This window comes from Gossypium arboreum, chromosome 3, assembly GCF_025698485.1.
Source record: "Gossypium arboreum isolate Shixiya-1 chromosome 3, ASM2569848v2, whole genome shotgun sequence".
NCBI lineage: Eukaryota > Viridiplantae > Streptophyta > Magnoliopsida > Malvales > Malvaceae > Gossypium > Gossypium arboreum.
The window spans coordinates 2,763,467-2,835,555 of NC_069072.1; the positions used below are offsets into that span (position 1 = coordinate 2,763,467).

General features: G+C 31.9%; 3 protein-coding genes and 1 long non-coding RNA gene across 10 annotated transcripts; 3 read left to right on the forward strand and 1 right to left on the reverse strand.

The window, feature by feature from the left end:
- Positions 1-25,245: 25,245 nt before the first annotated feature.
- On the forward strand, positions 25,246-31,075 carry LOC108484237 (uncharacterized). Of its 2 annotated transcripts, XR_001871216.2 has the most exons (8): positions 25,246-25,635; positions 25,891-25,937; positions 26,539-26,908; positions 28,686-28,822; positions 29,338-29,438; positions 29,827-29,911; positions 30,617-30,714; positions 30,851-31,075. It is a non-coding gene; the product is annotated as an uncharacterized LOC108484237 (long non-coding RNA). The 2 variants fall into 2 exon arrangements; XR_008279865.1 differs by lacking the exon at positions 25,891-25,937 and having other exon boundaries at positions 25,247-25,635.
- Positions 31,076-38,142: 7,067 nt separating this feature from the next.
- On the forward strand, positions 38,143-39,959 carry LOC108485657 (uncharacterized). Its single transcript, XM_017789510.2, has one exon. The coding sequence runs from the start codon at positions 38,210-38,212 to the stop codon at positions 39,809-39,811; it is 1,602 nt and encodes a 533-aa protein (XP_017644999.1). The 5' UTR covers positions 38,143-38,209; the 3' UTR covers positions 39,812-39,959.
- Positions 39,960-42,126: 2,167 nt separating this feature from the next.
- On the forward strand, positions 42,127-45,180 carry LOC108484523 (uncharacterized). 5 transcript variants are annotated; one of them, XR_001871263.2, is made up of 4 exons: positions 42,127-42,383; positions 43,152-43,312; positions 43,587-43,657; positions 44,896-45,180. XR_001871263.2 is itself a non-coding variant. In XM_017788341.2 (4 exons), exons 1-3 carry the CDS (start codon positions 42,229-42,231, stop codon positions 43,607-43,609), a joined length of 297 nt encoding a protein of 98 aa, XP_017643830.1. In that variant the 5' UTR covers positions 42,135-42,228; the 3' UTR covers positions 43,610-43,657; positions 44,896-45,180. The 5 variants fall into 5 exon arrangements, 3 of the variants coding, with proteins under 3 accessions (XP_017643830.1, XP_017643829.1, XP_017643831.1); XR_001871264.2 differs by having other exon boundaries at positions 42,133-42,383; positions 43,152-43,270; positions 43,587-43,661; XM_017788341.2 differs by having other exon boundaries at positions 42,135-42,383; positions 43,152-43,270.
- A 786-nt stretch (positions 45,181-45,966) lies between these two features.
- LOC108483951 (homeobox protein HAT3.1-like) lies at positions 45,967-52,479 on the reverse strand. 2 transcript variants are annotated; one of them, XM_017787513.2, is made up of 9 exons: positions 52,330-52,479; positions 49,420-50,730; positions 48,426-48,591; positions 48,186-48,309; positions 47,964-48,076; positions 47,303-47,851; positions 46,765-47,091; positions 46,504-46,593; positions 45,967-46,386 (listed from the first exon to the last, which is right to left on the reverse strand). In XM_017787513.2, the coding sequence occupies exons 2-9, from the start codon at positions 50,715-50,717 to the stop codon at positions 46,267-46,269; spliced, it is 2,787 nt and encodes a 928-aa protein (XP_017643002.1). In that variant the 5' UTR covers positions 50,718-50,730; positions 52,330-52,479; the 3' UTR covers positions 45,967-46,266. The 2 variants fall into 2 exon arrangements, with proteins under 2 accessions (XP_017643002.1, XP_052881365.1); XM_053025405.1 differs by having other exon boundaries at positions 49,420-50,680; positions 52,330-52,411.
- Between the last annotated feature and the right edge of the window lie 19,610 nt (positions 52,480-72,089).

Here is a 72,089-nt window from a genome sequence, read left to right on the forward strand (position 1 = left end):
CTCGGATTTTGTGGTCACAAAACCACTATTCCGACTAGGCCCAAAATCAGGATATTACAACTCTCCCCCTTGAGGATTTTCGTCCCGAAAATCTTACCGTAAAAGTGGTCTTCACTTTTAATCTCATATTTGGTGTCAAGAACTTGCACTTAGACTGTACCTCCAATACATCTCTTCAATTTCTCATATGATCTAAAAGCTTACGATCTCAACTCTCAACTGTTCTTAAATTTTCAACCCTTCTTAATTTCCCATGATATCATGACATAAAACCGGATCTCAACTTGATTTAATGGAGACCGAATTCCAAGAAATCCAACAATCAAAGAGACCTGAAATTCTCGAATCGATGAGTAGGAATTCATTCAATACAAATGTGATTTATAGATCTCGCCAAACATTTAACAATAGGATACATCACATTTTCCTCTTTCCGCCATAAAAATAATTCGATATGGCCTCAAGAATAATCCTTCTCATTTCCATCCCAATATCAACATTGACAAGGATAATTTTGATAGATCCCAATGCTCGGCTTTAACCCTTTAACAACTCCGATTTTATGTAACATCGGATGCTCTAAACTATCACATTGCCTCACCTGTCTTGAAACACATCACAATTCATACAACAATACATTCTTGAAAGTCGAAGTCATTGCTCAATGTAGACTAGTCTAGTTCAGACGCCTTGATTACCAATATTCTCATCTATCCAAACTCATCAACATGTAATAAACTTTTAGCTTTCACAAGATGGAAACCTTATCATTCGTAGTGACTTAAACTAATATTCAACTCTTTCTATTAAATATACACTTCTCGTTCAAACTATTTACTCTTTTATCCGTACAAAATGAAATTCTATTATCGACTTGGGAAAAATAATCCGACATAATTGTCACATGAAATCTTTCAAATAAATAATTTACCATACCGACTAAAACTCGCGCTTTTATCACCTATGCCTTTCTTGATGTCAAATCCTTACATAGAAATTAGAAAAATCCCAATACTAAAATCACCACATTACCAAGATCAAATTAGAAGTATAGTCATATTTGACATGATTATCACGAAGTGAAGAACGACTTGAACATGAGTCATAATTGACAAATTATGGAACAAAGATAACAAGAAAACCGAATAAAGAAATCCAAGATAGAAACCGAATAAAGAAATCCGAATAAAGAGATCCGGGATAAAGAAACCCAAGATACGATACTATGCCGAGAATCGAAAACCAAATTCATAGAGAAAACGAGAATACCCCGATAATTCTTCAAAGAAAGAAAGTCCAAAAGAAAACATCATTTAATCCCACTGAAATCAAATATAACAAGATCAATATATCTTCCCATACATATATATCGATGAAGCATCAAGTAGAAGAAAGCAGAATCATAATATCATATGAATTCTCTCATCAATTCTTATCGACGAAATGAAATAGAATACCCGATAAAATAGAGCAATATAAATTATAAACCAATCGGACTACCAATGCTTTCATCCAACACCAAATTAGAAGACATTCCCATATAACAAGAATTTCTTCGAAGATCAATAGCCATAGAAATATTTACGAGAACGGGTGAACACATAGAACATCTCAAAGAGATCGCTAAATCTGTCCGGTCATAACTGTCACACTCGGATAATTCACATTTGAAATATCATTTCCCCAACTAGTTCTGCCGTCACAAATTTTATATTAAACCATTCACTAAAAAAGGCCAATTCTGAATAAATTTCGATTTACACTTTTCTCGACCTTGCACTTGAGTAATTCGATTTACCAAGGAGAATTCCTTTTCTAACTAGGATAGTGCATAACTCCAATAATTTTTACGTTAATCCGATACTTTCGGCTCGACTTTACTTATCAGCTCATTTTCAATCTCGGATCATACTTATAATTATTCTATCCTTGAACTCTTTGGGTTCTCAACCAAAACTTATTCAATACAAATCTCATGAAATTCCATTATAAGTACCACTTTGGTAAGGGGAGGGTTGTAGGACCTCGACTCGACTTTCTTATACATACACATATGACACAACTTCCATCATCATAGTAACATCATCAAAATCATGTCATTCATTCATGTTGGCTTACACCAATTTTCCTATTGTCCCATTTAGACAATATACTTATGCATACGTTCTATGTTTTCTAGACAGCTTTACTTATCCATTCAATTAATTAAATTAATTCATGCTCATGGCATTATATAAGGCCAAACAAACATAGATATTTGCATCACAATCACAACTTTCATTTCGTGCATCATCATGTACATATCATTACAATCATATAATTCAGTCCAACAATTTAACATAGATAAGTTCATTTCATTATAATCCTTTATCTCATAAAATTTGTATATCATTAACATTCATCAACATTCAACGTCCAATCAAGACAAGGACATTTTCATTCGTATTATGATATTATGACCTTTATTCATACCTCTACTACTTTTTATTTATTCCGTTCATCTTATCAAGTAAGCCACATACACTACATCATATGAGCATTAAGCAAATATGAATATTTATCACAACATGAACTTTCATCTCACATATTATCACATATGTATCATAAACCTTTATTCATACTTTTCTGAACCGAGACTTATCATAATCATAATTTTACTTAAATACCTTTACTTAACATTGAACATGGTTGGCGCAGCTCGGTTGGAGAGTACCCTGTCTAAATAAGACGGTACTTATACGCGTCGGAAGACATCACACTATCACAGATCAGTGGCATGTATAGCTAAACTTTTACACATGCTAGGATAGTCCGAGAACCGACTAAACCTGCTCTGATACCACTAAATGTAACACCCCATACCCGATACCGTTGCCAGAGTTGAACACGAGGTGTTAACGGACTTAATTCATTAATTAAACAGCTCATACAATTCATTTTAAAATTTCCAGACAAGCTGGCTAACTGCATCACAGTCGCTTTAAAAATCATATCTCGAGTTACGAAACTCGAAATCCAATTTCGTAAATTTTTCCTGAAACGAGACTCATATATATATCTACTAATTTTTTTCTAGAATTTTTGGTTGGGCCAATTAGTACAGTTTATTAGTTAAAGTCTCCCCTGTTTCAGGGTTCAACTACTCTGACCTCTGTGTATTACGAATCAGATATCTATCTGTACAGAGCTTCAATGACTATTCCGTTTGTCTCTAATAAAACTAGACTCAATAAGGAATCTGTACATATAAAGCGTGATTTCTAATTATCTTTGTAAAATTTATGGTGAATTTCCAAAGTCAGAACAGGGGATCCAGAAATCGCTCTGGCCCTGTTTCACAAAAATTTAAACATCTCATAAAATATAGCTCATATACCTGTTTCGCTTATTCCATATGAAAATAGACTCATCAAGCTTCGATTCCATAACTTATTCATTATTTAATTCCATTTCTACTATTTTTAGTGATTTTTCAAACTCACGTCACTGCTGTTGTCTGAATCTATTTTATGGTAAATTTTACCTATTTCATGGTTTCCATGGATTAGCTAGCAATTTGACATACATAATACCAAATATGATCATGATTAGCCATTCCAATGGCTAATCATTACCAAGCATTTCTATTTCCATACCACTCAATAACCATATCATAAGACCATATATACAAAATGATTATAATGCTATACATGCCATACTCAAAATATACAAGCCATTATGCCAAGATGGTATACGGATAGTGTGAGCGTGCCTCCGACCGCTTCCGATTTCGAGCTGGCTTGTCAACACTACAAGGAATGAAAAGAGAGAGTAAGCATAAATGCTTAGTAAGCTCACATACAAATAGCAAGTAACATAACCATATAAGCAAACATAAAACATCATTTGCATAATCATCACCAAGACATTCATATCACCTTTTCATTTATCATCTTACCATATTGTTGTTATATCGAGTTTTCAACCCGAGGGTTAAGTACATACCTGTTCAAAGTATCCATTTCACAACACTTACCAATACGTCCCTTTCATCTTGAGTATTCCTCCATTTGAGTAGAACTTTACCCGTTGAACACATCGGAATATAATTCGGATACATGGATAACTTGCACATAAGTGCCACATATGTAGCCAAGCTACCATGTAACCCGCCCATAAGTGAACTCGGACTCAACTCAACGAGCTCAGGCGTTCGCATCCATAAGTGAACTCGGACTCAACTCAACGAGTTCGGATGCCTAGTTACATCTCACGAACTCGGACTCAACTCAACGAGTTCGGACATTCGCATCCATAAATGAACTCGGACTCAACTCAACGAGTTCGGACATTCGCATCCATAAATGAACTCGGACTCAACTCAACGAGTTCGGATGCTCAACCATCCTAGTGACATGTCACTTGTATCCTAATCTATTCCTAAGGCTCAAACGGGCTTTTTCCTCGAACACTTATTCTTGCCGTCTTCCGTAGAATGCCGAAATCAATACTCGGTAACAATTATATTTAACAAGTAGCTCACATAATTTACACATTATTTGAAATTAACCACAAAGCATACATTTCATAATGAAATTCAGCATAACACATAATTAATATCAATAACTTAAAATAACAATTATGCTACATTATTTACACATGAACTTACCTCGTATGCGAAAATGGCTATTTTACCATTTCGTCCACAACTTGGTATTTTCCCCATTTTAGCCCGAATTTCGGTTTTCCTTGCTAATCGAGCTTGGAAGCTTGAAAACCCTAGCCATGGTTTCTCCTTGCTATATTCGCCATGGGGTTGAAGATGAGCAAAATTGGCTTTTAATCTTGTATTTTAATTCATTTTACCCTAAATGACCAAAATGCCCTTACTACTAAACTTTCCAAAATTCCATCCATGTCCAATTTTGTCCATAGACTTAGAAATTGGTAAAATTACTCTTTAAGGACCTCTAATTAATAATCTAATTCAATTTTATGCAAAATACTTCTAGAACACAAGTTTTGCAATTTATTCAATTTAGTCCCAAATTTCAAATTAAGCACTTTATGCATAAAATTTCTTCACGAAATTTTCACACAATCATGCAATCATATCATAGACCTTAAAATAATCATAAAATAATTATTTCTATCTCGGATTTTGTGGTCACGAAACCACTATTCCGACTAGGCCCAAAATCAGGATATTACAAACTCATTATATGATGCATCGAAATCTCCGTACAATTGCTCCATTGCCATCTGTTTAGCTATCCATGCCTTCCGGTATGACACTCGATACTGAAATCGTGCCTGTATTTCGGCAATCAGTATCGAAACCTTAATGGTCAGCATGTCTTCAACCATTGGCATGATGCACGTAATGATAGTTTTGGAATCAAGTTTTCGATGATCTTCTATCATACGTGATGAAGTGCATGTGTGAGGCCCAACAAATTTTCGTATCTCCCACATCTGCGACTTTTGGATAAATACAGCTCGTATCCGGCAATTGTAGCCTTCCGCTGACTTCCAACACTCTCCAATATATAATGTTGGTTTAGATACAATGACTTTATAGTCTACTGATATATTCATACTATACCGTTTAATGGCAAATACACACTCTTCCTTATTTTCGAATCTCTGGCCCACGAACAACTCCTCAGGATCAGAATATACGGCCATCCGATGAGCAGATTATATTTCAGGGTACTCTGGGAACTCGGTTACATGCGCCGCATCGGGGTCTATCTGAGACATGTGTACCCCAGGATTATTATGTATCACAATACGACGAATCCGGTTCCCTACTGAAGACGCATTAACATTTACTTCCTCATTCACGCCTTCATCGTCAATATCATCCGGGACCTCATCCACGTCGGGATTACTTTCACTATCGGCTTCATGATCAGAAGGATCACTACTATGGTATACATCATCACCAACCACAGCAGTCTCGAGTGCAGCATTAAGATCAATGTCGATCCCATGTATAGTTGATTGACTACCAACGTATGATACCGAAACCACCATACACGGTTCTTGAACTCCATCTTCTTCACCTAATGAAGTGGCATCTTCAGTTTCCTCCACACCAGCTAACTCAGCAAATAACTGAATCGGTGCATTTTGATTGCTCCAAGTCCCACAATAAAGAGACCATTGTCTCCACGTTTTCATCGTCTACAAGTTCCATTTCAGTGAATTTTATGGGATCCGTCGAAACTGGGAACTTGTAGAAAAGTTTCGAGATCCTTCTCCCACAACGTTTATAAATTTTTTCACTAATTTTTTCCTTCATATCATCAAAAGAGATATTTCTATTGAATCTCATTGCTACTTGTTTGCGACATTCAAATATACATCCTACACTTGTTGTCAATATTTCTCCATCAAAATAAACGCATACGAAAAACTGATTCTCCATATTCAATACTAGATCATTAAAAAATTTCAAAATTCTCAAAATAGTTTTGAATAGCAAAAAGTTACATAAAATTTTAATGCAAAATTTTTCATTCGAAGCTAACAAAATTATTAATCTAACAAACTTTTAAATAATAAAATTTCTAACAAAATTCTAGATTCTATTTAAAATAAATAAATTAAAATACCTTATCCTTCTTCTTGCTTTCTTTTCTTTCCTTCTTCTCACTCTCTTCTTACTTCTATTTTGCTGCTAAATTTTCTGTATGTTCTTCATCTGATTTTCGGGGGAATATATAGGGAAAAATTAAGCATGTGGGCCCCACTAGTTGTGCCTACCAAGAAGGTACAACTAGTCGTGCCTGTCAGATAGGCTCAACTAGTTGAGCCTGTCAGGTAGAGGTGTGCATAGGTAGGGCGGGCAGGTCGGGTTCGCCAGAACCCACAAAAATTTCAGGCCCATTTTCTAGGCCCGGGCCAGGCCCGACCCGAAATATGGGCCTAAAAATTTGCCCAAGCCCGGTTCGAAATAAAATTGTTAAGCCCGAGCCCGACCCGGCCCGGCCCATATTAAATTTTTTAACTTATTTTATTAAATAAAAAATTTTAAAATATATTAAATAATCAAATACATTTAAAACAAATATTAAAACAAGAAACAAATAAAAATATATTAAAACAATTCTTAAAACAATACACAAATTGAAAATATATAATAAAATTGATTATATTAAAATTAAAATTAAAATATAAATATAATTAAAAATAAAAATATATTTATTATATAATTCGGGCCGGGCCCGGGCCAAAAAAATTTACCCGAGCCCGGGCCAAAAAAATTTACCCCAACCCGGCCCATTTTCTAAACGGGCCTCATTTTTGTGCCCAAACCCATATTTCGGGCCTATATTTTCACCCAAACCCTCCTATTTTTCGGGCGGGCCTTCGGGCTGGCCGGGTAGCCCGGCCCATGCACACCTCTACTGTCAGGTAGGCACAACATGTATGTATGCTTCCATATACACGGGTTGTATACTAACCCGAAAAATAAAAAATATATATATAATAATAATTTTTTAAACAAAAAAAATTTAATATTAAAAAAATCAGTTGTGCCTGTCAGATAGGCACGACCTAAAAAAACATATCATTTTCGTAATTAATCTAGCTGACAATCTATTTTGGTGTATAAATTTTTTTTTTATAATATTGAGGTAAAAAACCCTCAATTTTACCATTTAAATCAAAGCTGCATTTAGTAAAGCTAGTATGGTATGCAACTGAAAAAAAAGGTTAAAATATGACGTTAGTTCTTATATTTTGATAAAATTTGAGACTTAGTCTATGTACTTTAAAAGTTAAAAAAAATTCTAATCAAATCATTACTATCGTTGGTAGTTTCCATAAAAATTTATCAATTTAACATATTTATTTTTATTAATCATATGCCTCATCACAAGAAAACAGTCTAATAAACATATTAAATTGACAAATGTTAACAAAAAATATTTACGTTTTTAATAATTGTACTGAATTTTTAAATAAAAAATTTTTTAACTTTTTTTAAGTATAAAATTTAAAATTTATCAAACTGCAATATATTTTTAACCCCCCAAAAAAAGCTGCTATGTATGGTATGTTGGTCGGTCCACTTGTATTATAGTCGTTTGTTTATCATAGATCACTGAAGACCCAAATATATTTTATAATATATGTTGTTCCCACCCCTTTATTCTTGTTTTCCTATTCTTTTTTTTTCTCAATTTTTAAAACAAAAAAAGGGCGAAAATAAAAGAGTTGACTTTGAAATTTGAATAGTGCTCGATGATAGTCATTTTATACCAAGTCTTTCTTGATATTTCTGACTTTTTTTTTAATCAATTCAAGTTTTGGGATAATCAATATAACATGATGTGAGCTCTTGAATTCATTTTTTTTTTGCCAATATTTATTATTTTTTTATAAAAATTAAAATAAAATTTATTGATACACTATATCAATAAAGGTTAAAATTAGAGGTCAAGATGGAAGAGATAGTGTTCTGATCTAGAAAATAGAGAAGAAGCCCCCTTAAATGAAGTGCTTGATGTTACTTAAACTATGGATATTTCAAGTTAAATAATCTGGTCAGATCTCGAGTCGGGTTCTTATATATTTTTTTTATAGTTATATAACAAAATTTTAATTGAAGTGGTAAAGTTAATGTTTTATACTTGTTAATGTTAAGGATTTAAATTTTATTATAAGTGATATTTTTATTGATTTTATTTAAAACAAAAAAAAAAAGACAGAAGAAACACCTTCATAATAGTATAACTTATTTTGTATATCAAAAGATATTTCAATAATTTTAATCTAATTAATATCCGATTAACCCGTAACACCAATTCAATAAAAAATTAAAATTAAAATATATATTATATATATATTGTTACACTTAAATTTACAAACAAATTTATTAACCATTCATTCCATTTACACACGAACTAAAAATTATAACTTGAATATAAAAATTAAGTTTTTTCTTATCCTCTTAAACATTTTAGCTAATTGATCATAGAAATTAATTTTTAAAAATGCATTATTTAATTAAAATCTAAATAATAAATGTGAAATTACATTTAGTACAGTAAATTGTTTAACCATCTTATATATATTAAAAGGGAAAAGTTGTTGGGTGTTGGTGTGGAAGCAGTAATCATCCCAAATATTTTAATGCATCTTATTATTCTTTTCAAAGAAAAAGCAAACAAGAAAGAATGTTTCAAGAAATATATATTTAAATGAAGCTTTACTTGAAAGGGTAAGAATGAGTTTTAGATACCAATGTGTCTTATATTTAAATCCTCTGAGTATTATTTTAAACTTATTTCATGTTTAAATTAATATTTTATAAATTTTATATAAAATAAAAAACCCTCATTGTAGTATTTATTATTTATAAAAAATAAATCATTTTAAATTAAATTGGTCAAAAAAATTAGGAGTCGAAATTAAATTAATTTTTTGTGATAATTTATGATTTAATCACTTTTAAAAGGACTAAATAAAATCTTTTTATTTTGAAGGATTAAAGTATAATTTTATATAAAATATTTTTAATTTTATCATTTATTAGAGAGACTAAAAGGTAATTATTCCATTTGAGGGAAGCCAAGCCCCTCTAAAATTGCCCCTATCTTATTGACTTGTGATACAAATTATTAAAGCCCTTAAATATCAAAATTAGGACCATCCTTACATGACACCTGACAAATATCAAAATTAGGGACAGTTAATTTTAAGGGTCAACTGTTAAAATTAACGGTCAAATGACTTTTTTTAATACATTTTAAAAATTTAAGTACCCAATTAAATGCAGAAAAAAAAGCAGTGACTTAATTGTTTCTTTTGAAAAAATTTTAAGAACCTTTTATACCCTTAAACCGAAAAATAATTATCTTAACACGGAACGTGGGTAGAAACTATACTAATTATTATATAAAAGAAGTGTTGAAATTCAAAGAAAACCATTCCAGGCAGCAACTATTAGAAATATATAAATAGTAGAGTGTTCTTACTTCTTATTGGGTGTATATAATTAAGGTATTTTGACCAAAGCAAAAAAGAAATCACGTTCAATTCAAAGGAAGATTTAGTTTAGACTCCATTTCATAAGTTTTATTATTATTATTATTATTATTATTATTATTATTATTGTTATTATTATTATTATTATAATTTCCATTCTAATTTTGTATAAAAGATAGAAAGTAGAAGTTTTATTAAATGGGTCATTTCTTTTAAAGAAGAAAAAAAATTATTAAACTACACAAATAATTCAAAAGTCAAAATTATGACTTTGAATGTAGAGTTTAAACTTAAAAAGGTGTTTTTGGTAAAATGAAAAGATGGAAATAGATGAGCCCGAAGTGTGGAAAATGGGTGTATTAAGAAGAGAAAATAATGAACCCGTGTATTAGTTTGATGATTAGAGTGTTCATCGCTTTAGGTGTAGTTTGGGTTCGAGTCATGTTAGTTGCGATGCTGTTAGAACTTTGCCCTCATCTTGTAATTCACCAAAAAAATAAAAGAGAAAATAATAAAGATGATTGTTTTATAATGCTTAGTGATAAAATAATTATCCAAATTGGAATGAAAAAAAAAAAGAGAGAGAAAATAAATGAGTCCAATTGTAAATTTTTTCAAAGTACAAAATTGAGAAGTTAATTTATATATTTTAATTTTTAAAATTTGATACTCATATTTCATGAAAATTGTGACGTTAGTCAAGTTATTAACAAACACGTGAATTTGAATGGTTATTTTCGCTAATTTGTTGCATATAAATTGCTAGGCTACTTTATTTTTACTAATTTCTTGTATTTAAGTTATTCAGTTGATTATTTCCAAATCAATGATTTAAAAGTAAAATTTAACAGAATTACCCTATTAGACTAATTTCTTCGTGTCATCAAGTACAAAGATTAAATTTTGAAAAATTAAAATGGATGGGCTAACTTCTCAAGTTTTATAAAGCAGGGGATGAAACTCATAATTAGATCAAAATAAGAGATATGTAAGTTTGCTAAGAGTTAAATCATTATTTGGGTCTAAACTTGATAATTTTTTTCACATTGGGGTTTAAACTTTTTTTTTGTCCAAGTTAGGCCCTAAACTTAAAAATTGTTCCCACATTGGGCAACTAGACAACTATTTTCATATTAGGGTTTAAACCTATTTTGTCCAAATTAGTCCTTAGACTTGACAATTGTTCCCATATTGGGGCCTGAACTTTATAATTGTTCCCATATTAGGCCTGAACTCTAAGCTTTTCAAGCACTAACTTGGAAAAAAAAAGTGTAAGCCCCAATGTGGAAACAATTGCTAAGTTCAAGGCCTAACTTGGACAAAAAAAAGTTCAAGCCTCAATGTGAAAAAAAAATGACCAAGTTCAAGACCAAAAAAATTATTTAACCTTTTTTTATACAATTCCTACCATTGCTCACAAACCCCTCCAACCCTTAAATCAAAAAATAATACTTGCATGCTTTCATAAAAAGGGATAATACATGTTTAAATAGACTTAGAACCAACATCTTCCTTGTAGTTGCAACAACAACGACACCAATTGAGGGTAAAAGTACCACAAAACCCCCTATACTATATCATAGATTACATTTTAGTCCCTCTATAGAAAAAAGGACAAATTAGCCCATGTACGTTAGATTAGAGGTGATCATGGGCTGAACTGAGTTGGGCTGTAACAAAAATTCAAGCTTGTTTGATAGGCTCAGGCTCGACCCGAAAATTGGGCCTAAATTTTTGTCCCATCCCAGATAATAAAAAAAAGCTAAAACCCGAGCTTGTTTTGCCCGTATTAAATTTTTTATATTATTTTTGATATATAAATAAATTTTAAAAATATAATACATCAAATACACTAAAAACATTAAAATAAATGTTTCCCAACAAATTAAAAATAAATTAAAAAATTTTTATACTTAAATAACATTAAGATAGGTGCAATTTAACAAGCAAATGCCTCTAAAATAATAGCAAAATTAACAATAAAACAAGAGTTATATAATCTCTAAACAATAACAACAAAATAGTAGCAATATAATAGTGAAATGACAACAAAACAGTGTAAAAAGCTTATCTGAAGCCCAGTTCATTTTCTAAATTAATGAGCCTTATTTTTTTGCCTAGGCCCATTTTTCGGACCAATATTTTTGCCCAAATCCTCCCACTTTTCGGGGGACCTAGCTCATGATCAAGTTTATGTTAGATGAGTGAGCAAAACAACCTACCATTAAAATTTGATGTATATATAAGGTATAATAACAAATTTAACCCTCAACCTTTATACATTTATTTAATTTGACCCTACTATTTTATTGAAAATAAATTGGAAAGCTTTTTAACTTAAAAGGCTAAAGAGTCAAAAGGCCTTGGTAACAAAATTAAAAAAAATTAATTAAGCCCTTTTAAAATTTTAAAATTATTAAAAACCCATAAAATTATTAACAAAATTTATAAAAAAGTTATAATAATTTTAAATTTATAAAATTCTTATTAAAAGAAAACAATATTAACCCATTAAATCTAATGGTGATTTTGAAAAAAATTGTTAGGTCATTATTATTATGTTTTAATAAAAAATTAAATTTTTTTATAAATTTTGTTTATAATTTAAAAGGGTTTAATTGGTTTTTTAGATTTTTACTAAGGCCTTTTGACTCTTTAGCCTTATTAATTTTAAAATTTTCTAATAGAATAGGAGTCAAATTGAATAAATATATAAAGATTGAGGACTAAATTTATTATCATACCTTATATATAAACACCAAAATAAACAATTGAATTTTAATTATAAAAAAATTATGTATAAGAATGTTACATTAACTATTATTAAATATTTAAGTGACATAGTGGTACTAACTTGTATGAACTTATTATAATAAGGTACCCTTGACAACACAATATGATAAAAAAATGATTGCATACGTTTACGATTTCAAAAATAGTATTGATTATCTACACATGCGTGACATGTGCTTGATATAATTTGTATTTATATATGTGTGCAAGATTGAGAAATGAATATCTTAATATTTGTGCAAATCATCATAATATATTAAGATAAAAAATCCAACATTAGGAGGATTAGAAATTCAAACATTACATTCGATAAAAAATCCATTTACATTACGTAATATACATCTTGTAGCAAGCATGGAAAGACATTTGAAAAAAACAAAAATCAACTCTATTATCAAGTGGCTGACCTTATTGATTTGATGATTTTCTAGCTAATGATTTCAAGTAAACGATATTATCTTATTGGATTAATTTTTTCAATAAGTAGATGGACTGATTTCTCAATTTCTATAAAGTAGAGGGATGAAATTTATAATTAGATTAAAATAAGAGAAATGTAAGTTTTTTTTATATGATTTCTAGTGCTATCCATAAAACCCCATACCCTTAAATTGGAGAATCGTGCTTGAACTCACGTCTTGCTTTCGCTACGGCTTCAGTGGGTTTCATTAACCAAGCCACTACCTATGAGTCGTCGGCTCATTCTTCAACAGGCATGTAGTCAGAGCCCTGGGCTTCTCCCATTGCTTGGGAGCTTACGGTTTCATGTTCTATTTCACTCCCCAATAGGGATTCTTTCCACCCTTCCCTTACGGTACTACTTCGCTATCAGTCACCAAGGAGTATTTAGCCTTGCAAGGTGGTCTTTGCTGATTCACACGTATAATTCATTGATAAAGTATTAGACGTTTAATATTGATAAATCTTGGATCAATCTTTAGCATCAATAAGTAAACCAACAACATAATATTATTCCGTTAAAAATTGGTCTTTGTAGATCAACATGAGGTACATATGGAATGTCGTGTGTCCTTGTCTGGTTATTCCGTTAGTCATACCAGTTTTTAATAGTACAAATGAATGAAATTTTTAATAAAAAAGACCGATTTACTCTTTTATTTAATGCACATGGATTAATTTGTCTATTTTAATAGAGGGGTAAAATACAATTTAACTCTTAATATAGGGACTTTCACGAAATTTTACCTATATATACATCGTGTTGCAAGCATGGAAAAAAGTTAAACAATTTTTTTTCAACTCTATGACTTGCCCTCTTAGGATAAAAAAAAATACACCATTATGAAGGTGCTTAGTCCTTAGGGCATGCATGAACTTGGCTGCTAGGTTACCTAATATGATCCCCTTCATCAATACTAAAAACTTAGCTACTTCATTGAACCTTGTGACCCAATGACTTTGTGATGGGAAAATAGTTTTTAACACGAAAGATGTCAGCTTCCGCCAATGGTCGGCTCCGCAGCAGCTAGGAGCGGAGTAAGCTATGTTTATACTAGAGCCCTTTATATCTGAAATCGAAAAAGAAGAAGAAGAAGCCCTTTGATGATCTTTTAAGAACCTTCAGCCTCAACATTCAAAGCGTTTGAGGCGAATTGAAAAAACCCCAAAAGAGTAATATGTATTTAATCACGCTTTAATCTATATATTTTTTTAGTTGTAACGATGGGTGAAGAAATGTATGTTAAGCGTACATGTTTATAAGATTATGCATTTTAAAAGATAAATTCATTTTATATCCTTTCATTTTTCAACTTTATCAAACAATTTTTTTTCTATTTTCTCATCTTTTAACCAAATAAATTAATCGACATAACATATTATCTATCTTTTTACTTTTTATAATTTATTTATTTTTAATATGTACGTGTATATATTTTTTCATGTTTAAATTTGAATAAATGATTCATTAAATAAATAAATAATGTGTAAAATAATTTTTTATGTAATGTCTTTTTTTTACTTAGAATCTCTCCCCAACATTTAAATTGAAAGAAAAATACGTTTGAACTTAAACTTTTCTGGTTGCTACAATTGCAACAATATCAACTAGGCTAAAGAGTAAAAAAAAAATTATAGTATGGAGAATGATTAATTAAATATATATATATATATATATATAATCATCTACAGTACAAATAATTCATTGATAAAATATTGGAGCTTCAATATTGATAATCCTCAATCAATCTTAGGCAGCAAGAAGTAATAATTTGTATTTATATAAGCGATCATAATATGGGCAATCCAAAATTAAGTAAGAGAGGAATAGAAATTCAAGCACTACATTCATTTGTCTGATAAAAAAATCATTTACATTACATAAACATTAAATATATTACATATTTATATCTTGTAGCAAGCATAGAAAAAATGCTAAAAGAAATTTAAACAAAAAACCAAAAAAATTCAACTCTATGACTTGCCCTTTCTTAGGACAAAACACACACACACACACACCATCATGAAGGTGCTGAGTCCTTAGCGCATGCATGAACATGGCTGCTAGGGTTACCTCATATGATCTCCTTCATCAAATATTAAAAGCTAGCTACTTGACTGAACCTTGTGACCCAATGACCTTGGTGATGGGAAAATAATGTTTAACACGAAACACATCGGCATCAGTCAATGACCAGCTCCACGACGGCTAGGACCGGAGTAAGCTATGCTTATACTAAAGCGCTTTATATAGGAAATCGAAGAAAAAGAAGAAGATGGAACCCCTTGATGATCTTTTAAGAACCTTGAGCCCTCAACATGCAAAGAATTTGAGAGCAATAGAAAAAATATGAAGATGAAAAGGAGATTAATAACTTGGATCATATTGTTAGAACCCATTTTTCTTCTCTTTCAATTTGGTTCAAAATTTGAGATATATGGGTTACAATAGAGTTACACATGTATATATATAAAAAGGTGGTGTGGGGGGGATTTTGGGACCCAATCGCATATTTGACCTTTGTAAAATTGCAAAGTTGAAAAGAGTAATAAAATTTGAGGGAGTTGAAAATGGTGGGTTTTTGAAAACGTAAAAATCACGTTTTTGACTTAGCGATATGAAACATATGAATAAGTCAATATGTTGGAAAGAAAGGAATTAACAATAAAATGTTGGTGAGCGAATATTAACTCATAGACTTTAGTCACTAGTAAGATTGACCTCGATTTAAGTTGGAGTTAAATCAAATACAAGTTGAGTTGTATTAATTTGTTTTGTTAGGTTAGTGTAGATTCAGTTTTAATTTTATTGGTATAAGTATTATTCAGGATGACATGAATTTAAGTGCACTGAAACGCATTATCTTTTTATTTATGAGTTGAGAAGATGCTATAAGTAGTTCTAGACATTGTATTAAGAAAAACAGTGACAATTGAGTTGAAACCTAGTTAAAGATGAAATTAACTCAATCAAAATCTTAAATAATATTATAGATATAGATAATTGGAAGTTGTAATTTTATTATTTTAGTGTTGAACTGCTTACTTTTTTATCTTTTTTCTTTGAAGAATAATAATTTGGCCTTTAACTAGATCAACTCTTTCGGCTTTATGGTGATGGACTTTGCTCATTTCGCCTCCACTTACTCGAAAACATTCAAACATCTAAAATCAACAAATAAAATATTAAAAAATGGGGTTTAAACATGTAGGAGAGAATAATCACTTTTTTGACAAATTTAATTAATTAATCAAGTGTTGGAACTTTATGATGAGGGACACAAAAGGTCGTATTTGTCACCTAATCCTCGTTCGAAACAGCCCATTCAGATTTAGTCCAAAATCTCTCACAAATGTAAACGAGATCATCCAAATGTAAAGCTATAAATGTGAACCCTTTTTTGCAAGGGGAGGAATTCTTTCCCGGTCTAAAGTGGATGGGAGTGAAAATCTTTTTTCTTTTATTTTTTATTTCAATAAACTAATTATCATCATTTAAATGTGTATGACTCATCCATAAATTAGGAAAAGCATATTTGTAAATGGTGATTAAAGTTGTATTAGATAATAATATATGGCTAAACTTAAAAAAGAATTGCAACATTTAATTGAAGCTTCAAATTTTACAGGAGCTAGCGTCTAGTATATGAGTATATTTATACTTTTTTTCACATAGGAAAAATATGAAATTCAGACTCATATGATAAGTTAAGATCCTGAAAGAATCACTAATGAAATATTGCACTTAGAAGCTCATTTACTTTGAAATTTAGACAAAAATGAAATTGTGATGCTGGGATCTTGAGTTGAGATGGGCGATATTTTAATAGATAAATTAACGCCTTAGGTGGAGAAAGAAACATCGTATACTCCAGAAGATAGATTATTACAGATCATACTTGGGATTCAGGTATCTACTTCAAAGGAAACTTGTTTAAAATTACCTATAGGTGGAAGGGGTTGAGTCATCGATGTGAGATTGGTCCAAAAAAAGGGGGTTCTAATTATAATCCGAAAACGATTTGTGTATATATTTTACAGAAATGTGAAATTAAAGTAGGCGCGACATAGTGATTAGTAAGAAGTAAAAGTATTTATGGATTAAGTAGACTACATGACCCAATTGACTTTAACTAAGGCTTGAATTTATATTTTTTTAACTTCTGTCCAATTTATTTTACGGTTTAAAAATCATACTAATATTTATATATTTCATAATTAAATTTAAATAAAAATATTTTTATTGTTTTTAATAGTAAAACTTGCTATTTGAGCATATTAACAAACTAAGCTTGAATTTCAAAAATCTTTAATTTTGAAATTAAAATTTGACTCGAGGCAAGAGAGACAATGATGGTATCCAAATACTATGTTCCATGATCTTATCCAAAAAAGTGATTCAAACCCTTCCCTTTGGACCGCAGAGATATTGCCTGTGAATTATCCATCTGATCTTAGTCGATCGCCCGATCATCGTCCTTGCTTGTTGCAACCCCTCCAAGGCTCCCCAAAGTTCTACTTCCTTAGCCATACACGTGCCAATATTCATAGCAAAACCCATTACCCAGTGATCATTACTGTCTCGAAACACCCCTTCCGCTGCAGCTGCACCCGTTGCAAATTTCCTTGCGCCATCCTTGTTAACCTTGATCCACCCATTCTCGGTTTTTCCCAGCAAACAAGTGACTGAATTCTCGATTTAGTAGCAGTACCAATTACCTGGCTAGCTCGCGCCCTATTGGTCTCCATTGTTAACCGATTTGCTTGCCGCAAAATTGGTTCCCATTCCACAAAATCATTCCTTTTCTACCATAATAGCCATAGTAAAAACCCAAATCTAGTGTCCCAATCATTATCGAGCTCTACAAAATGTAATGGATCAAGCACATTTGTGAAGATCCAATCCTCAATATTCATGGTAAGGAACTCATTCAATTTACCAGCTTCCATAAGACCACTTCAAAAGGCTGTCGGATAGCATCCCCGAAGCACATGGTCGATGTCTTCATCATCTTCACCACATAATTGACACAGCCCACTATCCGTCATGAGCCTCCCCATCCGGTTTACATTTGTCAGCAAACTACCCGAAGCCGCGAGCCAAATAAATGTTTTAATTCTTTGAGGGCCCTTGAACCTCCAAAGCTTGCTCCATTTCGGGTCAGTCGGTTCCCCATTCAGATCCAGCAAAGCATCATAAGCTGATCTCGAAGTAAAACCCCTCCCTTTGTTCCAACGCCGACCAAGGAAATCATCAACATCCCAAGCGAGAGGTGGCCTTTGGCTAGCGATTCTAGCCAAAACTGACTTGAGGTAACAGTCGCGCAAACAGTCCCCAATTCCAATATCCACTTGAGTTGACCATCTGTTCAATAGCTACTCTTTGAGCGGGAATCTCGTCTGGCTTCTACCTTTGATTGATTAAGGGGCTAATCTCCATAATCCATGGGTCACGCCAAAAATCTACACTATTGCCATTGCCTATGCTCCAAGTCAGTCCATTCCGAACCACGTCTCAAACATTTGCAATCCCTCTCCAAATTGGAGGCCATGACTTCGTACATAGATTTTGTGCGCATCACTTGAACCCGATCCTGCTGGTCTATTAAATTATGAGAAGGTTTGTATAAAACTCTAATTCCACGTCATTTTTATTTTTTTCTCATAGAAAAATAATAAATTATATTTTTTATTCCACGTCATCCTTATTTCTTTCCTTTAGAAGAATGACAAATTATATTTTTTTTTACTTTCAGCTTTTTTCTCGTGAAAAAATTTAAATTTAACTAAAACTGTTTAAAATCAGGAGGAAAAATCTAATTTGTCATTCTTTTATTGAAAAGGGATAGAAATAATATGAAATCATAATTTCATACAATCCTTTCTCATTAAATTATACCTCAATTTCATAAGAAAAGCACCATTTTGAAACTTCTTTTTAAACCCCATACTCCTACTCAACGGGTAGACATATCCCTTTCCAATTGACAAGACTAATTTTTCTCTTCTATATAAAATTCCGAATCATTTTATTTTCCATTCCCAAACAAATACCTTTTGGAACCACTATCGACTGCATCACATAAATTGGTATAACTGCTAAAACAACTTTGGCCATTGTAATTCTACCCGCAAGAGAGAGGTTTCGTGCCTTCCAACCATATAACTTTTATCGCATATTCTCAATCAGGTATTGGGAAGTTGCATTTGTAACTCTTTTATAGCAAAGGCATCCCAAATACTTCCCTAAATCTTTAACCACCGTATAATCATTCTCTTCATTGATAGTAACATGGGTAGGCATTGCCACATTTTTAGAAAAATAAATTTTTTTTTTTGCACTGATCTTGTGCCCCAAAAAAGGGCAAAATAACTCGCATTTGATCTAAAAAAGCCTCCGCAAAAAGAACAAGATCATTAGCAAAAAATAAATGGGATATCGGTGATCCCTTCTTCACTAATAGCACAAGTTTCCATAGTCCCTGTGAAACTGTTGGAAGTGTAATAAAAATAAATAAAATACTATCTTTTTATTTTACACAAATAAACACAATACAAACTCTCTTTTTTTTTCTCTCTATACTAGCTGCTGCTAGTTTTTCCTCCTATAACTCACAACACTTTTTTTTTTCTCTCAAACTCACTAACATTTTCTAGCACTCACACATGAACTAAACATACATATATATATATATATACATAGTTTACCGCCTTAATGATTGCTTTATCCCTTAGGTATATCATAAATGATAATACTTATCCATTGTACATGCCAATAAGCCAAGTTGCAAACCAATTTCTTAACAACTTGCTATCCACCTTGCAAGCTAATTTCTTTGCCGTGTAAAACTTTTAAAGCTGCTGCCATCATCCTTGTCTTTTCATAAAATTTCTAGCTTGATAAACTTTATCATTTCTGCCGGCCAATTTTGATAGAAATTCTTTGGCTGTAATTTTTGACTTTGAAAAATTGATTTGTTTTCTAATACTCCCCCTCAAACCGAACTTTTCACTCCAAGCTTTTCTTTGAGTTTATGGAATATGTCTGCTTTCAATGGCTTCGTAAAAATGTTCACCAATTGATCTTCTGTTTTGCAGTAAACTAACTCCACATTTTCTTTTTTCACTTGCTCTCGAATAAAATGATACTTTGTATTAATATGCTTGCTTAAACTATGAGACACTGGATTTTTTACAAGAGATATTGTGGACTTGTTGTCAACATAAATTGTAATTAGACCTTCTTGTATAATAGATAATTCACCCATAATATTCTTCAACCAAATTGCTTGACACGTACATGTTGCAACAACCATGTATTCTGCTTCACATGTTGAGAGGGCTACTGTTTGTTACTTTTTCGATGACCATGAAAATGTTGTGGAACCAATATGGAATAAATATCCGGATGTGCTTTTGCGATCATCCAAGTCACCACCATAATTGCTATCTGAATAGCCAACCAATTTTGAACTTTGTGAGTGTGTATAGAATAAACCCTGATCCATCGTACCTTTGATGTATCTCAAAATTCTCTTTGCTGCAATTAGGTGATCTTGTTTTGGCTTCTCCACGTATCTGCTAACTATTCCCACTGCGTACATGATGTCTGGCTGCGTGATAGTCAAGTACCTTAAACTTCCAATGATACTTTTAAATAATGTTGAATTTACTGGCTCTCTGGATGAATAAACACTTAATTTCATGCCTGGTTCTGCTGGCGTGGCTACTGGCTTGCAATCTTTCATATTAAATTTTGCTTAAAATTTGTTCTGCATACTTCTTTTGAGACACAAATGTACCATCTTTCATTTGTTTTACTTCGACTCCAAGAATGTATGACATTTCACCAATATCCATCATTTCAAATTCTTTAGTATATTCGTCATTTCAAATTCTTTAATCATAGCTTTTTTAAAATCAACCTGGATTGTTTCCTGTAAAAATCATATCATCCACATATAAGCACACGATCATGATGTCACCAACTTCATTTTTCTTCGTATATAGAGCATGCTCGTATGGGCTTTTCATGAACCTGTTCTTCTGAAAGTATTCATCTATTCTTGTGTTCCATGCTCTCAGAGCCTGCTTCAGTCTATATAAATCTTTCTTTAAGCGATAAACTTTGTCTTCTTGTCCTTGTTTGCTATATCCAGGTGGTTGTTCAATATAGACTTCTTCTTCCAAGTAGTCATTAAGGAATGCTGACTTCACGTCCATCTGATAAATTTTTCATTTATTTTATGCTGCAATTGCCATTAGAAGCCTTATAGTATCTATTCTGGTGATTGGAGCAAATACTTCATCATAGTCTACGCTATATCTTTGATTGTAGCCGTTTGCAACTAGTCTTGCTTTGTATTTCTCTATTTTTCCTTCTTTATTGGTCTTCATCTTATACACTCATTTGACTCCTATTGGACTATGTCCTTCTGGTAGACTGGTTAGCTCTCATGTGTCATTTCTTCTTATTGCTGTAATTTTTTCATCCATTGCCTTCTTCCATATGACATCTTTAATTGCATCTTCATATATTATTGGATCACATTCTGTCATTAAACAGAATAATGAATAATTGAGTATTGTTTCTATGGGTTTTATAACCTCATAAATATTGTGTAAACTACGCATTCTTGCAGGTGCTTCCTCTAAGTTGTTGGTATTGCTGTTGGTTGGTGATGATGATGTTGTAGGAGTTGTTGTAACAAGACTTGGAGAAAGGCTTTGATCATCGCCTTGTTCTTGATTAATGAACTCATCGTCTTTGTCATCACTGAAAAATAATCCTTTAATTTTCTTCTCTTCTTCGCTCCATCTCTAATAATCAACTTCATCGAATTCAACATCTCTTGAAATAATAACTTTCTTGGTGAGAAGGTTGTATAACCTATATGCCTTACTTCTCTTTTCATAACTAATGAAAATACATTTTACTCATTTATCGTCAAGCTTCTTTCTCGTCTGGTCAGTACATGAGCATATGCAATGTATCCAAAAATCTTGAGATGTCCGACTCCTGGCTTTTGATTGCTCTAAGCTTCGTTTGACGTCTTGTATTTCATACTTCTTGTTGGACATCGGTTCAACAAATAAATAGCATATTGAACAGCTTCAGCCCAGAAAGTTCTTAGTAAATGCTTACCTTTAACCATGCTTCTTGCCATATCAAGAATAATGCGATTCTTTCTTTTAGTGACTCCATTTTGTTATGGCGTGTATGCAGTTGTCAATTGGTGAATAATTCCTTGTTCCTTGCAGAAGCTTTCAAATAGCTTTGAAGTATACTCACCACCTCTATTAGTTTTGAATATCTTAATGAAATGTTCACTCTGTTTTTCTACCATGGCTTTGAATTCGATAAACTTGTCAAATGCTTCTGATTTTGTTTTAAGAAGATACATCCAACTTTTTCTACTCAAATTATCAATAAAAGTAACATAGTACCTGTTTCCACCAAGTGATGGTATATCAAAAGGACCTGCTATGTCGGAGTGCACGATCTCCAATGGTCTTCTGGCTCATCGAGTTTTTCTCGTTTCAAAACTCTGTCTGGGTTGTTTTCTTTTAATGTAGGCTTCACACAGTTGATCAGGAGGATTAATTTCTGGCAACCCATTTACCATAATTTCTTTTGACAATAGCTTCAGACCGGAAAATCTAAGATGCCCAAACCTTAAATGCCACAACCATGATTCATCTTTAATTGCATTCTTCATACATTTCACCTATTCAGATTCAATGTCAATAGTAAATAGATGGTTATGTGTCATATCAACTTGGGCAATTAATTTACCACTCTTATTTTATAGGGCGAGCATGCAATTCTTCATATGTACTTCATATCCTTTTTTTTAGAAGTTGTCCAAAGCTGATGATGTTGCTTGTCAAAGCTGGTACGTAATAAACATCTAGTATAAATTTCTTTTCTCCATTCTTTTGTGTAATAGTAACTTTGCCTCACTACAGCAAAAAAGGTTTTTAGCGGTGTTTTAATGAAAAACACCGCTAAAGAATAAGCATTAGCAGCGTTTTTCAAAAAACGCCACAAAAGAATTTTGCAAAACTCCGCGTTTTGTATTAAGCTTTTAATGGCTTTAGCGGCGCTTTTTAAAAACGCTGCCAAAGATCAAGTATTAGCGGCGTTTTTTAAAAAGCACCGCTATAAGTACACCTTTAGCGACGCTTTTCAAAAAACACCCCAAAATTTTTTTGCAAAACTCCGTCGAGCTTTTAGTGGCTTTAGCGGCACTTTTAAAAAACGCCAATAAAGATCAAGTATTAGCGGCGCTTTTTTAAGAAACGCCGCTATATGTACACCTTTAGCGGCGTTTTTTGAAAAACGCCACAAAAGAATTTTGCAATACACCATCGTTTTGTATTGAACTTTTAGTGGCTTTAGCGGCGCTTTTTGAAAAATGCCACAAAAAATGAAAAAAATTAAAATACTATTATTTAAATTAATTTTAAAGATTTTTGGTATATGACTAATTGTTTTTTAATTTATATGTTAAATACTTTCTTATATAATTGTAAAAGAGGTAGTATTAATATTAAAATATTGAGTTAATTATCATTATAGTTTAGGGTTTATGGTATATGGTTAAGAGTTTAATGTTTATGAGTTACTATTTCAAAGTTTATGGATTATGGGTTTAGGGATTATGGTTTAAGGGTGGTTTGAGGGTTGGGGTTTAAGGTTTAGGTGTTAGGAGTTAGGGGTTAAGGGTTATTGTTAATGGTTTATGGTTTATGTTTTAGGATTTATGATTTAGGGTTTAAGGATTATGAGTTTAGGGCTTAGATTAATTAATGTTTTTAATTTATATGATAAATATTCTCTTATATAATTATAAAAGAGATAGTATTAATTTTAAAATATTGAATTAATTATCATTATAGTTTAGGGTTTATGGTTTAGGGTTTAAAGTGTATGAGTTACTATTTTAAGGTTTATGGATTATGTGTTTAGGAATTATGGTTTATGGTTTAAGGGTTGGGGGTTTAAGGCTTAGGGATTAGGGGTTAAGTGTTAGGTTTTTAAGGTTTAGAGATTATGTTTATGATTTAGGGTTTAAGGGGTAGGGGTTAGAGGTTTAAGCCTTAGATTAATTAATGTTTTATAATTTATATATTAAATAATTTATTATATAATTGTAAAAGAGATAATATTAATTTTAATATATTAAAATTATGATTATAGTTTAAATTATGTAAGAGATAATTTCTCCCTTTTCCATAATCCGAATCCTTAAAATAATCACCCATTTTTCCCCAATTCGAAATCCAAAATCCCCAGTAAATGTTACTTTTTCTAACAATGGTTTAGTGCGCAATTGTATACATGAACTTTAATTTGATCCAATTCTTGTAAATTATTAACACAATTATTGATATAACATCATTTTATATTTATATATTGCGATATAAATATTTATATTTATCCAATATAAAAATATATTGATGTATTTATTTTTAAAATGTGTATGATTAAATCAAAATTAAAGTTTCAACTATACATTTAAACCACAATTAGAATTTCACGCCTACAATTACACATTAAACCGAAATTCATATATAATTCTGAGATGTATCTCTTTCAAAATTTAGGTGTGTACATATAATTAAATGCCATTTATATAAAAATCTAAACAACTAATGCGGACCATATTTAAAAGAATAATGCTTGTATTGCAAGTTGTCATTTTGTATTTTTAATTCATCGATTCCATTTTATTTCATTAAAGTTTCCTTTTGTATTTTATATGTTAATTTAAAAATTATAAAATTTTCAAAAAAATTTTAAAATTTAAAATAAAAATTTTAAAAATAAAAATTTTAAAATTTAAAATTTAATATTTAATATTTTAGTTCATATTTCAATTAAAAAGTTTAATATTCAAAATTAAAAAAATTCTAAAAATTGATAATCTCACCCCCAAAAATTTTGAAAGAAAAAATAAAAAAATAGGTTAAAATGAAAAAATTTAAAATTAAGTAACAGTGACGTTTTTAGGTAAAACTCCACAAAATAATTTGAGCTATAATGGCGTTTTTAACGGATACGCCGCAAAAAAGGGCGCGCCCTAAATCCCCCAAATTTCCCATTTCCAGCAACACCAAGTCAATACATGTACTGTATTTGTTCGGCTGAGAAAAAAAAAGGAAAGAAGGAGGTCGGGAACCGGCGAAGTTCGTCGAATTTCACCCATTCGTCATCGGAGCTTCCAAAAAAATAACTCTTTATTTGAGGTTCGATCGCGGATATAGAAAAGAATCGGGAAAATGAAGGGATCTGGACCTCCTGTTGCGACCGTGCTCGTTGCGTCTACGGTGGCTCTCACTTCGTCTTCATCCGCCGAAGTCCAACATGTTTCTTTTTCTCCAACCTCCTCTAACCAGGTTTATTCCCCCCCTTTTAATTAGAGCATTTTTTTCATTCAGAAGTTAAAAATTTGGCCTAAATGTTTCTTTTTTCTTTAATTTTGTAGATATTTTATTTGGAAATTTTGGCTGTTTAAATCTATTAATTCGAGTGCCTTGCTTCTGGATCTAGATTTGCTCATTTAATTTCACTTTAGGAGCACGATTCATTTGCTTTAATTTTAAATTAAATATTTAGTTCTTGATCTTAACATGGAATAATTGATTATGTAGGAGTCACAGAACAGTGCGTCGAGGAATCGTACGGCGTTATTAAGGAGGTTAAAATTGTATTATTATTAAAATTGTTTAGATTTTAATCGTAATCCTTGCTGTGATTGAAAGATACTGTATGTTGAACATTCTTCTTCCATTTCCATCTATATTTTCTCTCAGAAAATTCCAACACCTAGACCATTAAGGGAATTTCCTCTATTTTCAACTAAATCTGACCTTATATGGCTCTTCCATTCAACTTGGATGACTCAACCTAAGTTCACTGTTGTTTTTCTTGCTCTTTTGCTAAGTTTGAGCAATGGTAAACATAATAAAGTAAAGCTACAATATTGAACTGTCCTTGCCGTAGAAGCCATTCTGATTGATAATAAATGAAACAATGAAAGAGAGGAATGCATGTTTGTTTTTTATGTTTTTCTTGTTTGTTTTCAGTGTGGGTTTGGCTGAGGGGCATGGTAGGTTCTTCCATGAATATTAGTCCTATGTAATTTGGAACAGTAATGCAACTTTTCATGGTGTTGATGTACCCCGTAAGAGAAAAAAAAAATGAGGTGGATGAAGGGAAAATAATAATAATGTCTGAAATCATTGACTATATGTTACTCTTAAGATGAATCTCTTAAATCTTGAACTCTCTGTGTCCAGGTTGACATGGTTATAGTACCAGCCACAACTGGACAGATGGGTGTTCTTCCAGGACATGTAGCAACAATTGCAGAATTTAAGCCTGGTGTGCTGTCAGTGCATGAAGGAAGTGAAACTACAAAGTACTTTGTCAGCAGCGGTTTTTGTTTTTATCCATGCCAACTCATTTGCAGATATAATTACTGTCAAGGCAGTGCCACTCGATCGGATCGACGCAAATCTTGTCCAAAAAAGGCTTGTAGATTTCACCTAGAAGCTGAGCTAGCCACAACTGAATTGGAGAAAGCTGAAGCACAGATTGGGATTGATGTTCATAGCGCACTAAACTCAACTCTCACAGGCTAACCGTTGTTTGCCATTATGTCCATTGGTTAGTCCATTTGTCCCCTTCTCTTTTAGGTTTATCTCATGGATGCTGATGTTATTCTGAATACAGTGGTTCTATTTGTTCTGAATAATTAAAGAGATACTGCTTGATTAATAAAGAGGAAACCGGAGATTTTGATTTGATATATAATCAAATACACTAGTATTAGTGGTAGTAGCATAAAAGCAGCAACGGCCAGGGATTAAAGCTAAGGGAATTAATATAACAGAGAAAATCACTTCATAAGATCTTGGTTTAGTTTTTAGGGCTTTTCTGCGATTTTTTTTTCTTGCAAGGCTGGTATGTCTTTTTCTTACTCTTCCTTTGCTCTTGTGCTTAAGGATCTGCTTTTTTCCCCTTTCTTTTTGCTTATTATGTTTAACTTAAATTGGAAAGTTCTAGCCTTTAGGGTTTAGTATTGAAAAAAAAATAATTCTGTGATCAAGCTCAAAAGAAACTAGAAAGTAAAATGGAAAACTTTATAAGAGAATGGACTAAGAAAAAAGTTTATTTTGATGAAGGGTCTGCTTGTTTATGATATAAGGAATTTGATAGCATTAAAAATAAACATTTAGTCTAAGTTGATCTCATTGTAGATTATCAACTTTGCCATGTTACCCTACTCCCACCCCCCCTTTTTTTTGTAGATATTTAAATTGTTTCATTTTGATTATATGGAAGGTCAAGGATTTAGTATAGCTATATGTTGCATGAGTATATTTCTTTCATTTATATTGATATATATATATATATGCATCCTGAATAGCACTTACATTTTAGATTAGATAAGCATCATGGATGTACAAATTTATGTGTGATTTATTTCTCATGTTCTGCCTGTTTTATCATAAATTATTGATTTACCTGTTTAATATGGATCAGTTTTATGAAGTTGAGACTAGATTGTCTGTGAAGAGGTGTAGAGCAAAAAACTTATATTGATGAGAGTTAAAAAATGATAATCATGGAGGACATGGTTACCATCATGATTTGGACAGTTGTTTAAGTTTGCTTTAGAAATGTTAGCCAGGCATTCTTTTAAATGAAAAAAGCTCTCTCTTTGATACTGTTGTTGCATAGGAGTCTTTTATTAATCTAATTCCATTGTTGAATTTTCATGTAAAGTTCTTGAATGTTTCTGTTCGAGCCTATGCTAGAAGACTGCTAGCACATTTGATTGATGAATCCTGCTACAACATGTGCTTAGCTGTCAACTTGTATTTCAGTGTTTAAGGGCGTTCCTCATTTCATGTTTCAGAAGCTTGACATTCCTCGAGCTAAAGAGCCCTTTTCCACTTAATTATTGAATTAATTTTATATCTTTTAGAAGGAAACAGGTCATGCGTGTGAGTTTCTAGAATGTTGGCATGTGGAAATTCATTTGTAGTTATGGATAACACTATAGTTTCCTGGTGACAGACTTGGACCATTAGCTCATTACGTACGTGGTGTATGTTTAATCCTTTTAGCTTGCTATCAAGTGATGTAATAGCTGAACCTGAACAACTGGTGTCTGTTGGCCACTTTTTGGCATTTTTAACTGATAGTCCTTAATGAAGGAATTCATACGGTCTTACTCTTCAAGCGTTCATTGGAAACCTTTTAATAAAAGCTATTATACATATGAAGGATTATACTATAGAATGTCAAACACATATCACATATACCAAACACAAGTACTTTATATACATGACAAAGAAAGTTTATGCATTTTTCAGTTTGAGTTTCATTTTTTTATCAATGAATTTGAATGTGGCAATTAAATTTGTGTGTTTTATAGGCTCATGTTTTGAAGGAGAATGGGAACTTGTTGGAATTGGTTGATACAAGGATTGGCTCAGATTGCAACATAGATGAAGTGATGGATATGATCAGCATTGCACTATTGTGAACTATGATTCTATCAGATAAAACAAGGTAAATTATTTAATAAATATAATTTTTCATGATGAGGTGATGTGGGCACCCTCATGAATCAAGGTGAGATAGTTAATGAAGCCAGCCCCGTATTTTATGATCATTTATTTTCTTTTCTATATTTGTTTAATTAGTTCTAATTTGATAATGTAAGGTTGTAAAAAATTTTCCAGCACTTACACTCTGATTTGTGTGTGTGCGCATATCTATGATAAATGATACATGATGTGGCTGTTTTTCTACTTGCACTCCATAAAAGATTTATGGCACAAGCTGTTAAAGGTGATGAATGTCATTTTAGTTCCATGGCCAGTGATATTTCTTTATAACTACTGGGGGATTACTTTACGACTTAATTTTAAACTACTGCTTCTAGTTGTACTTTTACATGTGCATTATGCATAAAAAAGCATGAATTTTGAAGTAGTATTCAGTGGATTTGGGATCTAATACAAAATTTTGGGTTTTTTTTTTCTTTCAAAATGTTCTTATTTTTTATTGGGGGTGATGTATAGGTACTGAAGCAGCACCAAGAAAGAACATATATGTTCTTTTACAGGGAAACTAGACCTGGGAACATGCAAAACTTAATGCAGACTTTACAAAGAAACCTGAGGTACCCCCAATGGCTTCAAATTTCAGATACATTCAAGGCAAGCATCTTTCTCTTTTAATAAATAATTAATTATATTTCTAGGCATTACGAAGGAGAAGATATCTAGAATTTGAGTCTTAGAGAGCTTCAAAATTTGGAGCAACAACTTGATTCTGTCTTTAAACGCATAAGATCCAAAAAGGTTTAAATCACTCCAACAATATATATACTAAAACATTATTTTCCTTAGTGTAAAAGATTTTCATGATTTATATTTTAAATCACTCCTTGATCACCATGTTTGCCAAAGGTAAAGTCATTGATTATATACATAAATTCCTCAAAAGATAAAAGAATACCAAAAATCTCAATATTTAGCTTGCTTTTTTCTTTTTCATGTCATGAACAGACAAGAAATGTGATGAAGATGATTATATTCTCACCTACCAGGACAAAGAAGGAGAATGGCTGACTGCAGGCGATATTCCATGGCAGTAAGAATACTTTTCCTTCCTTTTCTTGGTTAATGAATCCTAAAATTATATATTAGTAGTAAATGTTGCAAATTGAAGTGTTTAAGTACTGCAAATTGAAGTGTTTAGTTGCTGGAAATTGAGATGTTTTATCGTTGTAATTGAGGTGTATAAATGTTGTTAATTGAAATGTCAAAGTGCTGCAAATTGAAGTGTTTTAATGCTGTAAATTGAAGTGTTAAAGTGCTACAAATTGAAGTGTTTGAATGCTGTAAATTTAAGTGTTTAGATGTTGTTAATTGAAATGTTAAAGTGCTGCAAATTGAAGTGTTTTAATGCTGTAAATTGAAGTGTTAAAGTGCTGCAAATTGAAGTGTTTGAATGCTGTAAATTGAAGTGTTGAAATGCTGTAAATTGAAGTGTTAAAGTGCTACAAATTGAAGTGTTTGAATGCTGTAAATTGAAGTGTTTAAATGCTGTAAATTGAAGGGCTTAAATGTTGCAAATTGAAGTGTTTAAGTACTGCAAATTGAAGTGTTTAGTTGCTGGACATTGAGATGTTTTATCGCTGTAATTGAGGTGTATAAATGTTGGTAATTGAGATGTTAAAGTGCTGCAAATTGAAGTGTTTAAATGTTGTAAATTGAAGTGCTTAAATGTTGCAAATTGAAGTGTTTAAGTACTTATTTTGGGTTTTTTAACTTGTGTGATTATTTGTGTTTCTAGCTGTTGGTTTTAATTAGATGAGGCTAACATCTCCATCACCGGTGTATAGAGGTATCTTCGTCACGTTCCTCGTAGGTTCAAGACAGGTTTCAGAGAAGGTAGGAAAATGCTAATGTCCTTAGGCTTATTGCTTTCTGATTTTAGTTCCATTGTGTATTTCTGTTCTTGTAAGAAATTTTGGATTTTATTTTTTCTTTCAAAATGTTCTTATTTTTGATTGGGGGTGATGTATAGGTACTAAAGCAGCACCAAGAAAGAAGGTTGCAGTAGCTTCTGCTTAAAAGGCAAATTGTAATGGTATGAGGTTTTGTTTTGGATAAAGTCATGTTTATGAGGAAACATTTAGTGATGAAGAGTGAAATTATGTTCCATTGGATGCTTTAGTTGTTATTTAATTTCTATTTGAAGGTGGCTGTCTTATATTTTGAACATTTATTGGAGCTAATGTTTGACCCTTAATTTCTTCATTGTCTTTTTTATTTTTTAACTTGATCAATGTTCTTGTTTCGTTAATTTAAATTCATTAATTTTATATTTAGTTTTGAAGTTTAAATTTTAATAGAAAATTTAATTTAATTAATATTTTTATTTATCCTTAAAAGTATATAATTTAAAGTTCAAAATTTAAAATTAAACATAATATAATATTTATCATAGAAATAAATATTATTTTTAAAATTTTTTTAAAGGTAATGTTTTTAGCGGCGTTTGTGAGAAAAGTGCTGCTAAAGGTCCATTTTATAGCGGCGTTTGTAGGAAAAGTGATGCTAAAGGTAATGACTTTTAGTGATGTTTCCCCAACTTTTAGCGGCATTTCTTATAGCGGCGTTTTTACGGCGCTTGTAAAAACATCGCAAATAGTTTTAGTGGCGCTTAAAAACGCTGTTAAAGGCTAAAAAAAGCGCCGCTAAAAGTCTGTTTTCTTGTAGTGCCTTTACCTTTGACCATGGCATGTGATTCATCTCCAAACGTTATTTGTCCATGAATATTCTCATCCAACTCTAAAAATAAGTCCTTTCGGCCACACGTGTGATTGCTGGAGCAATTATCAAGATATCAAATATTTTTTCTTAATTTTTCACTTTCTTTATAAGTGAGGAATACACTAGATTCCACGTTTTCTTTTTCTTTAGCTACTGCTACATGATTTCTCTCCTCCATCTTGGGATTTAATTTATACTCGTAACTATAATGGTCATATTTATTTCAATTATAACATTATACCTGAGATTTATTTCCTTATTGAAATTTACCTCTGCCTCGACCTAGGCCTCGAGCTCCTTGTCCACGACTTGATGTTTGATATTCTTCACTTGTTTGGACTTTACCATATGATTGATCGTCTCGTCCATGTGTTCCTCGCCCACCTCTATTTCTGCCTCTATATCCTCCACGGTATCCTCCACGATTACTTGTACTTTGTCCAAAGTTATCCCCAGCTTTACTTTCGTTGAAGGACAACTTGTTTTGCAAGACTTGGTCCGAATTTTCAGTATCATCATTTTGCTTCATTTTATGCTTATGGGCTTGGAAGGAACCCACAAGTTCGTCAATTGATATTTGTGATAAATCTTTTGACCCTTCAATGGCAACCACATATAATCAAATTTGCGTGTCAATGACCGCAAAATTTTTTCCATTACTCTGACATCATCAAGTGTTTCTCCATTCTTTTTCATTTCATTTACCATTGCTTTCATTCGAATGACATATTCATCAACATTTTCTGAAGGTTTAATTTTCAACGTCTCAAATTCAGCTCTAAGGGTTTGTAAACCTACCTTTTTGGCTTTTTCCGCTCCTTGAAGGGATTTTTACAAAATTCCCCATTCTTCTTTTGATGTCTTCGCATCTGAAATTTTTTCAAAGGTCGATTCATCAACACCTTGAAAAATAAAGAACAGCGCCCTCTTATCTTTTTTACGAGCTTATTTCAATATTCTTTTTTCTTTGTTTGTCAAAGTCCCTTCGGTAGTTATATTTTCAGGATCGACATATCATTATTTGACAACATCCCAAAAATCTTGAGAACCGAGCAAAGCTCTCATCTGGATGCTCTAGTTGCCATAATTTGTCTTTATTAATTTCAGAATCTGCGGTTGAATCATGTTTTCCATTGTGACGTCAACACGAACCTAGTTCTGATACCACTTGCTAGAAGCGTAATAAAAATAAATCAAATACTATTTTTTTTATTATATACAAATAAATACAATACAAACTCTCTTTTTCTTTTTCTCTCTATACTAACTGCTGCTAGTTTTTCCTTCTATAACTCACAACACTCTTTTTTTTTTTTCTCTCAAACTCACTAACATTTTCCAGCACTCACACATGAACTAAACATACATATATATATACATAGTTTATCGCCTTAATGATTGTTTTATCGCTTAAGTATATCATAAATGATACTGCTTATCCATTGTACAGGCTAATAAGCCAAGTTGCAAACCAATTTCTTGACAGCTTGCTATCCACCTTACAAGCTAATTTCTTTTAAAGCTGCTGCCATCATCCTTGACTTTTCATGAAATTTCCAGCTTGATAAACTTTATCATTTCTATAGGCCAATTTTGATAGAAATTCTTTGGCTGCAATTTTTGACTTTGAAAATCGGTTTATTTTCTAACAGAAACTGCTTGGGATATCAAATTAGTTAACCTTTCCATACATAAAACAAAAATATAAAGGATAAAGGGTCACCCTGTCAGAAGAAATTTCTCAATCAAACTACCATTCCATAATATTTACATAGCATTTGAGGTAACACAGTGCATTATGATATTGCTTAAATGAAAAGGAACTCCATTATTGAATAAAACCAAGTCTAATCTATCATACACTTTTTCCATATCAACTTTAATAGCCATCCGCCCTTTATTTCCTATTCTTTTTCTCATTAAATGAATTACCTCTTGACCAATGATGATGTTGTTAGTTTTGCATCTTCCTGAAACAAAACTTCACTAGTTGGAAGAGATCCATAAAGGTAAGAGTGGTTTAATTTGATTCACAATACTTTCGTCACAACTTTATACAATGATTTAAGTTGGTATACAATTATTTTTGTCACAACTTTATATATAATCGTACATAAATTGATTGGTCAAAATTGTTGAAACATCGTTGATCCCTCAACCTTAGGAATCAACATAAGAGGCTTATTTAACCATGACTTCAATTTCTCTCCTTGCGTAATACCACAAACAAAGACACACACATTACATGGTTTGGGGACACAACTAGGTGGTTCAACTCCACACAGCCTCAACCTGTCCCTATTTTGTATTTTTGTCAAAATTTTTTGAAATGTTTCAAATTAATCATTGTTGTGTTCTGAAATTGTTTTAGAGCTTCCTTAAGCCCGATTTAACCCCAATAATGTATGAATGACATGTTTTTAATTATATGACTGATGTATGATTATTGTTTAGAGAAAATATGAATTGATATAGCACAATTTTCTTTTGTTATGCATTTTAGCATCTTGTAACCCTAATCCGGTGACAGAGAATGGTGAAGAGTGTTACAATAATAGTAAGACTCATACTCCGATCAGTCAACTCATGCACTCGTTCAGAGAAATTGATCTCAGGATATTAGCCCTTCATTAAAACCTAAACATCATCTTCAATAAGAGAGATCTCACCATTCTCTTCACCATTTTCCTCCGCATCAGATTCCTTTGAGTTGCTCATGAACTTCTCTTTGAAAGTAGCTTTCAAATCTCTTGTTCCATCTTATTTACCTCCACTATATCCTCTCTATTTTTTACCCTGTTAGTGGCTTTTTCAAGGTCCACCGACAGCGGCAACCCCAATCGTTCAAAGCTCCTGAGAGAATCCACATTAACCTCCATTTTTTTTTTCAATTTCAATTACTCAAAGAGATCTCTTTGGTTCATATCTCATTATTTTTTAGAAAATATATATTTGAATTTACCTCTTAATTTTTAATATGGGAACTTCTAAGTATTTCTGATACCAATGCAACAAAATAATCTTATTGAATTTGTGATGTATATACAAATGTAAAGTAAAATTTGTTGTCTCTTATAAAAAAATTATAGAAAATAATGGTTCATCAAAATTATTAGTAGGAATCATGTCTAAATTTTAAAATACTTATCAACAAGTGTTGGGCATAATAGTAAGATATATTATACTCTTAAGAAAAGAATATAAATTCAAACTTTAAAATGACATTAAAAAAAAACAGCCACAAAATCTAAATATATACAACAAGACCAACATAAAATATACCAAACAACCTTTTTCAAAAGTTCCTAGCTATCCCCATTCTCCATCTATATCTTAGTTCTTATTTAATCTATATTTATTTAAAATTAAAATGAAAAAAATTAATTGTACTAAATGCTCCTACGATATGATATAAACTTTAAATTAGTTTTAAAGTTGGAAATATTCTAATTAAATCCTTAAAGTATCATCAATATTGTATCAATCAGTTCGTCAATTTAACCATCAACTTAGGTGTTAAATGTTAATTCAAATTTGATATGAAGCACATTTAGAATACACGGATCAAATTTTAAATTTATGTATATCTATCGCATGAACAACCTGTAATATGTTAAAAGAAAGAAATAATCCTCCTAAATTTAATAACACTGTTTTTTTTTCTTAATAAGTAACCTATTTAAAATTGATCTGCTTGTTTTAAATATGCTTCAAATCATATCCGATTTGATACTTATCAACTAAATTACATTTGGCCGATAAAAAGACCTAATTAACACGATGTTAATACTTAAAAATTTTAATTAGAATGTTTTAAATATTAGGGATAATTTAAGTTTACAAAGAGATTGAAGTAGGAGGAGAGATTGTATAAAACTGTTATTCTACATCATCCTTATCCCTTTGCAATAGGAGAATGAGAAATCAGATTTTTTGTCTTAATTTTTAACATTTTCCTCCTAAAATAATTCAAATCTAATTAAAAATACTGAAAATCAAGAGAAAAAATATGATTTATCATTCTCATATTAAAAAGAAATAAAGATGACGTAGAATTATAATTTTATACAATTTTTTTTTGTTGAACCTTGAAGCAGTAGCCTTTGGTATACGTCCCATGAACGCCCTAAGCCCTGATGTCAAGTCAAGGGTCTTTTTTGAAGAAAAGAAAATAGGGACCCGATTGAGACTTTAGTTACCAAAACTATATTCCTTTCTTTCTTCAAGAAAACCATTATTTCTATTACTTTTTAAAGCTACGTTCTTATATTATTTCTTCATCTTCTTTATATTATTATTTTGGTTTCCTTTGGATTTAAAACCAAACAAAAGGAGACCTTGTTCATACCACTGAATTTAAAAGGTTTTATGATCAAATTCTATTACATTTTTTTCATCAAAGATTTGGTTTTCTGATTGCACATTCAAGGTAAATGCGCTGGACATAATGTGAACAACATACTCAACTTTTAGTTAGTTTAGTTTAGAATTTGTTTTTTTAATGGATAAATATCAAATTTATACATGAATTTTGGTCTAATGTGCAATTTGATACTTGAACTTTGGTTTGGTGCAATTATACATATGAAACTTGAATTGTTGTTTATATGTATACATGAAATTTTTATTTTGATTCAACTGCGCATGTTTAAAGAAATGAATGCATACTTTTATTTTCATATTGGATTAATATGATTGTTTGTGTATGCAATATATCAACGTAAAATAGTATTAATTTGATAATGTTGTCAGTGATTTATGAAATCAAAATTTCATATATAAAATCGCACAAATCAAAGTTTATATATGATATTACATATTGAATCAAAGTTAATATATAATTTTGATCTTTTATCTCTTTTTGTTTAATTAATTTTTTATTTGGACTGGACAATCTAAATTGAGCTGATTGAGGTTTTTTTTAGGGCATGAAATTTAATTAGGGTAGACAAAGCCTCTCCCTATTCTCAAAAAATTTATAATTCAATTTAAAGATAATAAAAATTCTAATTTATGACCTATCTCGTTTCTAACACTATCTATGATAAAATGGATACTACAACTCAAGAGTTGAGACAAACTATGTGTCCCTAAAACCAGAAGTGGTCTATGTTTTAAAAGAAAGAGTGGGGCAAACCAACCTCTACTAGGCAAGCGAGAATGGAAGCTTTATCCAACCCAACAAATTTGCTTATTGGAGAAATGTTGGGAAAGAAATATTGCTTTAAGGAAAAACATCCTTTATGGTAAAGCCTAGAGGGATCCCCTACATAAATTTACTCATTGAAAAAATGGTGACAGCTTGTGGGGGTCATCTAGGTTAAAGGACCACTCAGACATTGCTCTCACTAGAGAAGAAGACTATGGGGATACAAAACAAACTAAATGCATGGCCAGGGTGGCCTACATGGCCTTATTACGTGTTTGTATGTTTTGGTTATGTTTTCATTTCGTTGCTAGGGTTTCAATCACTTGTTGTTAACCTATGATTCTCAAAGATATTCATAAGCATTGATAGGATAAGAAAGAACAGACATTAAACGACCCCGGATTTTTTTTTTTCTTTTTTGTGTGATTCAAATTCAGACATGTAAACTTGTCCAGTTCCGCCTTTGAACATGACACGTCTAGGTCGATACATCCATAAAACGTTAAACGACGGCGTCGGGATCTGCAACGTATTGTCCTTTGCAAAATCACCATTGCTTTCCTTATCAGGCCGTCAAAAGCCAGAAATTGAAATAAATGAAAGGGAGTGAATGAAAAATCAGCGCTATAGTATACTAGTATTAAATAAGACATAACGACCAAACAACTTAGCACCACCAGTTTAATTCCAGGCAGTTCTTTCATTGGTGATTTTCATGGCTTACATTTACTTGCAAGTTGGCGAATCTACCATCACTCATTCTTTCCTTAAAATTTTAAGGGATAATTGCATCATACATCTCAGAGTATTAATACTTATTGCAATAAGGTCTTCTTGTCAGCCTAGATTTTACTCTAAGGTGGAGGCAAGGGCCTTAGGCTGAATGGTACATTTGCAACCTTAGTTCTTCAAATTGTTAATCTCTTTTAGCTTCTTTATTAAATAAAAATAATTTGCATTTTTTACTCTTATCAAAAGTTTAAAATTCAATTTAAGTCATTACAAGTTACTTTAGCTATGCCCCCAAAATTTTTTTATTTTATCTCGGTTCTCATCACATAATTCTTGGTTTCTCCACACATGAAGTATATTTAAAATATATGAATTAAACTTTAAATATGATACTTACCACATGATCTACCATGTTAAAGAAAAATAACTCTTCCAAATTTTAAATACTTTTTTTTTTTTCTAAACGTTATATCCAAACTATTTATGCAACAAGTCTATATGTATTTAGAATTTAACATCTAATATGACAATAGACTTATGGAAGAATTTGATTGATATGATACTAATATAAACATTTAAAATTTAGAAAGCAATTTAAAATCTACACCATAAGGGACTTCAAGTGCAATTTACCCGATTCCTAACAACATCATGAATCTCTCTCTATAAAACGAAACAATAGGTCCCCGATCTTTTGATATCCCAGAGGCTGAAACCCACCAAGCAAACATGATGGACATTTGGTCTTGGATATGTGAGCCTCCTAACAATGACGATTGGGGTGAATCAGACCCACATCCACCGCTCGCCTTTACAATGGCGAGTTCTGAGGAAGGCGACTCAAGCTCAACTCGTTCGATCCAACTCAAAGCCGAGCGTACCATGGGGTCCGATTCAGAGGTCTGTATAACCTTCACAATAAGCTTCCAAGGGTTCCAATCTTCACCTCTTTGGGTCTCTGACCCCTGTTCTCTATCTTCAGAGCAACCTTTCCTCCCTTTAGTACTTCAGCTTCTCCAAGAAACCATCAGCCGTTCACCAGCAATGCCCAACACCATTTGCCCGAGGTCTCAGCTTCAAAAACTCAAACCCGAACCCATTTCTTGGATCATTGAGTCTCACTCACCCGAATCATTCTCGAGTTTCTTTAACCTTGTCCTTCTCACACGCTTGTTTTGGCTATGTTCTTGGGATGCTCCTAGTGAAATCGGGTCTTTCTATTTCCAATACTTACTAGGTCCAAACATCGAAGCCTTAACGTTTAAACAAGTCCCCGTGCTGAGGACCTTTCTGGTCTCCATTGGTGTCGACACCGAGCTGTGTTTCATGCGAACCTTGGGGTACATGTTGACCAAATGGATCATTTTAAGTGAACTCAGCGTTGGATTAAAAACGCTAATAACTCCTTTAAAAGGGCAGCAGCAGCACTTGGGATTTTCATATGCAACCGAGGCTCATGGATTTTGGACCTTGAAAGGGTATGCACCAGTTAATGCAATGAAGCTATTACATTCAAGTGATCAGAAAAGCCAATTTCCGGCCACCGGAGCAAAGGGTTCACTGTTAAGGTACGCACTCGCACACCAGCAGCTCGAGGCCGTCATTCAATTGGAATACACCATTGAATTCCATGATGGGTACATCCAAGTGAACGCACGTGTCGATAACTTACGCTTCCACGTGGCCAGACTAGGGTTCAGCAAAAAAAACGACGAAATGGATGATTTCTTGAACGAGAAACACTTCCCGTCAAGGATCCGAGTTTGGGTCGGACCGGAAGTCGGGTCAACGTACGTGTCCGGGTTAACCTTGGGTCGGTCCACGAACAATGGTGAAAACGAAGTCGAAACACAAAGGATCCTTAAAGGGAGATTCGGGAAATATTCAAAGGATTCCTCCCATGTTAAAGCAAGAGCAAGGGTTTCCATGAAGAACAAGATGAAAAACTGGAGGTGGGATCAAGACGCGGAAGGGAACGCCGCGGTGTTCGACGCGGTGCTATGCGACAACGTGACGGGCCACGAAATCGCAACGTGGAAATCGTTCGATCAAAATAGCAACGGCAGCAGCCATGGTTTCCAGCATAGGTACTATGGAGCTAACAGGCCATTTACCAAAGCTGGTGGATTGGTATTTGCAGGAGATGATTATGGAGAAGGTGTAGGATGGAGATTGAACAGGGACATGGAAGGGAGTGTTCTGAAATGGAGAATTGGAGGTGAAGTTTGGTTGAGTTATTGGCCTAATAATGTGAGGAGTTCTTATGTGGAAACAAGGTGTGTTGAATGGTGTGATGAAGTTGATTTGCCATTAATCCCGCCCGGAAAATAAAATAGAGATCTTAAAAGCTTGTAAAAATTATAGTGAACGTTTCGGTTAATTTATCGCATTTTACTTGTGATTAGTGTAAAAATAATAATAACAGTAAAATTAAATATTATAATAATATTGTAGTACAAAACAAAAAACAAATTAAATACACTACACTGTACCCAACCGTCCATCTACACTCCACCTTCTTATATGTAACTTTCTTTCTTTGTGTATAAATTGAAGTAATAAACAACTAATTTATAGTAGAGGTCTTCCTTGGCTAGCACAATTGCATCGTATCACACGGATTACTAAAATCTAACCTTTAAAGCTTTGATTTTTAAGATTTAAATTTTGATTTTAAATACATTTTTTTATATTATCATTTATTATTATTATAAATGTAACGAATGTTATCATAATAAATTATGATATATTATTAATTACAACCAAAGAATCAAATAGCAAATGAGTTGTATTTTTATGACTTCTCTCAATAGATTATTAATATGCAAGTCCATCCATGGCTACACTTTCTATATTGGAATCCATGTCCTCATATACAAAGAAATAATGTTTAGCACACTTCGGCTGGGAGATTCCTACAATGGTTAACATATGCTAATAGATTTGGGCCCAAGTAATTTAAGCCTTGGGTTGTTCACAAGATTTTCTTTAATTTTTCAATAATTTCGTACTTCTTTATGTTAGTTTTGTAATTTTGTTTAAGAGTCAAATTATGCATCTAAGCTCCTTTATTAATTTAATATATTTGTTAATTAATTTAACATTTGAGAAGATTTAGAAAATTTTAATATACTAAAAAATAGTATAGAAAAGTCGATTGAATGTTAACTCGATTGGTATTAATACTATTGTCAAGACATGAGATCGTGAATTGAGTATATGAGATTATGAATAATTTTAGGCTCAATATAAAAAAAAAACAAGAAGTGTATAGAAAAGAATTAAACCCATTAGAAAATAGGTTTGTCTCTGGTTTATAATAATATTTTATTTATCTTGTTATTATTTTATTTTATTTTACATATTATATAATTTATATTACATGAAAATTAAAAATATAGTACTATATTGTAAATTTTGAAAATTTTAATGTATTTTAAAATTTTAATAAATAAAAATAAAGATATAAGCAATTACCAAATATTAAAAATAGCATATTTTCAAATAAGGTCTGCGTTTGTTTCATGAAAATGACTTCCAGAAAATGATTTCTGGAAAATGATTTACTTTCTTAGAAAAGCTAATACTTTCTGGTGTTTGGATTAATCTGTAAAATATTTTCGTTGTTTGGTAGATTTCTTAAAATATTTCATAAAAGTTGTTTTCAATTAAACAAACATACATTTGAAATTTTCTTATTTTTTATTGTTTAATTGAATTTACTTTTATCTATAATTTTATATTTTACATTATTTTTGCATATTTTAAAAATATTCTGTTAAATTTAGATTCATTACAACGTCATTTTTAATTACATAACTACTAAGTAAGTATTTTTATTTAAAATGTGACATCAACAAAATTGACAAAAAAATTAACGATGACAACAATTGGACTTGATTTTTAAATTTGAAAAGTAAAGGGACTAAATTCTTGAAAATAAAAGTACAAAGACTAATTACAAATCTGTAAAGTGTACATAGACTAATTACAAATCAGTAAAGTGTACATAGACTTATGACATATTTTAACCTTTATACTACAAAACATTTATTATTAATATATTTATAATTATAATAAATATTTATTATTAAAATATTAATAATTGAATATTTTAAATAATATTTGAATAATATTATTTAATTTTTTATTTTAAAATTTATTATTAAAATAAAATTAAAATATTAAATAATTTATTAAAATAATAAATTATATTTATTATATTAATAATTTATTATAAGACTAAATATAAATAATAAAATATGTATGTTTAATAATATTGAAAAATATAATATTTTACATATTTTTAAAAATAAAATAAAATTTATTATTAATATAATAATATTAAGCATGATTTAAGTTAATTTTTATAAAAAAATAAAATTATTTATAGACGAGCTCTTTTCCGAAAATTTTACTGGAAAAAGGCTTATTATTTTATCTTGACTTGTAACTCATTTTCTATTAAACAAACTATTTTCTATGAAACAAATACAGAAAAATGCAAAAAATATTTTCTATAAAGTTTTTTACATGTAAATAAACGGACCATAAATTTAGTTAAACTCTATAACACATATTTCTGAATGGGCCGGGCTTAAAAGACTACATACATGACCCATCCGAAAAGGATCCGACCCGAATCATGGATACAGGCACACCCCTTAAACCCTAACCAAAACCTTTACGCAAATCACTACTGTATTCAGCTTCTCTCTTACCGAAACGCTTCAATCTTCACTGTGAAAATGGCTTGGCGAAGTGCAGGATCCTTGTCTCGCTCTGTCATCTCTGCCGCGAGGGCTCCTTCACTCCGCTCCCCTCCACCGCTACCCCGGCTACGTCCCTCGGTTTCCTCTGCTCCTCGCCTCCAGTCCCGCCGCCTCTCTTATGCTCCTTCCAGGTCATTGTTTTAAACACCTCTTTTGACTCCTTAGTGGATGAAACGAAAGATAAGAAACGCAAAATTGCTTATTTTCCAGTCAACATTGTTTTCTTTTCATCTTTTTTTATTACTATAAATTATTAGAAATGTCTGTTAGTGGAGATTTATAGACTGCGATATCCAATTCATGATGTGTTTTTGAAATTATTTACAATCTTCATTATTTGGGATTTGGCAGAGTAATTTTACTGATGACTTTATTCTTGTTATATTCAATTAGGTTAAAATATGCTCCAAGTCCCTTTACTTTTTGTACATTTGGAATTTAGTATCTCTACTTTTCAGATTTCAAAATTGAAGTCCAGTTGTCAAAACAGTTAAAATGCTTCTGTTAAATTCCATTGTGTGACATTTTGAAATTAAAAAAAAAAATACTTGCTTGGTATTCATATAACCAAAAAAAAAAAACCTTTGTAACCTAAACTTAATGGAATCATTTTAACGATGTCAACAATTGGACTTTCATTTTTAAATCTGAAAACTAGATTAAAGTAGAGTTACTATTTTCTCTGTTTTCAAGGGAAGCTAAAATATTCTTGCCTTTTGCCTTAAATTTTCCCAAGATTAAATAGGTTCTTAAATTTCTAAGGCGGTATGGATTAGTGAGAATCATACAAGAGACTATTTTGTATGAAAAAAAGTTTCATAGTTTGCTGACATTTTCCCATTGAGAAAAGGAAGCTTGGATGTCAAAATTGATTTTGGCTAGCCTTATGTTTGTTTCAGAAATTTGGGAGAATTGGGATGTGTCCAATCATTCTTGCCTCTGCATAGCATGGTTCCTACGGCTTGTCTCACGTCACACCTGACTGTTAACGTGCGGGCTTGTTGCGAGCTGTCTCACGGTACCTTCTGCCGTACTTGTCAGGATCGCTAGTAGTCTCTTTGTGAGTCTTGCTATTTCTAGGGTACATGAAAAGGAAAAGGAAGTTTGTTATTCACATCTCTTGAAACTTGAATAACTTCAATTTTTTTCCTTTTTTTGATAATTGCTTTATAATGAATGCCATTGTTAGGACAAAAGAAAAACACTTGCTTTTCTTTATAGTTGCTTTATATCTTTTGTGTTAAATTTACCTAAACAAGCATAGATTAGGTGCATTTGTTAGTTGAGTTCTTTAAATTCAGTTAATGAGAAGGAAATGGGATTGAGATTTATAGGGAGGAATGGAAAAGATGGGTGATGCACGTGGACTTTCAATCAGCTAAAGGAGAGAGAATTGGACCACATTGTAGGTTTATATTTTTCTTATTTTTATTTTACCTTTTATTATGAAATTATAGACAAATGTGCTTAATCAATAATTCATATAGAGTAAATAGAAAATAAACCCTTGGATATAAGCTAAGGCACATGGATTTAACTGCTCCTATGCTTGACATGTTTTAACCTCTCTCTTTTTTCTCTTTTTGGCTCTTAATAACTAGCTCTAATATGTTGGTCATTCTATGCTGCTGTTGTTATAGGCTATATGAGAAAAGAAATGGGTCTAAAGACCTAGCATTTCCTTGTTAAATAAATCATTATAAAATGCCATTTAATAACTAGGATCCTCAACACGAGTAGTGATCTAGATATGGTCATTTCCCTTTTAATTCTTCTTGGCGATGCTACTGTACTCAGATTTAAGTCATGTTTTCTTGCTTATCATTACTAGATATATTTATATATATGTAATCTTTTTATTATTGCACCAAACTTTTTTCTTTGTGTTAAACTACAATAAAAGAGTAAGTCTTTACCCATGTTAGACTCAAGCGCTTGGTATCAGATACTAACGCAGCTATGCTAAATTTTTTCTTAAATTTAGAGGATGAATTCTCATAAAGTGTCAAAACACAGATTCTTTGAAACAAATGAAGAATTGGAACCGTTCCTTGTTTCACTTTAGCTGTTCAAATATTTGATCATTCATATGCTGTAGAAATTCATACTGGTGGTGTAGTACCTTGTAGTTAAACCGAATGTCATTTTTGCATTGCATACTGTCAAATGCTGGAAATGGTTGGAATGTTGTCAACGGAACATCTTGTCAATGTTGCATACCGTCAATGGTATTTAGTGCCCTTGTTCTCTGACCTCAAATATTAGATATCCAGTTCATTAAGAATTCATACTCATTGAATGCACTACCCCCTGAAACTCGTTAGTTAGAACAACAATGTGACTGTTTTGCTTGTGATTTTGCTTAAGGTGATCACTTAAAGCACTTTGCTAGCTTATTGCAACTATCGGGAACCTTCCTATAGTTTTGTTCCTTTGTTTGTGGGTATTTTTCTCAGACTTGAGTTTCTAAGATTTGTGCTTTCTGTTTCTTGCATGCAAGTAAAATTCAATCTTGAATTATGATTTTTGGTCGAATAACATTTGTTCACATGAAATAAATTCAATGAAGCAAGCTGTGGCTAACAGCTCTATCCAAAGTGATCGAAAACCTTGTGCAGATAACTTCACGAATTTTCATTGCAGGTACTTGAAAGGCCATGGATGAGCACAGCAGAGTGCAATTGGATGTCGAAGATTAGTTTGTTACTGTGGGGAACCAGAGGCTTAAGTCGTCTGATTAGAAAAATCTCAATAAAAAAAGACATGTTTTCTATTTACGATACTGGAAGGAAGAAACCTGTAATTCTCTTATATGATCGCCTTGTTAAGCACATTTAGATTTTTACTCCAATTGATCATCAATTCCTTTGGTTTGTGATGCTTGACTACATGTTATTGATAGCTTTAACATAATATTTTGTTTTATAATTATTGTGCTTATGGTTTTTACGTTTCATATGCACATAGTGAATTATGCCTTTTCGGTTTTGATACTTCTCTCATCACATGGGTGGCTCAAATGAGCAAAGGCTGTTCTTGCGGCATGACCTATTTGACCGACGCGTTTGCATTGCAATTGAAGAACCATTAATTTGAATCTAAGTTCCAAGTTGTGGTCTATTCTTCAGGACTTTACCTAATCCAGGAGTAAGAAAAAAGTTTAATTTGATATGCATAATCTTTATCAAATTGATGAACTTGATTTTTTTATTTAAACTTTTATTCAAATTTTGAGTTATTCAAGTTTTAAATTCGAGTCGAGATGAATTTTAAATAACTCAAATAAGATATTGGTGTAAGTATTTTTTTAGTCTTTGTTAATTTTAAAATGGACAAATTGATCTCTCAACAAAATTACAAAAATGTTAAAATAATTTTCAAAAATTCAAAATAATTTTCAAGATTCTAAATATTAATAAAAGTTCTAAAATTTATATTTTTAAAAATTATAATTTTAAAGAAAAACTAAAGAATATAAAGAAAGTTGAAATTTTCTAAAATTTCTAAAATAATAATTTTAGAAGCTAAATAGGTTAATTAGTGATTCAAGTTTATCATGCCAAAGTATTTTTATTATTATTTTGCTTTAAATTTTTTTAAATTTATGTCATTTAACATGAAATTAGTTATATTGTAATAATATTTTAATCTAACATGTTTAATTTTTAATTTAACTCAAACCAAGTTAAAATGGTAAAATAAAATTCAACTGAATTAGCAAAATTTTCACTCGATCACCCTTATTTACATTCATTCATTCTTTAAAAAAATCCTGAAAAAGAAACCTATATAAAAATTAATTAAAACAGAGATTTAAAAAATAAAGCATTTAAATATCTATTTGGATAAGGGTCACAACATTTCACTGCAAATTTTCCTCGAGCAACAGAGTTCCTTCTATTCCTATCCTATAATGTTCATTAAATTTAAAGCTATATAAATCAACTGTCTCAATACCTCTCCATTTCACCAATTTTGATTTCTCTCTTTCTCCCTCTCTACGATGCCGATCATTCAGTTTTTCTTCGGAAAAGCAGAGGCTATGGCATTTTCTGCAACTCTTTTAGCTGCGGTTTCCTGATTAGATGTTGGATGATTGAAGCTCCAACGAGCATTTTCAAACCATTTGCTGACCTTCACGAATAAGAACCCCGAAATTAAACCAACAACATTAAGATTCTCAAGAAAAGAAAATGAGATAGTTCAGAAAATATGGCATTTAGTTGCATTGCAAGTAGAGAAAGGTAATACCTGCCGGAAAGTCATATCGAGCTCTTTACCTAATCTCTCTTTCGTGGCTCGATCAGGATACTGATTTTCCCTGAACGATTCACAAAGCCTCTGCACACCAAAATATCCACCCAAATTAAATCACTATATTTTTAGAAGACAAAGATACGAAGTATTAATCAAGTTGATCACTACTTTTTCACAAGCAAAAAAGCTTTGATTATACAAATGTTTGGTTTTCGTTCAGAGTCATTTATCAGTCGTATAAGACACCCTATATACCTGCTTTTCAGTTTCTCCGAGTCTTCTATGTGTTGATGAACCTGCTTTTTTATCACTTGAACCCGATCCAGAAGTGCCACCCTTTAATTCAGCAGGGGATAAATTTGTATCCTTAAAATTTGAGTTATGGCGCATGTTTCTCCTTAGTTTATGCTCTGGATTCAGCTTTGAACCTTCGGATATTGACACACTCCTACTTGAAGAAGCATTTCCATTTTCTGGTGCTGAAGAGGCTCCTGCGGCACATCTCTTCCTTTTTCTTGGTGCAATGGTATCACTCCAATCTTCATCATCACTTGAACTAGAAGGAAAATTGACATATGTCTCCTGTGAATACCCAAAAGAAGATGAGCAAACCAAGAAGGAATGACCAAAACATTTTTAAATGACTCAACTGTCAAAAAAGTTACATGAACTACTATAGCATTGGATCTTGGCAAGTTCTCTAAATGGTGAAATTGAAAAACCGAGAATTGAAAAATATGCCGGGAGAGGTAACCATGTCTAAGATAATACTTTATTTTGAAATGACACTCACATCATATAACTTTTTGTAGTCCAACTTTTCGCTGCTTCGTTTCTTAGAAACAGCAGTACCATCTTGTCCAGAAGCTGAATCCATTATTGATGACGGTTCATCACTCCGGGACTCATTTCCACCAAGTTTAGGTTTTTTTCCTTTGGAATCTGTGGAGCCAATGTTAGACACAGGTACTTCATCTTTTGGGGAAGAACTATTAACTTTTAACATAGCACCAAGATCCTCAGAATCAGATGTAAAATCTGAAGTTGAACTTTCGGGCTCAGCCACATTATCATGATCTGGACCATCAGGATCATAATCGTCATCCTCTGAGTCATCAGACAGAAGCCCTAAACATGGATCAACATTACGCGGTACTTCCAATTCCTCAGATGAACAAGTGAAATCAGATTGATCAGAACTTGACTCATCTCCTTGATCCTTCTCATCAGGTTCTGAATTGTCGGCATTATAATCACTGTCATCAGAATCATCTGATGGTAGTTCTAAGTTAGGATCCTGATTTTGTCCACCTGCAGCTACTACTGCTTCAGGAAAGACCTTCTGTTGATAGGAAGGAACATGGTAAGGACTTAAAATAGATATATGTGTGCGGGTGCACATGCGTGCATGGGTAAGTAATAACTAGTGAAAAGAAAGAAGATCTGTTATCAACCTCCCAACTGTCAGCAAGACAAAAACTTGTTCCTTGAGATTCATTAACCAGTTCGATACAAAAAAGTTTGCAATAGCATCCGGGGCATAACCAACCCTCATCACCAGGAGGAACTGTGGCAAAAGGGGAATAGGTAGAAAAAGAAAAAGCATTAATGATAAGAAAAAATTTCAAAACCCACTACCAATTCATTAGTCTAAATCAGGCAATGGAGAGTATTACTGTCTTCTTTTAACAAAGGGGGTTGCAGGCAATATTGATGGAATCCACGGTCACAAACACCATCACAGAGTATGATATCATTGTTGGCAGACAGGTCCTTAGACCCACATTTTGCACAGAATATCTGCAATTCATGGATTTCATGTCTAAGCATTTCCAATTCCAAGACAAATTATTATCATCAATAAGAAAATAGCAATTAAAAAATACAAGCAATGCTTGTAACTATGATTCTCCTACATCCTCACTGTCAATTTCTCCTTTAGAATCAAACAAAGATTCTGGTAGCCTTCCTTCAGCACATAATGAATCGATACGTTGAAATAGGTCTCTAATTTTCAATTTGCGTCGAAGAATTTCAGATGTAGCACGTTGAAGCTCCTTCTCTGGCTTTAACTTTTCTAAGCTGCAGGTTACACAAACAGTCCAAAGCAACAAACAGATGTTAGCTATCCATAGGGAAATGGACAATCAGGTTGATGACAGATGTGGAGTATCAATATCAATTTCAGTCCAAAGCAACCTACTCTCTGAAGATAAATGCTGAATTTATCCTTCAAATCTCAACAGTTAATACACAAAGACAATCGAAGTTATAAATCTATACTACCTGATTTGGGTTATAAACTTATGATATCTTTTTGGGAGATCAATCTTTAGCACTATAATCATGTATACAGTTCATTTTACTATTAAAATTACACAATTTTCAAATACTTTTTCCTATCTGGGAAACTGCAAAGTATTTGAGGATCTTTATAAGTTGTCATCTCTATAAAACATAATAGCACAGATACAACCAAAAAAATGAAATACATACTGCACCAATTACACTGATGGTGAAAACAATATGAGAGAAAAAATGACTATATGAGGAAGGCACTAGTGAGAAATAACAAGAAAGCTTGCAGAAGCTAAAAAGTATACAGGCCCTGATCCTAGAGACTAATTTTGTTCATGATAATGAAGATTCAATGCCACGCTTTTATAGCCATTCCATTAAGTTTGAAATTGGTATTAGACGACCTATTCTTAAGGCAGTACAAGTTTTGGTAGTATTTAGATGGTTAAATTTGTATTCTTTTCTTTGACCTCCCTTTGGCAATTCTATAATCTATGACATGATAGACTTAAGATCAAGACAGAAACATTTTGTACCATTGCTGTAAGAATCAGCTCATAAATAAAATTTTGTAGCAACAACAAACAAGATAAAACAGTAAATTAAACAAACCTTAGTCCCTTCCAGCCTTCTGTCGAATATGCCGCAATCAGGCTTCGTTCATAGTTTATTCGATTCACTAAATACCTAAGATGTGACCTGATTCTTGAATATTCATCAGAAACTTCTCTTTTTTCAATCATTTTATTCCTGTTCTTCCCTTTTTGCTGTTCACTAGAGCCAATATCAGTGATATTATTGCTCAACTCACTAGCTTTAGACTTCTCTTGCGATTTTGAACGCAAGACCCTGTCACTGCTTGACAAAGGTCTTGGCGTATACTTTTTCCTTGTTTTTGAAGATTCTCCATCCCTGCCTTGGACAGAATTCTCAAGAAAATTCTTAGGTGTTGCTTCATGCTGTTCCACACCAGAACTTTGAGCCATGTCTTCAGAATGGAGCTTTGGTTGTTGAACACAAGAATTTCCAGATTCAAATCCTGGAGGCAATCCTAAAGGCTCAACAAGATAACTCTTTCCAATCTGAGAAACAATGCTAGCACCTTCAGAAGGTGATTGCAAACTTTGGCCACAATTACTCTGGTTCATAACCTCAGGATTCAATTCCAAGGCTTGATAAAAAGCATTATGAGATGTAGCAGTAGGACTTTTTACTATACCATTTGATAAACTTTCAGAACCAAGCTGTTGTTGCTGCTCTGTTGGTTCACCAAGTTCCTTACTTGTATTTATAGAACCAAAGGCAGCTGTTGGTTCCACACTACCTAGTTGGGGACATGAAAGTTGATCAATCTGGGTGCACTTGCTTGAATCTTCAGGCAAAACCCCTAATCTTTCAGTGAGAGTATTCTTGGAAAACTCTTCAGAACATGGTCGCAAATGTTCAGCAGGAAGGCCACAAACCAAAGTGCATGCTTCTTCAAGATTATTTTGAACAATATCAGAACCAGGCTGATGCTTCTTTTCTGATGTCTCATGCACATATCCAGAACCATACTCATGTGTCATCCCTGATACGGTTTCTTGATGACAAAAACTATTATCGGGAGGGTTATGCTCACTCGCATACTTAGGAAGCAAACCCAAATGTTCAGGTGGAGAATTCTTATCCACATATCCAGAAGATGATTCGTGAATGTCAGAGCAAGACACACCAGTGGCAGTTTCAGCTGATTCGTTTCGAGTTCTTGCATAACCACATGGATGTTTATTTTCAGAAAGTTCAGTATGTAAATATTCACTACCTAATTCATGGGCCTGCTCTGATGTTGTCTCTTCAGGGGCAAAATGGTTTCCTTTTTCGCTCTTTGTTTCTGGTGGAGAAACACCCATATGTTCAACATTGATCATATCAGGTAGAAAGCTAACAATGAAAAATATCAGCATCCATATTACCAAAAAAAGTAGGGGATTTTTAGTTTTAGCAAATAAATAGATAATAAAATTTGACAGAGCAGAGGGTAAAATTATTCAGAAGACAGAATCCAAAGATCCAAACATACAATTGAAAGCCCAAAACTGTAACATAAGTTTCACCTAAATTGACAATAAAAAGAACAAGTCTTACCAATCACAATTTGTAAAAAAAAAGATTGCAAGTGATAGCAATAATTTTCAAGAATGTTTCATGTAGAATTCAATGCGCCAGCAGCAGACATCCTACATCCCAATTAAGCTAATAAAACTCGAGAGACGGAATATTATAGGGATCGTCGTTAATTAACCAACCGAAATAAGTAAAATATCAACTATCAGTCATCTAATGTTGAAGCAGACCTAAAATACTCGCAAGGAAACACAGTAAAAGGAAATAACAATGAATAAAGTAAGAAATCCTAAGACATTAAGCTTCATTAAAAACCAAACTATTGCCACTTTTACTACTTTGTTGTTTCATAAGCTACTGATTAGAGTTCCCTATTTAGAACCATTTATTTCTCCAAGCTAGATCCTAACAGAATATGTCCAATGCATCTTCCTTTATTTATGCATTTGAATAAGAAAAACACTATAATATGGGGAAAAGCGGAGGGAGAGAGACAGCGAGAGGAAAAAAAAGAAAAACTAAAAATTACCATGTCTACAAATGTAATAAACAGTATTATTATAATAAGAAACTTCAAGATATCGAAAAAAGGCAGTGGAGGTAAATGGCAATGCAAAATCTTTGTTAAAAACAATTTAGAAATCAAGATATCATATAAAATACCAGATGTTCAAAAGATAAACTTAAGAACAAATTACTCAGAGCAGACTTTGAAAGAGCTACCTTAAAACATCAACTATCGCCTCGACACAAGGCCATCACATACCCTAACTTATCTTTCTATTAGTAGCATGCAAGTGACAATGTGCATTTTTCAAATGTACATCTCTGTACTTCACTATCAGTCTTTATCATTTAACCAAAACTATATATTTACTTTAACTAGCCAGCTTACCAATCTTTCCTGCATTTAACAAAGAGATCTTCAATATCTAGGTGTCATTTTCTACATCAAACCCTAATGATAATATAACATCATTCACAGCTCAATTTAACAAAGAAATTGCTCATATCCAGCTTAAAATGGATGAATTTTCACGAAAAAAAAATCTTAATGTAAATAAAGACATAAACTGAGCACACAAATAGTAACCTAAGCAAAAACGATCAACTCCACACAGAAAATTAAATGAAATTCAAAAAACTTTCCCGTTCTTTTCTATCTTGACCTCAGTTATCTCAGCAAATACAAAACGAAATTAAACAAATAAAAAAAAAAACGAAAACAAGGAGAACAAAATTCAAAAAGCTTCCCTGAGATGACATTTCCAATATTCTATTGAGTAATTGAGAGAACAACAATGAGAATTAGATTTGAAATTATTAGTGATTCACTTAGAGATTTTCTTCTGTTTTTTTCTTTCAACAAAATAATAATTAAAATTATAAAAAAATTAAGGTTATAAAATAACTGACCTTGAATCTAGTGCGTTGGATTTTGGAAACTATACGGACAGAGAGGAGATTTTTAGCGCGGTGATAGAAAGAAGAAGAAAGAAGGAAAAAGAAAATTGAGAAAAAATCAAGGGGTGTTTATGCAAGGATTTATTGTCAGTTGACCCTTAAACTATAGCTTTATACTCAGATTGGTCCTTTATTTTTTTTTTTAAGATAAAGAAAGTATACCTAAACTATTAATTTTGTTTCGGTTTACTCAAAAATTTTATGAACATGCAACGTGGCATTTTTTATTGGATATTGTACAATTTTTTTTTGGCAAAATGAGATAAAATTGAAAATATAGTATCATTCTTGAAAAAAATCTAAGGATCGATCTCCAAATTGAGGTATAGTTTAGGGTCTATTTACAAATAAAGCCTTTATTGAAAAGGGCCTGTGAACCTGGGCTTTGTTTTAGTAGTTTAGTGCTATTTTGCGCTGGTAGCGTAAAATGTTTCTCCAGATTTTATGGGCTGAAGTTTATATTTGGGCTTTTGCAATTTTTTAATTAAGAAGTGCTAATCAGTGGCTTTGGCCCAGTGGGTTCTCTCTATTAGTTTGATCTTATTGGTTTACATTAAATAAAAGTACTATGGAGCCCCCGTGCTACGAGTTAAATTGCATTTTACTTTCATCTAATCGAAAATGAGTAAATTAGTCTATTTGCATTAGAACAAAGAGTATATTAGTCATTTCTGTTAAAAATTTCATTCATTTTTACTATAAAAAACTAGTGTAGCTAGTGCTATAGCTAGACAGTTACATGTGACGTGTCAAATATACCTCATGCTAATGTACGGGGACAAGTTTTCAACAGTAGAAATAGATGAAAGTTTTAATAGAAGAACCAGTTTACTCTTTTATCTAACGTACAATGACTAATTTGTCAATTTTTTTTAATAAAGAGAGCAAAATGCAAATTGCCTCCTAATATAGTAACTTCCCTAATGCTTTTATCGTTCACACTACACACAGGGGTGAAGCCAGAAAATTTTTTTAGGGGGAGTCGGATGAAATTTTAATTTTTTATAATTTATATTTTTATAATTTGTAAAGGATTAAATTGAATTTTTATAATTTTAGGAGGGGCCAAAGTGAAATTTTTCCTTTACTAATTTAAAATTTTTAAAAAAATTTAAGGGCGTAAAATAAAATTTTCCATTTTAGGGGGGCCGGGCCCATGCCAGCCCCCCTAGCTACGCCCCGACTACATATATTTTTGACTTGGAGTTACTCATCGATAGAAAAACAAATTGAAATTGAACCGATTAAATTTTTGGTTATCGATTTAATGGATTGAATCGAGTAGTATAATTATATTAAAAATTTTAAAATGGTAATTATGAATAATTAAAAATCTAAAAATAAATTAAAATAATATTATATTTAAAAATAGATTAATAAATCAACCAAATACACTAAATTATGGCACAACGTGTGCCAAAAAGAATTTATGTAACAAATAAATTTATAAAACTCATATAAAAATAAATAAGGCTTTGGTTAAAATGATAAGGTTAAAATATCAAAGGCTTTATTTATTGGGTTCAAATCTTATCATGCATATATTATTCTAGATACGATATCAAAATACAAAAAGACGAAAAAACCTCATAGTATAGTTATTATTTTTAAAAATGATTGGGTATTTGTTAATTTTCTAATTGAGTTGGGACCAGATTGATAGGTGACTATTTAATTGTTTTTAATCAATCTTTCTAGTTTTCAAGTCTCTATCTTTTACCAGTTTTGATCAACATTTTTTGGATAAATATCAAAGTTATACATGAATTTTGATCTAATTTGCAATATAATACATGAACTTTTTATTTTTGAGATTTTATACATGAAATTTTAATTTGATTCAAGTTTCACAAATTAGTAACAATATTATCAAATTAGCATTGTTTTGCTCTGATATAATGCACACACAACTAAAAATATTAATCCAATATTAAAATAAATGTATATATTCATTTCTTTAAATGTGTATAATTGAATCAAAACCAAAATTTTAATTACATATGTTGTGGGCAGCCTCTACTGCGTCCGTAGCTTAAGTGGTACTAGGTTTGCTTATAAGGTTTATATAAAGCCTAGGTTGGTGGTTTGATCCTTGGTGCGCCCATATACCTCCATATATAATTATTCACACGCCCAATATTAACACTTAACTCTTCGTGAAGGTTGGGGGGCAAAACCTCAACAAGAGGACAATACTTTCGATTGTTGAAGGCAACGTCAACTACTTGACAAATGACATTTCAAAGACTTCTTGCGAAGGAGTCGACTTCCCTCAACAACACATGAACCACAATTCAAGTTTCATATGTATAATTGCATCAAACAAAAATTCATGTATCAAATTACACATTAAACCAAAGCTCATATATAAATTTGATATTTATCTTTTTTATTTTCGAAATTCAATATATTAAACTGTAAAATTAACTAATTAATTTGATTAATTTAATCCAATTCTCCATATCATTATTCAGCTTATTGATACATGCATAAGTTTCTTTTTTGAACAATCTTATTATAGATTCTAATCATAACAGTTCTTTTTGACACAATCAGGCTCGGCCCTAGAGGTTGTTTGAGAGTGCAGTCGCCTAGGGCCCAAGGCTGGAAGGGTCTCAAAAAAATATTTTTTCAGCTTTTAATGTGGGAAAAATTCAGATTAAAATAAATTAATTAAATACCTAGGGTTTTCAGTTTTTCACCGTAAATGCTTCATCTCTTAAGGCCCTAAAAATTTTTCAGCTTTTATTGTATTACATTTTATAATTATTGTTTAAAAAGACCCAGTTTATTGTTTCGCCTAGGACCCCAAAAATGTCAAGAACGAGTTGGACACAATGCATAGAACTAGGCGTAGCCCCTCCGCAACCCATAAATAAGAGGATAATGCGCTTCAGAACACTCGAACCCACATCCTCCTGCATTGACAGCAATAAACATACTAATCGAACTAAGACTTAATCCAATTCAATCTGATTTGAGAATTTATTCATTGCGGTGGATCAAATATCTCCAATATAAGCATAATGGATAAAGTATATATTAAATTAAAAGGCATAAAATATAAACGTGATAGAAACCAAAATACATTGAAAAAGCCAACTCAAAAGTTTAATTGAAAAGCAAAACATATTAAAAAGCCTCTAGCTATAGGACAATATCGTGAAACTAACGAATGAAGTGCATCATGCATGCAATTATAATATACAACGAACCTGCCATGCATTTAAAAAGAAAAACCTATCTTAAAGTACCCTTGCTTTAATTCTACTAATAATATGCCTTTATCTTTTACCCACACTACTTAAAAAAGAAAGAAAAAAAACAATCACCTTTAGCTTTTGCCTGCTGATTCTTAAACAAAAAGGATGTGTCCTATAAATATAGTAGAATAATCAATGGGATAAAATGATATTTAATTTTAAATTTACTTCATTTTAGTTTCAAAATTAAGTTTTTTTCTAATTTGATCTTTTTAAGTTTGGATTTCGTTAAAATGTGTGATGTTACGTTTTGAAATTTTATTACGTCATCACTTATTTTAAAAATATATTTATTTTGTATTTTCTAGGTTTTATATAATTTTTTAAAATTTTCAAGTAACGTTACATTATCACACCTTAATGGAATCCAAGTTTAAGAACTAAATTAAAAAAGATGTCCATTTCAACATTAATGTTGACACAAAATTTAGAGACCAAAATGAAAAAAGTTATCAAGTTTAAAGATTAAGTGTTGCTTTATCTCATAATCAAATCATATGTGCTTTAAGAGTGAAGGTAGAAAAATTTTGTAGGGATGAAATTAAATTGTATGTTTTTAGAGCTAAATGCAAATTTACTATTTTAATAGTTTATATCTTTTATGTTTTAAATAATTAAATCAAAATTTTATCATTTTTAATGTTAAAATGTAATTTTGCCATATATTAACTTAAATTTTCATAAATTTTAAAATTATATGTTTCCAAATCTATCTTAATTTTTAAAATCCAAATAAATTTAAAGTGAAACCACCTATTTTCTCCATTCACAATATTTAAACTCGCACAAAATCAATATTCTTCTCATTCAATCCAACAATGGTTTCAGCTTGAGATTTTAATGCATAAATTATCTAGGTCTTTTTATGATGATGATATATGGCAACTCCATGGACGACAAACTTTAAAGTGGATCACTTTTTTGGTCTGTTTTCTTGCCGTTTGATTAATGATGTAACACAGAAAGGAAACCATAAAGAAAATAATGTGGAACATTATTAAGAACATCATCATGATCATGCTTTTCTCTGTGTTGGCGACTCCATGTAATTTCCAATAAAATTAATGAACTCTCACCTATGCCGACTGGGCTAGTTTCATGCATGGCTGTTTTTCACCTGTTCCAATAACCAAATCTATCAAAAAGGTACTTTATTTTTAAGTTGTTTTTGATGAAAATAATGATGGTTTAATTAATTAATAAAAAATCCTTTGTTATGATTTGATTTTCGACTTTTGAGAACAATGGACATGGTAGAATTTAGAATTTTGAGTCACCCACTTATTTTGACTGCTTTTCCTTTTCCTCTTTACATGACTTGTAGGAAAGACTTGAGATATTTCTAAGATTTGGACCAGTTTCATCCTTGTTTTTCTTTAACCTAATTATAGGTCCATGTTGGCTATTATTAACCTTTTTTCAAGCAAATTGGACTCACTGTCAAATAACGAGTAAAGGAAGAAGTTTCGCAGAAGAAAATGTCCAAGTTACGGTGTTTTTGAGTGATAGGTTTAGGGTTTGAATCTCGAGGTTTGTTTTACAATTTTTAAGTTAGATTAATATTTAATAAATTCATAATATATAATTAAGAATAATTATTTTGAAGTTCACTCTAAAATAAAATTTCTCTTATTTTAATTTTTTTATTTTTATTAATTTAATCATTTCAAATAAAATATTTATTTAAACTAAACACTTTTATTAAAATTTTCTGTTCAACTCCAAAACATAAAGGAGATGGCTTTGGAAATGAAAATGTATTTCGAGATAATCACGTAGAGGTCTCTAAACATGGTCCAAAAACTTTAGTTAAAACATTCGATTCGCTAATGTACCATAACAGCAATTTATGTAAAGAAAACAAAAAATTAACGGAATGATAAATTTGAACATTTATTTATTTGGAGTAATTAAATAGAAAAAAATAGAATAATTAAAATAAAATAAACCCTATTTTAAAGTTACATTAAATATAGTTTACTTTATAATTAATGTTGTAAGAATTGAATCAAAAGTAGAACCCATTTGGACCTCTAGTTCTTCCTTCAATTGGTTGAAACTTGAATCTACTAACCCAACAATTTAATAAAAGTAAAAAACTAAATTAATAATAATTTAAAACTCCTAAAAGTCAAAAATTATTTTGAAAATAACAAGAAAAATTATAATTACAAAAAAAAAAAACTCAATTCTAAATGTTGGGTTTTTACCACTTCAAAACAATTTTAAAAATTTACCATAAGTCACTAATTTTTATTTAATTGATTAATTTAATTTATTTTTTTCACTATTAATTTAATTTAATTTAATGAAATTATCCAATTCGATTTAAACAAAGATACGTGTAATATCAATTAATCATAACCTCACACCTCATGGTGAGGTAAATTTCAACATTTAAATTTTATTATTTAGTTTTAAATATTTTTATTTAATCTATTAAAATTTTAATTAATCATCGATAAAAAATATAAATTTACTTAACTGAAACTATGTAAAAGAATTACAACCAATTAATCTTTTTAACTGTGGTTTTTTTTTTTTTTTTTGTGAATATAAAAATTAAATTCAAATAATCACCATAGTGTTGACATTGACTTTAAAAGTGTGAAATGGAAAATGCTATTTATGGGTACAATGCACCAAGAGAAAAAAAAAACAATTTCATACAAGTATTATAAGTACACTATTGGTGATTTTAGTGACATAAACAATCATGACATTGTTTAATTTGAAGACATCTTTGTCTTGTTAATTACATCGTTAATTAGTGGACATCTCCATCATTAGTATTGAAATTAAAACATCTATTTAAAACTTTTTGCATTTGCACCTTCAAGTTTCACATGTGTAAGTTTTGTTTTGAATAAGTAGTGTGTTTATTTATTGTTAGAGTAAAAATAACGGTTGTGGTGAGATTAGATATTATAACAATACTGTAACGTGAGACAAAAAAAGCCAAATGCCCTGCACTGAAAGTAAACGCCTATCTAAAAATACCCTAAAACATATTAAACACACTAAAATTCTAATTAATTTTATTCAAACAATTAGATTGTTCAAGATATGCATTTTGCTTTTTATTGATGTATATGTTTTAAAATAAACTTATTAGGTTAATCTCAATCGATTACAATTTTTTTGAAATTTTTAATTTTTTTTATTTTACGTCTAAATTATTTAACCCATCGTTTTTATATTTATATTAATAAATACTTGATTGACAAGACTTAACAATGATTAAAGTTTTCAGTATGATATTTAGATTACACAATTTAATTTTTATTATCCTCTTCCTCCTCATAAATATTGAATGACAAATACTTTCAAAATAAAATTGTATGATAATATACAAAATACACTAAGGGTATTTATGTAATTTAATTTGCATCTATATCTATATCAATAACTATGCTTATTATAAAACTTTTGACTAAATTGTGTTTTTATCTTTTCATGTTTTTATATAACTTTTAAACAAAACAACTAAAAACAACAAATTTATGGATTGAACATGTGTTTAATACATTTAAGCACAATTTTTTTTACCACTCCACAATTGATCATCATTAATTTCTTTTTAAAAAGTATATAAAATATTTTTTTCACCCACATAGTGGATGTAACAACCACCAAGAGGTTCCAAATAATTGCCGGAGAGCTATTCTATAAAAGTTCAAAATCTCCCACGCAAAATGATACAACGGAAGGGTAAAATCGGCTTCTAAAGCTTATAAAGAAACCAAAAAGCATGGAGGATTCTTGTAAGTCTTGTAAAGGTTATATTTCCCCTCCACTTGAGAAATCTCATACATGGCGATGGCGGAGCCCTCGAGCTTGCAACAAAGTCATAGATTCATCTGATATGGTGGTGCACTAGAAATGCCCACTAAAAGTAACTTCCCACGTTGTTCAATGAGGATCCTCTTCTTTACCACCATCAACACCTTTGGAATACCTTGCTTCACCCCCTACATTTTTTAGTCACCGAAGAATCAGAATCCTCCGATGAACTCTGCTGAGTTTCAATAAAAGACATTGCAATAAAGATAGACAAAAAAAATAAAAACCAAGAAAATGAATATTCTTAACCTAAAAAATAAACTCAAAGAAAGACACGAAAAGAAGCAACCCAAAATCAAGAAAACTCAAGCAAAAAGAAAAAACAGACAAAAACAAAGTAGTAGTACAGCAAAGAGATAGATGAAGAAGAAGAACAGGATTTCTATAAACCTTCTCGCCTAAACAATGTGTTTTAGTCGAATAAATGATGTCTTGACACCACCCAACACCAAAGCTACATGTGGCCAAATGTGACACTCTAGGTAAGGCACCATTATTGGTACCATTTCCCTAAACGTCACTATTAGGTCCCGAATTAAATGCTTCTGATCATATTTTATGTCCTTGCAAAAGGCTCGTGCAGCACGCTTCAACTTTTTGACAATTAACATACCAAAAATTGGCCTTTTCCAAAAGATAAAAAAAAGGCAACCAAACATTTAAGCAAGAGCGACCCGATTCAATGGCAATTAAAGGCACTTAATACGAAATGGTATGAGCACAATGCTTCACAACATAGAAGGCTATTCATGTAACACCCTAAAAATCATAGTGTTAAAATTGATCTCTTTCCATTTTCCTCTTTTATTTTTAGCAACTAAGAAACAAATTCAATCCATTATATATATTAAATGTGGTATAAAATAACCAAGTATGGGTAGTAGCTCAAATGGTAAGGCTTTAACATATTTCCCCCATCCACCTAGGTTTGAATCACGCCAATTTTGTTTCATGTTTAAAAAAAAAATTGACAGAATGGTTTATTTTCCAAATCAACCCCTAAAGTGTGAAAACCCTAGATATTTAATTTTCTTTCCAAATCATAATAAAATTATAGTTTCTTTGTCCCTACATCTTCTCTCTTTTCTTATTTATCTTCTCATTTGCTAAATCTTTTGTTTCTCATTGTTGAGATTAATACTTTTGAATCCCAAACTCGAAATCAACCTCTGATCAATTTGTTCCTCATATCAATTTAGCGTAAAGCTTTCAATTTCGTCTCTAACGTACCAGGATCAATAACAACATTCCAAATCTTAATAATTAGATCTCGAATATCTATAGAACACTTGTTCTCAAGAATTTCAAGATTGATAAAATGATCTTTTACAAATCTTCTCGAAAAATATTGATAATTTCGATAAATCTTGAAAGTCGATATTAATTCTTGCGTATTTGTCGATTGAAAGACTAGTTTAGGTATCCTGAGCCAAATTTGGACGTGAGGGTCATTGTGTGAGACCCTAAAAGTCAGGTGTGTGTCTTTTAAGAGAAAATCAAGACAAAATTGAGCCTTGGTTAGATCGCATGGGTGTGTGGGCCGCTCGTGTGGACCACACGACCAGCTTACATGGCCATTCCCCCCTAAAACCTTAGATTTTCGCTTTCCACACGCCTAGAATCCTCCACACAATCTACCACATGACCATAACTTCCCATGTAGGTTGATTTTTCGAAACACCACACGACCACAGTTTTTCATACAGCCTAGCCATTAGGTCGTGTACCCTTTTCACACAGCCCAGGGCTTTCCACACGATCGTGTGTCCTCTGTAACTTAAAAATTATATTTTTGACCCAGAATTTTATGTTTTTATCAATTTAGTCCCTAAATAGGTTCCGAGCTATTTTGAATGAATTAAATTATGCAATTAGGTCCCTTTTAATATGAGATAGGTTAGAATATATGATTGATCGAATTAATGCAGAATTTAATTATAATTATGAATATTCGCCTGAATTATGAATAGTATATGTTACCTTTGTATCTATATACTTGTAATAGTATGGATGAGATACCCTATATTATTTTCAAATACTGAATACATGAAAAGCTTGAATTGCTACTGATTGGCCATGTGTTAGATTACTTAATGTTCCTTAATGCATTGCATGGGTTGGGTTGTTATGAACAAAGAAAGATCAAGCAATTTATATGCAAGTAAAATGGCAAGTGTAGAGCATAGTCATATAACAATTATTATTTGTAAAGTGTTGTGTATCCATAGTCAAATGGCAGATTCCATATGTGGGTACTGCTTTTAATCCACGATCAAAGACCGATTCTATTGACGAGTTTATGCTGTAAAATCTATAGTCGAAAAAGTAGGTTTCATCTATGAGACTTTTGCTATGAACCCACAGCCAAAGGCGGATTCTAGCCAAAAGGACTTGCTGTGTGTCTGCAACCAATATGGCAGTTGTTAACTGCAGGCCTGTAGTGGTTTAACCATAATATGGTGTCAAGGCAAGAGTTCTGGGAACTACTACTGTGGTGTCTAATGGTGGGGTAGGATTTCTTTTGTTGAAAACTCGAAATTGTATGGCATCATTTAAATCATGTGCATACAAACCTAGAAAATTATGAAATTATACATGTAGAGCCCAAATTTTACTCGGGCCCAACAAGCAGAGCCCAAAACACCAACCATCCAATTAGCACCCCACTAAACCGACCATTAACTCCATCACCCCACTTGCCACTAACTCCATCACCCCACTAACTCCATTACCACACTTGCCTGCAAAAAGAAAGAGGCAATTAGTTGAAAATTTTGGCTATAAAAGCCATTCAAAACTATTGTAAAGGGGGGGCGGTTTTTTTGGAGAAAAACGGAGGAGATACTAAATACGAACACAAAAACAGCGATTAAATATCGGTTTTTATTTTGAAGGATTTGCAAATCGTTTCAATTTTCTCATCATTTAAAAACTGCCTTTTGTGAGTTGGAATATTTGTATTTTAAATCCCTATTCATTTGGGTGCATTTCATTCTAGTTCTTTTCTACTTTTTAGGAATTCTATTTGTCTACAAATTATCCCCTTAATTTTGTTTTTATTTCCATTGAGTTCTTTAAAATTCATGTTTTTATATTCTTTATAATCTATTCATTATTTCTTTAAATTCATTTGGCATTCATTTTTTTATGTATACATTTTGAATTACCTTGATAAGTTACGTTGTTTTTTTATTTTTGTTTAAGTTATAAAATTATTATTTTAAAATTTCCTTTTATATAATATTGTTTAAAAATTTTGTATGATATTATATACTCTTATATATGTTACATGCATATAATTTATGAAAATTAGCTCTATTCTATATACATTATCATTTTCATATTATTGTATGTAAATATTTTCTTTAGATTTATTATATATATTTTCTTTAAAATTTATTTATGTACAATTTGGCTTTCTTTTAGGAATTTTTTTATTGTATATTTTGTTTATTTTAAATACTTTCATATATTAGTATTTCGTATATACGATATTTACCTTATTTTTTCATTTTTACATAAATATCTCTAGTCAAATTAATTGGTTTTATTTGAAATTATGTTGTATGTTATTTATTTCAATTTCTTCTTGCATATTATATAATTTAATAATCGTTTATATATTATCGGTTTTATGTACATATGAGGTATTTGAATTCTAGCGTGTGTTATTCATTTGTAAATTTTTTCATATAGGTTTTAAATTGTTTTGTGTTATGTCGGTTCCAAATTTTCATATTGTTTTGTGTATTATGTGTCATTTTTGGTTTTCATATTATAGTTACATATTATTGTTTCATGCAAGTAATTATGTTTGTATTTCTTATTAATGCATCATGATTATGATTCTCATATTCTCTAAATGTCGGTTGTCTTTTATTTCCGAACAAACCGAAGAAGTATATTTTGATACGGTTTTTATGATTGTTAACTTGAGCCCCCCTCAACATGAGGAAATCTTTCGTGTTTGGAAGTTTGAGAGATCGTACCCAATCGTGCTGGGTTTCGATTTTTCATTCGACTAAAATACAAAATATCCTTTTGAAATTTCGTCTATGTTCTCTTAAATTAAAGCGAGGCAATATTTTGTATTTGGAAGTTCGATAAATCGTGCCCAATTGTGTTGGATTTCGATTTTTCATTCGACTAAAATACAGAATATCCTTTTGGAATTTCATCCATGTTTTCTTAAATTAAAATGAGGCAATATTTCGTATTTGGAAGTTCGATAAATCGTGCCCAATCGTGCTGGGTTTCGATTTACCATTTGGCCAAATAGCCAATTATCCTTTTTGAAATTTCAAATGTATGAGTTTTGGAAATTATGGGATGATCTAGTATTGAGGGTTTGAAATGTTGTATCCAATCGTGCTGGACATGATATTTTATTTCTTCTGAGAGAATTTCGACATCCAATTCAAGCTATCTAAACGCTTTTAAAGGAATTGTATTTTAAAATATTTTCTAAATTTTCAACATTAAGAAGTTAATTGATCAATACGGTACCGATTTTGGGCGTTGCAAGGGTGCTAATCATTCCTCGCGCGTAACCGACTCCCGAACCCATTTTCTAGTCTTTCATAGACCAAAAATTTTGTTTTAATAAACCAAAATGCTTTATTAGAATGATTGATCACAAGGTGACCCGATCACACCTAAATAAAAAGGATTTGTGGCGACTCTATACCATGTTTTAAAGTCGATCCTCGTTTTCCAAAATAAAAATGGTTTCGACAATACATATGCGTGAATCTATATATATGCATGGAATTTAATTATTGTGGCAATTCTGCTGATTTGATTACCCTAAAAACTGTTATTGTGATTTCTAATATATTAGTGATGGTTGCATTTGAAAAATCAATATTATGAATTGAATTGTTATCTTTGATTATTCTATGCAATGTTAATAAATGTGTCCTAATGAGTGCCGTATTAGTTTTTTTGTAAATGGACTCACACTGAGCATTAAAGCTCATTCCCCCTTTAATTTCATCCTTACAGACAACTTACCAAGTTAGGACGTGGGCATGACATCTGGAGGGTCTCGACACAATCTATTTTATTTTCAGTTAGTTAGGCTTAATCTTTTGATTTATTTTATTATTGAATTGTGATGTTTTTATTTGATCTGTGGCATGTGAATTAGGACTTAGATATTTTTATTGTTGCATGACACTTAATTATGATTTTAATTAGGATGTTAAATTGTTACTATTAATTGATTAAGCATGAACCCTGATTTTTATTAAAAAAACTTAAGTAAATATCATCTTTTCCGCTACTAGAAGATAATTAAAACATTAAGGAATGATAAATCGACATCTAAACTAAGTATTCTCTTAAACTAATAAATGTTTTAAATCAACTCTTTTCAAAAACTCCTATAACCCTGTTAAGCCATCTCGATAGCTGATGTAGTCTTTTGGATTCGGGTCTAATGTAACACAATTTTGTGTTACTAGAAAATGTGATGGGATAAAAAGTCAGAATGTGAGACACAAAAGAGAAAGAAGTAGAGAATTTTTCATTAAAATGTGAAAATGTACAAAGGAAAAATTATAAACAACTATATAACAACAATTTTTTTACAATAAGTTTATCCCACGGCAAGACTTTTCCCCTTATCATGGGAGGTGTCTGAATCTGTAAGCCTTTTCTTTTTATTGCGAGAGGCAAATGTATCCATGTCATCATAACTAGAAGAGCTAGAAGTATCCTTTCTAGCAACACTATCCATAGCTATCTTCCCATATGGTCTTGCTTGAGCATCGGCATCCTTTGAATGAATAAACAAATTCTAGTGAAAGCACCCCTGTAGTACACTAGCCTCATGGTATAAGTTTAGAACTTCTCTCATTCAGGCCAATAGGGGTAGTATACATCAAAATCGAAATGATGACCCTCTTGAAGTATGTTAAAGAAGGGTTGTAAGTTCATCCCAACAAGGCTCAGTAGCCCAAAAGTTACTTGCACGGTAGCAAGTATCGTTGCACAACAATAACAGAGACAATCACTTTCATTGCATCCAGAAACTTATTAGTTTCTATCGCTTTTCCATATCCTCCCTCTGGTGAGCCCTTTCTTCCTTTAAAAACTGATTTCGCTTATCTAACCTCCCAATTGAAGTATTGAGATTGAGTTTCAAGTGACCAATCTTTCTATTCCACTCATGGATTCGCACAATGTACTCTTTTTTCTGCTTCTACCATTTCTTCCTCTCACTTTGAGACACAATTCATGCAAGTGAATGACTCAAGGAAGTACATGTATGACCTTCCAAAAGAGTAGGAGACCCCTTAACTAAGCAACAACCAGTGGAGTTTGAGATAAAGCCTATGCCAAATATAAGGAATGAGTAACCTTAATAAATGTCTCGCGAACAAGATGAAATTTCCCACTCAAAATAATTAGACGACAAGAGGTATGGTTGGGACCTATGAGACCATGAATGACTACTCCAACGACATTCGTAAAAGTTCCTATCATGTATGATGTTTCCTTGAGTCATTTCCTTTCAGAACCCCAATACTCTCCCTAAACCTCTTTGAGCTTAACAAAAAGACATTACCTACACAGTATAACCACTAAATAGGGTTAGCTTTAAAATAAAACAACAATAAAAAAAAGAATTATCAAAAAGGTTATTATCAGGATTGTGTTTATCAGAAGCAAGAGATTCTAAAACATCAAAATGGCGGTCGTCTTGAAGCAAATGGATAGTTTAACTAGTACTCGATGGTAACTTCTAACCACAACTGGGAAGATAACAAAATATGGTAATATAGAAAATAAGTTTCAAAGTTACCCCCAAAGGCACTTAGCTATCCCATATTTGGCAAAGAAAGGAAAAGCACAAGATGCCAATGACACCTCCAATTATTTTGGAAACCATCAACTATCCTCAGCGGTGAACCAGAAACACCTTCCTCCTCGAGGTAATATCTGAAAACACTTCTTAAAGTAATCTTAAGGCAAACCATCAATATCCCCTTTTAGTTTATCATTTTGTGCTCACGAGATCTTCTAGGAACATCCTATGGACGTAGACCGTAGTAGCATTTCTCAATAGAAGGGCGCGTCCACTCAATGGGAAAATCGAATCTCCTCCCAAATTTCAACTCTACGAGGATGTATTTACTATAGTCCACTTGTATTATTAACTCCTCATTGTAAAATAGATTCTTTGTTCGTGGAGCCATTGTTTAGGGGTAAAATTCAAACAACCTAGGAAACTTTCCTCATCCAATTCTCGTAAAAAATACATAATATAGGAACATTCGTTCAGAAGGATATATGCCTTTCTTACGATACATAATAAAGTTCCAACAAGTAACCATCAAGAGAAATCAGTTAATTGCCCTGATATTACATTGAAGTCATATACAATATCTCAGATAAAATCCGGGAGTGGAAGAGTAAAACTCGCTTCAAAAAGAAACAACGGAAAGTAGAACCTGAGTTTCCCACTAGTAGAATTTAGGTCGAACATTTCGCGAAGATGATGTGACCTTTCCAGGATACCAAATTCGTACTTGTGATGTTTCACAAGTAAACTGCAATATAATAATAAGTTTTTCATCTCTTGATGGGTCGTAGAACATTGGTAACTAAGGCTGACAGCATGCTCGTCACTTCCTCTTTCAAATTTTGTTACAGCAGCCTAGTTAAACTTTGTCAACGTTGTTTTCTGGCTCTTCTTTGCCTCTTTCAATGAAGCACGACCAATATGACCCTCACCCCCACCCTAGGTTTTTCTAAACTATTTATCTCCCCTAGTCGTTTTTTCCAACAAAAATGCAAAAAATAAATCTGACAATGACAAAGAAAGAGCACCACAAGGCGAATAAAAGAAAACAAACCCTTGAAATGTAAAAGTCTTTGTAGAAGACCAACAAAATCAAGAAAACAACCAACAACAATTGCAGAAATTTCAAAAGAAAATTAGGCAAAATAATTTTGACAAAAAAAAACCCAAAAAATACATAGACATGTCTCCTAAAATGCATCGTCTTGAAGAACAAACAATATCCAATGGAAACTTACCACTTTGTTCCAAAAAGTTGTTCATCAATATAACAACTCCCCAGAAACAAATCAAAGTACATTTATGGTAGAATCTCAAAATTTTGATAGAATATTTCACCATAAAACAAGGTTAACATTTGAAGCAACCTGTAAAAAAAAAAGTTAACGGATCAAAACATCAAGGAAAGCCACTTTATAACCTTCCTCTTGACTCGAAGGGAGGGAGAATATTGTTATACACCCATTCATATTAAAACACATAACAAGTGAAAAAAGGCCCAAACATTACCAAACCGAGAGGTCACCTGCAAGTTTTTCCCTTCTAGGATGATCAACCAGATAAGTGCAAGCCATTAGTTGTCTGGGTCTCAAAGTCTTCATTAGGAAAATGAAGTTGTTGGTCACCAAACACCACATGAGCTTAATTACACTATTCCATCAAGTTAGGATGAATGACAGGATCTATCTCGTCACAAACATCCTTATCCCATCGAAGACACCCCCTACTCTTTTTGTAATTGAGAAAAAAATAAAATAAAATAAAAATAAAGGACACACAAATTTTACGTGGAAACTCTTTCGAGAAAAAACCAAGGGCAGAGGAGAAAAAAATTCACTATGTCGAAAAAATTGAATCAATACAAGAGGAATAGACTATGTCTATTTATAGGCTTGTAAAGCCATATTCTAGTAGGATTGAAACACCTTATCCTAATCAATATAAAATAGATGGAGTTTAATAAGGTTTAAAAAACCTTATTCTAAAATAAAATAAAAGAAGTCTAGTTCTATATGGATTTTACTTTTATTTTATTTTCCATCGTATTTTATTTAAATAAGAATTTGGGTCACTTAATTCTAACAATCTCCACCTTGACACAAATTCTCAATGAACTAGTTCTTCATCGTGAACTTTCAATAAACAAGTTCTCCACCTCTTCCATAAAACCCTTTAAGGGTTTAACTTCAACAATGAACACCAACCAAGTCTAAGCAATGCTCAAACTTGGTTATAGGAAGTGACTTAGTCATCATATCTGTAGGATTTTCATGAGTACTAATTTTACTCACAACAATATCACCACGAGCAATAATATCACGAACAAAATGATACCGAACATCAATGTGTTTTGTTATCTCATGAAACATTTGATCTTTTGTAAGAAAGATGGCACTCTGACTGTCACAAAATATTGTGCTGATTTGAAGGTCTTCATTGAGTTCACTAAAGAGTCCCTTCAACCAAATAGCTTCTTTACAAGCCTCAGTAATCGCCATGTACTCAGCTTCAGTGGTAGACAAAGGGACTGTAGACTGCAAAGTGGCTTTCCAACTGATTGCACAACCTCCGACTGTAAAGACATAACCAGTGAGAGATCTTCTTTTATCAAGGTCTCCAGCGAAATCAGCATCAACATACCCTATGACTCCATCTTTAGTTCTTCTAAACTGTAAGCAAGCATCAGTAGTACCTCGTAAGTATCTTAGAATCCACTGAACTACTTTCCAGTGTTCTTTACTAGGATTCGCCATGTATCTGCTAACTGCACTGACTGCATATGATAAATCTGGACGTGAACAAACCATAGCATACATGAGATATCCCACTGCACTAGAGTATAGAACATGTGACATGTACTCAATCTCATCATCTGATTGTGGAGACAAAACTGATGAAAGTCTAAAATGGGCTACTAAAGGAGTACTAACAGGCTTAGCACTCTGCATATTAAATATGCAAAGAACTTTCTCAATGTACCCCTTCTGACTTAGGTACAATTTACTTGTTTTTCTATCTCTGGGAATCTCCATTCCAAGTATCTTCTTTGTTGGTCCTAAATCTTTCATCTCAAATTCTTTACTTAGTTGGGTTTTGACATTTCTTATCTCTCATTTATCTTTTGCTGCTATCAACATGTCATCAACATAAAGAAGTAGATACACAAAAAAACCATCACTGTTTGTCTTAAAGTAAACACAACTGTCAAAACTACTTCTTTTAAAATCAAGAGAAGTCATAAAGGAATCAAACCTCTTGTACCCTTGTCTTGGTGATGTTTCAAACCGTAAAGGGACTTTTTCAAGAAGCAAACATAGTCCTCTTTTTCGAGACTATAAAACCCTCTCGGTTGTTGCATGTAAATATCCTCCTCAAGTTCTCCATGCAGAAATGCGCTTTTACATCTAACCGCTCAAGCTCCAAATCATGCATATTATTAATACCAAGCAAAGTTCGAATCGAACTATGCTTAACAACTGGAGAGAACACATCTGTGAAGTCCACTATTGGAATTTGACTGTAACCTTTTACAACAAGCCTTGCTTTATATCTGAGTTCTTCAACTCCTAGAGTCCCTTCTTTCCTTTTAAACACCCATTTACAACGAACAACCTTTTTACCTTTAGGAAGTTTCACAAGGTCCCATGTTCTGTTTTTGTGGAGTGATTCCATCTCTTCTTGCATAGCAAACATCCACTTTTCTGAGTCTTCACAGCTAACCGTCTCAGAATAATTAGATGGCTCTTGATTCGCATCTATATCTTCAGCCACATTTAAAGCATAAACAACTAGATCAACCTTGGCATACTTATTTAGAGGTTTAATTTCTCTTCTAGTTCTGTTTTTGGCGATAGAGTATTGTGATGAAGAAGCAACTCTATTCTCAACTTTTGTTCTGGCTTGAGGAGTTGACTTTATATTAATCTGATGCTCCACCTGCTTTTGATTTTCTTTATTGGAAGATTCTTTAAGAGATAAGTTAGGTAGCATAGCGGTTTCATCAAAAATAACATTTCTGCTAATCACAACTTTTCTATTTTCAGGACACCATAACTTATACCCTTTTACACTAGCTTTATAACCAAGAAAAACGCATTTAATGGATCTCGGTTCCAATTTTCCATTATCAACATGAGCATACGTAGGACACCCACAAATCTTTAAATCAGAATAATTAGCAGGATTACCAGACCATACCTCTTGTGGAGTCTTTTTCTCAATGGCAACGGATGGAGATCGGTTGATTAAAAAACATGCAATAGAGGCTACTTCTGCCCAAAATGACTTTGATAAGTTGGCATTTGACAACATACATCGAACATTCTCCATGATCATTCTATTCATTCGTTCTGCAACGCCGTTTTACTGTGGAGTATGATGAACTGTCAAGTGTCTCATGATCCCTTCTGACTTGTACAATCTATTAAACTCATCAGAACAGAACTCTAAGCCATTGTCTATGCAGAGGTATTTTATCTGTTTTCCCGTCTGTTTTTCAATCATAATTTTTCAAGACTTAAATACGGAAAACACATCACTTTTCTGCTTCAGGAAGAACGCCCAAACTTTTTTGAAAAAATTATCAATAAAGGTTAGCATATAATTAGCTCCACCTCTCGAAAGCACTCTGGATGGCCCCCACAGATCAGAATGAATATACTCTAATATTCCCTTCGTGTTATGGATTCGTCTAGTGAATCAAACTCTCTTTTGCTTCCCAAAAACACAATGCTCACAGAAATTTAGTTTGCAAATTCCTTTCCCATCAAGAAGTCCTCTTTTACTCAATTCTACCATGCCATTCTCACTCATATGCCCTAGGCGTATATGCCAAAGTTTAGTAATATCATCATCTGATAAGGAAGAGGAAGCGGCAATTGCATCACCAAGAATAAAGAGAACCCTGCAAAACATATAACTTGGAAGTTTTTCTTTACCCTTTCATCACAACAAGGGAACCTTTGGAAGTCTTTAAAATCCCACTTTCAGCTGTATATCTGTACCCATTTGAATCAAGAGTACTTAACGAAATTAAATTTCTCTTCAATTCTGGAACATGTCGTACCTCACTAAGTGTTCTGACAACTCCATCAAACATCTTAACTTTAACTGTTCCAACACCTGTGATTTTACACAAAGCATTATTTCCCATCAAAACAACACCTTCAGACACTGTTTCGTAAGTTGTAAACCAATCCCGATTGGGACTCATGTGGAAGGTGCAGCCTGAATCAAGTATCCATTTCTCGCTTTCTTTAGAATCATTGATAGAAACAACTAGAAGTTCACCATCGCTGTAATCTTCAACAACATCAGCTTCACCAGAATTTTCTGGTTGTTTTCCCTTTTGATTTGCAGCCTCCCTTTTAATCTTTTTTTTGTAGCTTATAGCACTCAGATTTAATGTGCCCTTTCTTCTTGCAGAAGTTACAAGTTTTACCTCTGTTTGAAGACTTCGATCTACCTTTAGATTTACCACGAGGATTCCGTTCCTGTGTCCTACCACGATCATCATCAACATTCCGATCTTGTCTCCCGCGAGCAATGAGACCCTCTCCTTGAGAGTCGGGTTTAACCACAAGATGCTTCATCTTATCATACGAGGTTAAAGAATCATAAACCTCATCAACTGTGAGAGACTCGCGGCTATATAAAATCGTGTCTCTAAGGGTTGAATAAGACAGAGGCAACGAACAAAGTAGAATCAACCCTAGATTTTCCTTATCATACTGAACCTCCATGGCCTCCAAGTTTGAGAGAATTTCTTTAAACACTGTTAAGTGTTCGTGTATAGACGC

Coding starts and splice junctions, on each gene's coding strand:
- LOC108483951 (XM_017787513.2), bottom strand. CDS start 50,717: ATGATCAATGTTGAACATATGGGTGTTTCTCCACCAGAAACAAAGAGC. Junction 48,310..48,425: donor GAGAAATTGACAGTGAGGAT/GTAGGAGAATCA, acceptor CATGAATTGCAG/ATATTCTGTGCAAAATGTGG. Junction 48,077..48,185: donor CCCTTTGTTAAAAGAAGACA/GTAATACTCTCC, acceptor CTTTTGCCACAG/TTCCTCCTGGTGATGAGGGT.
- LOC108485657 (XM_017789510.2), top strand. CDS start 38,210: ATGATGGACATTTGGTCTTGGATATGTGAGCCTCCTAACAATGACGAT.
- LOC108484523 (XM_017788340.2), top strand. CDS start 42,229: ATGGCTTGGCGAAGTGCAGGATCCTTGTCTCGCTCTGTCATCTCTGCC. Junction 42,384..43,151: donor CTCTCTTATGCTCCTTCCAG/GTCATTGTTTTA, acceptor TGTTTGTTTCAG/AAATTTGGGAGAATTGGGAT.